Source organism: Molossus molossus, unplaced genomic scaffold, assembly GCF_014108415.1.
Source record: "Molossus molossus isolate mMolMol1 unplaced genomic scaffold, mMolMol1.p scaffold_m16_p_7, whole genome shotgun sequence".
Taxonomy (NCBI): domain Eukaryota; kingdom Metazoa; phylum Chordata; class Mammalia; order Chiroptera; family Molossidae; genus Molossus; species Molossus molossus.
The window spans coordinates 102,923,344-102,994,308 of record NW_023425401.1 but is presented as its reverse complement, the minus strand read 5'-3'; the positions used below and the strand labels follow the sequence as shown (position 1 = coordinate 102,994,308).

General features: G+C 45.8%; 4 protein-coding genes across 7 annotated transcripts; all 4 read right to left on the bottom strand.

Annotated features, from left to right (window-relative positions):
* Positions 1-7,469: 7,469 nt before the first annotated feature.
* TAS2R4 (taste 2 receptor member 4) lies at positions 7,470-8,704 on the bottom strand. The gene is given in 3 exon segments (XM_036246343.1): positions 7,470-8,062; positions 8,378-8,449; positions 8,452-8,704. Coding segments are annotated over 3 exon segments (918 nt in total).
* Positions 8,705-18,322: 9,618 nt separating this feature from the next.
* TAS2R3 (taste 2 receptor member 3) lies at positions 18,323-19,276 on the bottom strand. The gene has a single exon (XM_036246342.1). The coding sequence runs from the start codon at positions 19,274-19,276 to the stop codon at positions 18,323-18,325; it is 954 nt and encodes a 317-aa protein (XP_036102235.1).
* A 10,165-nt stretch (positions 19,277-29,441) lies between these two features.
* Positions 29,442-38,131, bottom strand: SSBP1 (single stranded DNA binding protein 1). Of its 4 annotated transcripts, none has more exons than XM_036246763.1 (7): positions 38,047-38,131; positions 37,177-37,243; positions 34,572-34,632; positions 33,847-33,987; positions 33,535-33,622; positions 32,154-32,242; positions 29,442-29,584 (listed from the first exon to the last, which is right to left on the bottom strand). In XM_036246763.1, exons 2-7 carry the CDS (start codon positions 37,198-37,200, stop codon positions 29,541-29,543), a joined length of 447 nt encoding a protein of 148 aa, XP_036102656.1. In that variant the 5' UTR covers positions 37,201-37,243; positions 38,047-38,131; the 3' UTR covers positions 29,442-29,540. The 4 variants fall into 4 exon arrangements, with proteins under 4 accessions (XP_036102656.1, XP_036102657.1, XP_036102655.1 ...); XM_036246764.1 differs by having other exon boundaries at positions 37,177-37,238; positions 38,047-38,084; XM_036246762.1 differs by lacking the exon at positions 38,047-38,131 and adding an exon at positions 37,411-37,450.
* A 4,573-nt stretch (positions 38,132-42,704) lies between these two features.
* On the bottom strand, positions 42,705-64,380 carry WEE2 (WEE2 oocyte meiosis inhibiting kinase). The gene is made up of 11 exons (XM_036247622.1): positions 64,039-64,380; positions 58,882-59,078; positions 57,536-57,587; positions 54,862-55,034; positions 53,572-53,693; positions 47,832-47,978; positions 47,048-47,155; positions 46,816-46,901; positions 45,844-46,014; positions 44,819-44,961; positions 42,705-42,861 (listed from the first exon to the last, which is right to left on the bottom strand). Exons 1-11 carry the CDS (start codon positions 64,378-64,380, stop codon positions 42,705-42,707), a joined length of 1,698 nt encoding a protein of 565 aa, XP_036103515.1.
* Between the last annotated feature and the right edge of the window lie 6,585 nt (positions 64,381-70,965).

The following is a 70,965-nucleotide window of genomic DNA, read 5'->3' as shown; positions in this document are numbered from 1 at the left end:
GCGGGAACCGAACCCGGGGCTCTCTGGACTGCAGGCCGACGTTCTAACCACTGAGCCAAACCGGCCAGGGCATACCCTCTGATTTTAAATCAGGAAAAAAGTTTTAATTTTACTTGGTCGTCCAGTAAATTCACTTCACTGCTGCAATTATCTGGAGTAGGGGCTGACCAGACCTTGGTCCCACGCGGTGGCCCCTAGGATCTCCCAGCGCAGGCCACCTTCCGCAGAACCCTCGGCCCAGTTGGATTCCTCGGGCCGTTACGATAGAAGGGAGAGAAGTGTGGGCGGCCAGGCGTGTCTCGGAGATGAGATCGTGGTGAGCTCGGAGCGGGAAGAGTTGGACATGATGGGAGAAGGCTGGCCAAGGCACAAAAAGCCAAGTAAAGGAGAAAGAAGTAGCTACAAGATTTCCATTTCAAAGAGTCAGCGATGAAACGTTCACCCAAAAAGTGCCCTCCCCCCACTAAGCTGCAAGGCTAAGGACAGTTCCACCCCCTCATCTACACCTGACGTTTCAGTGACACACACTGTGCGTTCCAGTGCACAGGCCGCCTTTCCAGCGCCTCCTAGCATTGTGCCCACATGGCCACTAGATGGCATCAGGCAGCTCTTCCGTAGCGGCTGTCCACTTGAGCAAATCAATTCCCTTCGTGCGCTGTATGAGTCCAGAAATTCGGAGACCGAGCAGACTAAGCACACTGTTAACAAGCATGCATCGTGGAAACGAAAATGGTAAGGTATATTCAGAGTCTTTCCCGCCTCTTTCCCCACCACCGGATGAGGGTGTGGCGTCTGCTCCCTGGGTCAGTGCGGGACCGGCAGGCGCAGGAATGCATCCCTGGCCTGCTTGCAGCGAGGACCGCGGTCCCCGAGGAAGAACGCCATGAGCTCGAGGAGCACTGCAGGGATGGAGAATGTGAATGGAGTGAAAACAGAGTGAAAGGACTCGGCAGATGACAGGGGAGCTGCTTCCCTAAGTATCAAGATTAGGGAAGGGAGCTGAGCGCTGTAGGCAAGATTTGGGAGACCCGAGGGAGGTTGGGCTTCATTCCCCTTCCCCTGGGAGTGAGCTGGACTGAGAGGCTGCTGAACAAGAGAAGGGAGCTGGAGTCACTGGGCTGTGGAGAAACCTGGCGGACACCACCTTAAGCAAGCCAAGGTCACATGGCCAGTGCTAAGCCACGATGATACCGTTGCCCATGATGAGATGTGATGAGAAGGGCACTGCCCCTCCCCAAAGGCCCATAACTCTAGTCTAACCTGAGAAACATATCAGACAAACCCAGAGAGAGGGACATTTCACTAAATGCCTACACAGTGATCTTTACACTGTCGAGGCTCTGAAAGCCAAGGCGGGGTTGAGAAACATCATGGACCAGATGGACCAAGAATACCTGACGGCTACCTGCAGCCTGTGTCCCTTACTGGATCCTGGAAAAGAAAAAGAACATGTGTGGGAAAACGGGTCAAGTCTGAATGGGGTCGGCGGTTTAGTTAGTAGGTAACGTATCAATGCTAGTTCCTCGCTGTTAACAAACGTGCCAGGTTATGTAAGATAGTAACGCAGAAAAACAGCGAGGGGAACAGGGGGCCTCTCTGGAATCTGCAACTTTTCTGTAAAATAAAAACATTCAAGCTTGATTTTTGAAACGTTATAGGAAACTCAGTTACAGAAAATTGTTTGTATGAAAATTGGGGTTCTGACAAGTTGAGCGCTGTGTTTTCCTGTGTTTTCCTGAGTTTCCTGTGTTTAAAGGAGACTGTAGTTTCCCCCAACATGGTAAGATCATGCTAGGAAGAGTCAGACCACAGGAATGGCGGCCAGGGCTCTGGAGCTCTGCTCATCCACAGCCAAGCGCTCCCGGTTCACGCTGGCACCAGACCTCAGCGAGACACCAACCTCAGGACTACATTGATAAATCCCTGCAAGGCGCGCACTTCGATGTCAGATAGACCCACCTCTGCTTCCTAGCTCACCGCGTGTATCTGAGTCCTTAGACAAGGCAGTTAACCTCTCAGATCTCCAGGTCCCTCTTTTTCTTTTTTTTTTTTTTTAATCCTCATCTGATGATATATTTGCATTTATCTTCAGAGAGAAGAGGGAGAGGGGGAGAAAGAGAAAGAAACATCGATGTGAGGGAGACACATTGATTGGTTGCCACCCACACAACCCCAACTGGGGCCAGGGACAAACTGCAACCAAGGTATGTGCCCTTAGAGGGAATCAAACCCGGGACTCCCCAGTCCTTGGGCCGATGCTCTAACCGCTGAGCAAACCGGCCATGGCTTCAGGTTCCTCTTTATAAACATTATAATAATGTTTCCCTCACAGGGCTATTGTGAAGCTGAAAGGATACAAAATGACCAAGCCTGGTGTCTAGAAAATACCATTGTCTAATTAATGTTACTTTTCTTTCCTTCCTTAGCGATTTCTCTCCATAATCACTCCCTTCAATAAAGTAGGAGAGCTTGGCCGGTGTGGCTCAGTGGTTGAGCATTGACCATGCACCAAGAGGTCACTGGTTCGATTTCCAGTCAGGGCACATGCCCAGGTCGTGGGCCCGATCCCCAGTGGGGGGCATGCAGCAGGCGGCCAATCGGTGTTCTCTCTTGTCGATGTTTCTATCCCTCGCCTTCTCCCTTCCTCTCTTTAAAGTCAATAAGAAAAGGAAATGATAATAATAAAGTAGGAGAGCACCTGAAGTCCAATATAATTCACAGGATACAGACACAGGAAGAACTGAGTCACTGCTTCTAAAGAAAGGGGATCAGCTCTGTGTGAGTCCAGAGCTTCTGGAAAGCAAGAAAAAAGATGGAAGACTAATTACCCAGGCCTTTAGAAACATACACTGAAGGCACAGATAGATTTATGGAGCAGTATCATCATTTCTTCTCCCGAGATGCGGATCATCATTCTGCAGTCACTGCCCAACTGTGAGGGCAGCAACATTGAGACGAATGATTTCCCTGTATTTAAAATAGGTCAGAAATGTTGTCAAACAAATCAAAGGTGGACCTGGGCTTAGGCAGCTCATTTGCAAGCAAGCTGTACACACATGGGGTCATTTCCCGGGCCTCTTGCCCCTTCCGACGGAGGCAGAGTTAGTGGTGTCTTTTCCCTACATGTCCCACAGCCCCAGCCCAGCTGTTCTGACGTGGTGGCACAGCTGGGACTCCCCCAGGAGACAGCCCCCACACCCACCCCACCCAGCTTGGGGAGGATGGTATGCAGCACCTGCCCCTCCCCCACTATGGTCCTTCCCCGTCACTCCCTCTCTCCTCCCCGAACCCCATTAATCCTTTCACTTTCTTGTTGATTTCCATGCCAGGCAAATTCTCACAGTTTCCTTTCACCCTTTTCTCCCAGGGAATAAAGCCAGCCGTGGCCCAGTTACCCACATCCTTGGGCAGTTTTCTCAAATAATTGCTTCCCGCTTGTCCTGAGCAAGGGAGCGTCCCAAAATCTTTCCCCACACCCAGGAGGAATGGGAGGCGGGCACACAAAACCTGGAAAAAACTCCCAACAGACCCCGAAGGCTCCTCGCCTCCCCAGCCCTCTCGGAGAAAACAGGGGCTAGACTGGAAGGTCCCTCTCCAGCTGTGATTCACAAAAAGGGGCATTACTGGGAAACGTACCTGAAATGCCCTTGGTGAGATTCCGTGTCACCCGAAAACTGGCACATCAGGCTCTTAAAATGACCCTCACGCCCAGCCGGTGTGGCTCGGAGGTTGAACGTCGACCCGGGCACCCAGGGCTGAGTCCGTACCCGAGACACCTCAGTCAAACCTCCAAATTGTACCTAACAATGTTGTGTGCTGGTCTCAGCCCATCAATAACCCATACTGTGGCTGAACAGGCCCTCGTGGTTCCTATTGTGACCGCAGGACACCTTCAGCAATAACCATCAGGGAACTCTGAAATAATAAATTTTTTACTTACAGAACCTGGAAATTACACGGCACACTTGAAGCCACACAGCAAAGCCACAAGGAGGGAGGGAGGGAGAGAGCATGGGCCTATGGTTCTGCTTTTATTGGGGCTGAGGGCTGAGGACACAGGGTGTCCAGGGGTCATTCTTTATTGGCAAATATAAAATATAGGAGTGGGAATTTAAAGTGCGGGAAAAGAAGAAAGCACAGGGCCCAAATGACCCATTATTAAAATCAACCAAGGTCTCTAAAACGAAGGCCCTCCATGGGGGAGGCAGCCTGGCTGTTTGTCTAGTTGTGTGATGAGCAGTGTGTTTGTTCACTGAAATGGATGACTGAAATCAAAGCTTAAGTCAGGCTGTTTCCACATCTGTTGTACATAGGCTGCGGTGAATACAGTGATGTATACTTCTTTTCAAATTACTGCTTTTATATTCTTCAGATATATACCCAGAAGAGGGATTGGTGGATCATATGGTAGTTCTATTCTTATTTCTTTTAAGAATGTTCATACTGTTTTCCAAGATATGAAAACAACCGAAAAGTCCATTGGCAGAAGAATGCATAAAGAAGATGCAATACATATAATGGAATACTACGCAGCCATTAAAAAGATGAAATACTGCCATTTGCAACAATATGGATGGACCTTGAGGGTATTATGCTAAATGAAATATGTCAGATGGAAGACAAGTACAAAAATGATATGATTTCGCTCATATGTGGAATATAAAACAAAAAAATAAATGAACAGACAAAACAAAACAAACACAGAGATACAGAAAACAGAGTGGTGGTTGCCAGAGAGCAAGGGGGTGGGGGAGGGTGAAATGGGCAGAGCAGGTCAATTATAGGGTAACAGATGGTAACTAGATGTTTGGTATGAGCACTCTACAGTGTATACAGACAGAGAATTACAATATTGTATACCTGGAACTTACATAATGACAATAACCAAAGTTATCTCAATAAAAAAGGAAAAGAAAAAAAGCTTTAGGGGGACTTCCGGTCAAGATGGGGGGTAGGTAAACGTGGTATCGCGTCCTCCCTCAACCACATCAAAGTTACAACTAAACTACAGAACAACCATCATTCAAAACCGCCTGAAATCAAGCTGAATGGAAGTCCTACAACTACAGAATTAAAGCAGCAGCCACATCCAGACTGGTAGGAGGGGCAGAGGGGCTGGTCCCACACCCACGTGTGGCGGAAAAAAATCAGGAGGACACCTCAGCTAGGAAGGTCCTCCCTGGGGACTGAGGGGTCCCTGTCCCACACCAGGTGCCCCGCTCAGGATACCAGTGCCAGGAAAAGAATCCCCATCACTTCTGGCTGGAAAAACCAGCGGGAACTGAGGCTCAGGGAGGCTGAGGTGGCTGGAGCCCCAGGCAGCTCCTTAAAGGCCCGTGCACGGACTTATCGGACTCTCTCCCTCTAAGCTTGGAGGGGAGGCAGCTCAAGAGGCACCAGAGACATACAGGGAAGAACTGAGCTGTTTGGCATTGGAGCGAGGGCTGGAGAGGGGGCTTTCTCCGGGACAAACGTGCTGCCAGAGGCCTTTGTTCCTTTGGTGAGCCCTTCCCTGGGGCAGCAGACAGTCGCCATATCTGGGACTCCAGCAACCTGGCTCACACTGGTAGCCCTGCCCTGGTGACTCCCTGAGGCCCCACCACACCCAACTTTCAGGCCCACCCAAGCTGTTGCCACTTGCTGAACCATAGGATTGGCCTGTCTTGGATCCTGCTACAGGTTTTTCCTAAATTCTTTCAAACGAGCAGCATCTGGTCTCAGCGAGCCCCATACCTCTCGTTAAGTAATACACAGAAACAAACACAGGGAGGCGGCCAAAATGAGGAGACAAAGAAACAGGTCCCAGATGAAATAACAGAACAAAACCCCAAGAAAATAACTAAGCGGAATGGAGATAAGCAACCTAACAGATTCTGAGTTGAAAATACTGCTTATAAGGATGCTCAATGAACTTAGTGAGAACCTCAGTGAACTTAGGGAGGGCCTCAAGAGCATAAAAAAGGACCAGTCAGAAATCATGGATGCACAGTTAGAATTGAAGGCATTAACTGAAGTAAAGAATAATTTACACAGCTTCAATAATAAAGTACGTAAATCCAAGGAGCAAACCATCAATTTGGAATATAAGGAAGCAAAAAGTGCCCAATCAGAACAGCAGAAAGAAAAAAAAATCCCCAAAAATGAGGATAGTGTAAGGAGCCTCTGGGACAACTTCAAACGTGCCAACATTCGCATCTTGGGGGTGCCAGAAGGAGAAGAGCGAGAACAAGAAATCGAAAACCTGTTTGAAACAATAATGGCAGAAAACTTCCCTAACTTGGTGAAGGAAACAGACATACAAGTCCAGGAAGCACAGAGAGTCCCAAACAAGATAAACCCCAAGAGGCCCACACCAAGACACATCATCATCAAAATGCAAAAGGTTCAAGACAAAGAGAGAATCTTAAAAGCAGCAAGAGAAAGGCAGCTAGTTACCTACAAGGGAGTTCCCATTAGGCTGTCAGCTGATTTCTCAAAAGAAACTTTGCAGGCCAGAAGGGAGTGGCAAGAAATATTCAGAGTGATGAAAAGCAAGAACCTACAACCAAGATTACTCTATCCTGCAAAGCTGTCATTTAGAATCGATGGCCATATAAAGACTTTCCCAGACAAGAAAAAGTTAAAGGAGTTCATCACCACCAAACCGTTATTATATGAAATGATGAAGGGTCTTTTTGAAGAAAAAGCTAAAAAATATGAACAAACAAAATGGCAATGAATACATATCTATCAACAATGGAATCTACAAACAAAATGAACAGGTAGAACAGAAACATTCTCATAGATACAGAGAACATTTTGCTGGTTGCCAGTTGGGAGGGGGGTTGGGGGAATGGGTGAAAAAGGTGAAGGGATTAAAAAGTACAAATTCATTGCTAGACTGACAAACCTCAAAGGGAAAGGGGTTGGGGGTGGTGGGAAGAAATAAACCAAAGAACTTATATGCATAACCAATGGACACAGACAATAGTGTGGGAAAAGGCAGGAGGGGGGCGGGAGTGGGGAGGAGGGGGTCAATGGAGGGAAAATGTGGAACATCTGTAATACATTTTACATTCAACAATAAAGATTTAAAAAAATAAAAATAAAGCTTTAGTCAGCCACTTTATTACAAAAAAAGATAAACAACTGTCAGGGCTTACACTAAAGATGTGAACTACAATGCATTGCTTAATTTGGGGGGGGCTCCCCATTATACCTCAGTAGCCGATAAAACAAGGTGGTGATTTCTATTATCCAGGAATGCAATGCCCACTCAAAATATGTGATAAGTAACACCTCAAACAAGTTCTTTTAAAAAGAGCCTAATTTCAAAATATCAGCCAAAAAATTGCACTCTGGAGTGAAGTACAGGCATGCCAAGGCCTAAGAAGTCAGCCCAGCAATTACAAAAATGAATTCCTCAGACCACTGGGGAAACTGCTAACAGAGAAAAATCTTGCTTTCCAGCCATGAAGTGACCCCAGCCACTAGTGACTGCCAATGTTCCACTGTTTGTTGAAACAAAGAATCTGCTTTGTTTTGCTTTTCAGTGTAGGATGTGTGAGGATGATGAGGACAGAATGTCCTGGGATGTAAAAGGTGGAGATGACCATACACACGGATCTGGTTTCAAAATCCATCCTCACAGAAGAAGAAAGATGAAGGATCAAGGTAGCAACTGAGCAGAGAATGTAGAGGAGAAGGAAATAGACCATCAGCTTCATCGCACCCACGTGGGCTTCGGTCTGGAGGTTCCATAAGCCACCGGAGTTTCTCTGCAACTTCTGTATATGTCTCCCCAACGAGTTCATTAACAAGGAAGCAGAAGTCACGTTAATGATGAACTGGACAAATGAGCTCAAGGTCAAGGAGATCAGCAGAGACAAGACGCCCTTGCTGATGTTAAATTCTGTGCCATTTCCCCCAGTCCCAAGTTCGGGAGTGGGTAACTTCGGACTGAGCACAACACACGGAAGCGTGGTGGAGGCAGAAATCAGCACACAGCCCAGCAGCAGCCTGCGGGTCTCTGGGGAGAGATTTCGTTTCAGCAGGAGAAAAACTGAGCATTGAAAGTTACAGAAACATTCTCATAGATAGAGAACATTTTGTTGGTTGCCAGATGGAAGGGGGGTTGGGGGAATGGGTGAAAAAGGTGAAGGGATTAAGAAGTACAAATTGGTTGCTAAACTGACAAACCTCAAAGGGAAGGGGGTTGGGGGGTGAGAAGAAATAAACCAAAGAACTTATATGCATAACCAATGGATACAGACAACAGTGTGGGAAAGGCGGGAGGGGGGCGGGAGTGGGGAGGAGGGGGTCACTGGGGGAAAAATGAGGAACATCTGAAATACATTCAACAATAAAGATAAAAAAGAAAAGAAAAGGAAGCGAGCCATCTTCACCCAGTACAAGACGTTGAGCAAGGTCACAAACCAGAGACTACTCGCGTCCAGAAACATCCGAACCGACAGAACAAAGTGGATAAGCGGACTGACCGTTCAACATTTGGGGAGACCAGGAAGATGATGTGCAGTAGGGAGAGTCCCAGCACGAGAAATCAGGTGATACCCAAGCTGAACAGGATCCGATCAGAAGAAGACATTCTATGGCTTTGGACCCAAGTCTTATCATTGATTATGACAATCAACAGATTCACAAGAAGTCCTATGGCATTGGAAGCTGCTGAGACAATGGAAGCAAAGAGAAGGAACACGTGGTGCATCTTCACTCAGGGAGGACTCCACGGATGTGGCGTCGACCTGGGAACAGGACAAATGCTGAAATGCACAAGGAGGCACCAGCATCCAGCTGGGAAGGACATGTCCTTCTCTACTTTGCCCCAGTGTGGCCAATGAGCCATTGGTGGTCTGAGAGCCAGCTGCTTTTACTGAGATGCAAATTTCCCCAGGCTTGCATTACTACTTCTTCGCTCGCTCGCACCTGTTTTCGGTGGAAGTGCCTGGTTGCAGCAGCCGGGGTGAGCTTGAGAGTGAGGGAGGAGGTAGGGCAGACTCCAAGGACTCCAGAGCCGCACGACTGAGCTCCCGTCCTGCACGGCTTGTCACCGCCCCACGCGAAGGCAGCTTTCCTCACAGCAAACCCGGGGTGTGTGGGGGATCCCCATGCCTCCCTCTACCCTCCACCCCCCTCCGCCCACCCACGAATGCCAGCCACGTTATTCTTCCTTTACAGATCTGGCTGATGCTTAGATCGCACGGGGCTAATCCCGAGGCATTCAGCTGCCGGTCAAAGCACTCTGGCACCCATACACAGTGATGCTTGACTTACAGCTTTGTTGGCCTCATCGACAGGACGCTCGTTGCCCAATTTCTCTGTAATTTCTCAGGGAGGAAAGGGCACCCTGTGCCTGACTAATGATATTAGGGACCATGAGTGAGGGCAAGGGTGGGGAATCTCTTCTCCTCTCTAGCTGTTCGGTGAAACCAAGGTGCGATCCCACATGGAGGGGACGAAGCCAGCATCACAGTAAAGCACCCACAGCCCTGTCACCGAATCCAAATAGGAATCGATGACAAGAAGGAGCTAAGATATAAAGGTGACCAGGTCTGGAAGAGGGGGGTACGTTCATGAGGTCCTTTAAGACAGGTGACTGGGGCCCTGGCCGGTTTGGCTCAGCGGTTAGAGCATCGGCCTGCGGTCCGGAGAGACCCGGGTTCGGTTCCCGCTAAGGGCATGTACCTCGGTTGCAGTTTGTCCCCGGCCCTGGTTGGTCGTGCGGGTGGCAGCCACTCGATGTGTCCCTTTCACGTCGATGTTTCTCGCTCTCTCTCTCTTCTCTCTCCCTCCCACTCTATCTGTGCAAAAAATGGAAAAATGTCCTCGGGTGAGGATAAAAATAAATAAATAAATAAATAAATAAATAAATAAATAAATAAATAAATAAATAAATAAATAAAAGACAGGTGACTGGGACACAAGCCTGGAAGAATTCCCTGAGCTGCCGCCTGTTGCTTTCTGTACAGAAAAGGACCGACAAAGGCACACCTGGACCAGGTAAACAGGCAAACGGGGAACAAGCAAGGCACTGATTAAAGAGAAGGGTATATCATCACACATCTTTACCGTTGGCTATCTATAAAATAGATCACTGCTTTAAAGTCATTCAAGTTGAACTATTAGAAATACCACGTTGAAATAGAGTGGTGCTAAGAATTAAATGCTCCATTAGAATTAGAATGTGATATTTGAATTAAATGTTCCCCAAAGGGGGTGGGGTGGAAACCCAGTGTTGGGCAGTCATCGACCGTAGCCAAAGCGGGACATACCAAGTTTGAGGCTCTCAGCAGCCAGAGGTGCTATCATTAAGATGTGATCATGTCAGCTAGCATGATCAGAGAGCAAGCTGGTTCTGTCCGGACTTATTTCTGAAAGAGTCAATAAGGGACAAGTGTTAAACCCTCTCTCTCTCTGCAGGAGAATTTGACCTTCAGTTAAACGTAAGTATCTTAGGAAGGTACCCGCTTTGGAGTTCCCTGAATGTGGTGACTCTTCTATGTTGTCTGTCCCTTGGCTTGACCCCAGAAGCTTTGTCTATGAAATTATTGCAAAAGTAATCGGCTCCTTTGGGACATGAAGCTTTTATTTTAGGGCAGCTCCCGTCCTTGCCAAAGGTGGCTCTTGCCTCTTTGCCCTGGACCTGTGTGATGGGCAGCAACAGCCCTGCACAGGGGAGGGCCTGACACTGCCCTGCTGGTGAGCGGGGCCCTGGTCTATCTCCACCAGAGCAGACTGGTGCCGCGGTGGCCCGGAACAGTCTTGTACGTGTGACTATTCAATGGAGCCCAAGAAGACCCCCTGCGGTGCACTGTAGTCATGAGTCCAGACCTTGTTACCTGGCAGATCTGGAGGGAAAGCTTTGGGGCAAATATCAAAGCGAAAGGATGGCTTGGCTTAACTTGATGATGGTTTTGCAGAATGAAACCAGTCACGAACAAATAAGAACTACAAATGTTGAATTGTTGCTCTGGTCTGTTTGGCTCAGTGGTAGAGCATCGGCCGGTGAATCAATGAGTCTCAGATTCTATTCCAGTCAAGGGCACGTACCTTGGTTGCAGTTCGTCCCTGGCCCTGGTCGGGGTCATGTGGGAGGCAACCAGTCGATGTGTCCCTCTCATGTCGATGTTCTCTCTCTCTCCCTCCCACTTTGAGGATAAATAGAAAAATATCCTCGGGTGAGGATTTAAAAAAAATTTTTTTTAATTGCTTTCAAAAGAGTACCAATGTTGCTTAGGAGGAAGGAAAAAAGAAACTGACATTTCCTTGGCTGTTTTTGTTTTTGCTTTTGAGTGCTTACTATGTGTCCAGCGATGCACAGGGCACCGTAAAACTTGGTTAACCCTAAAACAGTTCCAGGAGGAAGATGGTCATCCCTATTTTCAGGGGAAGAAATGAAGATCAGAGAAAGTGACTGCCAGACAGCACGGAAAACCAGGGCTAGGTCAGGAGGTCTTTGTGAGACTGAGCTCTGTCAGCTAGACTAGGCTGCTCCTCACTGGTTTGTTCATGCCCTAAACTGCTATTATCATCCAGGCGCTAACAGGCTGGCAGCTAGGGAAACAGAAAAGAATTACTCACACCCTGTCTTCAAAACACATATAGCTAGAGCATAGCCGGACAGACAGACACACAGAGGGAGAAACTGACAAACAGATAATTCGATCAGTGTATTAGGGGCTACAATGAGGAGAAACAACAGGTGCACTGGGAGTGTCAGGAGGGTCATTTCACCGCGCCTTGGGGTTCAGGACAGGCTCCTGAGGAGACATGAAAATTATGTCTTAAAGATGCAAAGTGGTTATCCAAGCAAAAGGCTAGGGTAGGAGGGAGAAGAATTTTGGAAACAGAGGGAGAGATCTGCTGAACAAGGTGACAAAGAGGATGGTGGGTTCAGGAAACAGGAGGATGGCGGGATGCAAGGAGGAAGAAGTGGTCAGGGATGACACTGGAAAGAGAAATGAGAGTGTAATTACATTCCTCCGTGGTAAGTCATGCTTTTCGACACAAATGATTGTCCTCGTGCTGCATATCCGACACTTTCGAAAACACGCAGGGTAAGTGCTGAACTCCGCTGAGAGAGCCGGAGCGCTTCCTGGAGGAGGCGGTCTCGAAGGGTAAGAACGAAGCTGATGAAGTCTAGGCAAAGGGCGCAGCTTACGCAGAAGGGTCGCAGCTAGAAGACTGTGGCGTATGTGGGGGGTCAGGCAGTTCAAGGCTCCTTTGGAAAAGCAGGGAATGGGAAGATGAAGCCAGATAGGAAAATAAGGGCACAGGACCAGCGGCTTTATGTTCCAAGATAAGAAGTGTGGACTTTATCCAGAGCAATGAAAAGCACTGCGGGACTTGGGGGGGGGGGGGGGATTGCCTTTTCACTGTATGAAGGACACAACCCGAGTAACGTAGAAACGCTCTGCTGGAAAGGGATGGAACTGGGAACGAGAGACTAGTTAGAACCCTACTGCAGTCAGTCTGATGCACCGAAGAATAGAAATTGAGACTGGGGGCCATTTGAGAGAAATGTTTTCCAAGTACAACCAAATGGATCTGGGGACCACATGGATATTGACGACAAATATTGAAGCTGAAGGAGAAGGAAGAATCTGGGACAATTTCCAGAATTCTAGTGCACTTAAACAAACAGAAGTTTTTTCGTGATAAAAAGCACAGGCTTTAAGACTTGCAAGAGATTTTAGGGGGTAGGAAGGAAGAGAAGGTGGACAGAGTATTCAGATTATATTGTAGGTCTGATGCCTATAAAAAAAAAAATGGGGAAGGAAGAAGAATTGGGGAGGGAGGGTCCCAGACTGCAGCGCAGTTCCAGGAAAGGTTCCGTGGAGCTTATGGAGAACCTGTGGAAGAGTCTGGTTCTCGGCGGTGCTCCATCGCTGGCTGAGCGCTGCTCCAGGGATGGGCCTCGGCAGCGGAGCCATCCATCAAGGCCACGCCCCTGCAGAGAACTGGGCGTGTCTTCTGGCTGCCGCAACAGGGGCCAGCGATCCCTTCCTCACAGCTGTTTGGGTGACGCGGAGATGAAATGTGTGTTTCTGTGTCTTCACGACCCACAGGAACTGATCTGGCAGAGTGCTTGGTGCAAAGCGGTAGATGAATGTCTGTGGTGTGAGTGACAAACTAGAACCAAGAGAAGCCAGAACCAAGATGGAGGGAGAAGCGATCTGCTCCTGGACTGTCCGAGCGGCCCTGCAGCAGCTGACCAGAGCCACCCCTCTCGCACAGATCTGCTAGCTGGGCAGTACGAGTCCGTACTTGAGCCACCAGGAATATCTCCTAGTCCTCCCTTTCTGGCTGGAAGTACTGTTTTGGAAACAACCAGATCTCTAGGGTAGACAGCACGTGCCGAGAAACTCCACTTAGGAACTTCTGGAAATATATTTTCCAGGGTTAACCTGGAAATGTTGCTCTGGTCACCTGGACAGTTCCACCAAGTCACAACGACAATATGATGATAGTGGAGTCAAACACAATGTACTCACTCCGCAAACTCAGCTGTGCAGAGAGAAAATAAGAGTCTTAATTTTGTCTCCAAGTAATATGATTGATGTCCTGAGCCCCCTGCCACACACGCATCTACGGGCTGGGGAAAGTGTTTAACGCACTGGGATAATGTGAGCAGCATCTTCAGAAACATGTTCTGTCTGTCTGTCTGTCTGTCTGTCTATCTATCTATCTATCTATCTATCTATCTATTTTGGTACGTGCCCCTAGCAGGAACCGAACCCAGGACTCTCTGGTCCACAGGCCAACGCTCCAACTGCTGAGCCAAACCGGCCAGGGCATGTTCAGTCTCTTTAGATTTAAAAACAAGAATTTCTGCCCTGGCTGGCATGGCTCAGTTGGTTGAGTGTCATCCATGCACCAAGAGAGAAGTCACCGGTTCAATTCCTGGTCAGGGCACATGCCGGGGTGCAGACTCAATCCCCAGTAGAGGGCGTGCAGGAGGCAGCAGATTGATGTTTCTCTCTCTCTAAAATCAATTTTTTTTAAAAAACGTATTTAAAAAAAAATTTAACGCAAAAATCTCTGAGACATCCTCCCCATGCCATACTTCTCTCTTTCGATGAGGTTTCAGGGGTACAGGGAGAGGGGCAAGATTAATTCTACTTCCCAACGGCAGCGAAGTGTCGTGTTCTCTCCCTTGGAGTCCTTGTTTGCAGAAAGAGGTCCCTGTCCCTAGGTTGCTGCCTGCCCTGCCGGCATGCACAGCTGACCGTGCCTGTGCTTTGCTCCTACTGACTGCAGACAGAGCTTTCAGTCCTCTCCGAGGGGGAAATCAGGACCCTCACCGGCCCTACTGCGATCCCTTCTCCCCCCCCTCCCCCTTTCCCTCCGTCCCCTGGGGGCTGGAAGGAGCAGCCCTCCCCTGACTTTGTGTCCTTACATACCCCCAGCAACAAGAAAGTTCGCTGATTCACTGTCGTAAAAGTAGGATGCCATGAGGCACACACTCCAGACAAATCTTGATAGATTAAAATACTAACATCTAGTGTTTGTAGTGCATTTACTATGCTTTAGCCGCTAAAATACTTTACGTGCATTGTCTTAGTTAATCCTCACACCAACACTATCGAGTGTGCCTATTTGATAGTGAAAGAAACTGAAGTCCAATGAGGTTTGGTAACTTACCAAAGAATGTACATCTAATTAGTGGTAGGGGGTCAGGATTTGAACCCCAATGTGTGAGATTCCAGAACTAACACTCTTAGCCACTGCATTACACATATTCTAGTCCAGCAAAATGCGGAAATACCAGAAAATAATAGACACTTGTCAGCCGCAGTTGTTGGAACTGATAAGGGCACTTTTGCTCTCTTAAAAAAGAACTTGTAGGATAGGAGCAAAAAACATTGACTCTCCACTCATCCAAAGTCAAGAAAATCACTAACACAACTTTGAAGATGCTCTAGATAGCCCTGTTCATCAACGGCTGGGAAATATAACAGACACTGTTGACCAAGGTCAAGAGCCCTGGTAAGCACTGAAACTGAGATATTTGGGATGTATTTTTGTTGTTGATGTTTGTCTTTTTCATTTATCATCCTCCTGGACCCAAACTGCAGTTCAATCTCATTCATGTCAAGATCTATGAACTTGACCCAGGAGGTCACTAAAAATGAGCATCCCACGAGACACCGAACACAGGGGCCCCGCATGGAAACTGTCGTAAATTCCTACTGAGTCACACGTTCAAGTCCTCACAATACACCACAGAATACATGTGTTTGGAGGGCACCCGGGGCCATAGGAACACGCTCTAACATATCACTGGACTCCAAGTGCACGGACAATTCTCATGCTCTGACCAAGGAGCCTGGTTTTGGTGGAGGAAAAGCCATGCTTTGGTCTCTGGTGTTGCAAACAACTAGACCTAAGAGCTTCAAGGGGTTTAGCAACCCAAGTTAATTCATTGAAAGCAAAACAAAAGAAACAAGATGGCCCCATCCAGGGTATCGCAAAGCTGGGCCTGGGGCAGGAGTTCGGAAATTCCCCCCGAGACTCAGGGAGGACTGGCACTGTCAGCGGGTTCTCCAGCCATGCTCTGCTCCAGAGGACGGACAGCAGGGGTAACGTCTGTGCTCACTGCCCCACATCTGAATCTGCTAGGTTGGTGTGGGGTTTCACAGAGCCACAGCGGAAACAGACAGGACGGAACCTTCAGAAGCTAGCCAAAGGCACCAAGGACCAAACAACAGCGAACCCCAAATCTCTAGCAAAATGTTATGTTCCATTAAAAGAGAGGGAAATCTACCCAGCTGGTGTGGCTCAGTGGCACCAAGAGGTCACCGGTTGGATTCCCGGTCAGGGCACATGCCCAGGTTGTGGGCCCGATCCCCAGTGGGGGGCATGCAGGAGACGGCCAATTGATGTTCTCTCTCATTGATGTTTCTAATTCTCTCTCCCTCTCCCTTCCTCTTTCTCTAAAATCAATAAAGAAATAAATAAATAAAAAGAGAGGAGCCCTGGCCGGTTTGGCTCAGCGGTTAGAGCGTTGGCCTGCGGTCCAGAGAGACCTGGGTTTGGTTCCCACTAAGGGCACGTACCTCGGTTGCAGTTTGGCCCTGGCCCTGGTTGGTCATGTGGGTGGTAGCCACTGGATATGTCCCTTTCACGTCAAGGTTTCTCTCTCTCTCTCTCTCTCTCTCCCTCCCTCCCTCCTTTCCTCGCACTCTATCTGAACAAAAAATGGGAAAATGCCCTCGGGTGAAGGAAAAAAAAAGAGAGGAAAATCCCACGCTTGAGGCAAGAGGCAGAACCAGGAATTCAGGTACGAGCTGAAGAACCAGAAGGTCGGGGCTAGGCAGAGAAGTTGTCAGAGTGACAGAAAATAGGGACAAGGGACCAAGGCGGGTGCGGATGAACTCAGGAGCAGGGGCTGGCCAGGGTGACGAAGCAGATGCGGTCGAGACAGCATGGGTCTCCATGGCTAAACTGCCCCGTGCTGAGCAGAAGCACAGATTCTGACTAATTACAGAAAGACTCGTTTCAGAATCCTTCTATTTTGGTAAATTAGGAATGCACATGAAATCATTCTTTTAAGTTTCAACAGATGCTTTTTTGAAAGGGAATCATGAGTCGGAATGACGCGCTCCCCCAGCGGCTTCAAGAGGCACGCATCACTTTGAAAGCAAACAGTGCGGACCAGAAGCCTTTTTATTCCTGTAATCTCAGAAATACAAACATGAATCCCAGCACAATCCTAAACTTGACTTCTGGTTACATATGACCAAATGCCAGGTAATGTGGTGATCCTTGGCGCTATGTCAAAATAGAACAAAATAGCAACAATAACAACAGCAATCTTTATTGAGTGGTTTTACTCCGGGGGGGGGGGGGGGGGGCTCAAAGCATTTTTCATGTTGTTAACACATTCATTCCTTCCAGCAACTCTACCAGAAAAATACTATTCCTGTTTTACCAACAAGGAAAGTGAAATCGACAGAGGTTCAGGAACTTCCCAGAAGTCACCTAGTTTATAAGGGGCAGGGGCAGGCTCTCAGGACCCACATTCCACAGCGGCTCCACACCGGGCAGCCCCATTAGCAAAGAAACCCAGATTCAGGACTGCCCTGTGTCCTGAGTATGTTCACAGTTTGAGGATTCTTCATGATCTTAAGCAATGATATTCTCATTGACGTGCCGCCACTGTTCAGTGATAGGAAGTAAATCAATGCTTATGTGATTTTACTAAAATGAAAGTGATTAAACGTATAAAAACTGCTTATGTTATGTTTTCAATAAAACTCTGAAATTTTAAAAGCAGAAACCCACCTTAAGTTGTTTAAGAAAATGCTTGGGCCCTGACCAGTTTGGCTCAGCGGTTAGAGCGTCGGCCTGCGGTCCGGAGAGACCCAGGTTCGGTTCCCGCTAAGGGCATGTACCTCGGTTGCAGTTTGTCCCCGGCCCTGGTTGGTCGTGCGGGTGGCAGCCACTCGATGTGTCCCTTTCACGTCGATGTTTCTCTCTCTCTCTCTCTTCCTCTCTCTCCCTCCCTCTCTATCTGAACAAAAAATGTCCTCGGGTGAGGATAAAAAAAAAAAAGAAAAAGAAAATGCTTGGACTTTTGTCCCATGTAAAAAAAAAAAAAAAAAAGTTTAATTATTTGAACATTTACTTTAGCAAAAATGGCAAAGGAATGCAAGGGGGATGGAAATGGAAGGAAAATGACTTCACCACTGGGAGACCGGACTGGAACCTAGTATCCAAGGGTCCTGACTGTCACTCCACGGCATCTGTCACCACAGTGGGTCTGTGGTATCTTGCTGGAACGGCTGCACAGCTCCTTGTTCATTACAATAAGAGCTTCCCCTGCTGAGCACTTTATACAACACGCTGAGCTACAGTGTTGCCACACATGGTCTGATGAATCTCTAAAACCCTGTGCGGGAATGTCATAGTCCACATTTTATAATGAGGGACGAGAAGATCAGACAGGTGATTGCAGTAACTCACCCAAGGCCAAAAGTCTTGGAAAACGGACAGAACCAGAGGTCAAACCCATGTCTGGGGAGCTGCTGTTTTATTTATAAAAGCATATCAATGTCACTGTACACTTTACATTAAAGCTAGTCATCAGCTCATGACATTGAGCTCATGGTTATTGACATACAACTCCATATACAGTGAGAGTGTTCTTGCTATATGGCCATTTCCCAAAGGCTGTTTACAGTCTCCAAAGCAACCAAGCAAATGAGGAGAGGCCATGAGAAGTGTCCCCGGGTGGGACAGGGGCCACGGGAGGTCAGGAAGAGCCCCGTAGTCTTGAGCCAGGCTGAAGGACCCCCGGCTGCCTCCTGTCCCCCTTGCCGTTCTATGGGGAAAGAGATCCCTTTGGCCCAGGCTTCTTCAGATGACCAGACTCACACCGGAGCAGGTCCAGAAATATATGCTTCAGCTTCATGTTTCCCAGAATGAGAATAAACGAGTGGCTGGCAGGATAAAACATTGTAATTACTTCTCCAATCATATTCGTCATCTCACTTCCTGGTAGGAAATAACTGGATGCCGTAATTAAAAAGGCAAGAAAGTAAAGCACGAAGAGAAAGAGGAAGGAGAGGATCATTTTGATGGCCCGCTTGTGGGCCTCCGTGCTGGGGTCACTGGGGCTGGCTCTGTTCCGCTGCATCCGCCGCGTGTGCCTCCCCAGGGAGAGGATGAGCAGGATGTAGGAGGCCAGAGACACGATTATGGGAGGGAGATACCACAGCAGCCCAAGAACATGGATCAGCTCATATTCATTCATTTGCTTTCTAAAGAGCTTGGTCACATTCCCGGTGGCATCGGCTGCACGGAGAACAGAATAGATCTTAAATTCACGAACCAGAGATACGGCACTGCCACAGGCAAAGAACAGTGCACCCAACAGCATCCATACGACCACCCTGGACACTCTCCACTTGAGCCAGAGGAATGTGGGGTGGGAGAAACTGGCAATTTTCAGGCAGTAGAGGACACCAAGACAGGTAGCAAGCCAGATGCTCAGATGGTTTGTGAATGTCCAGAACAAGTCAATAACCTGCACCACGACCCTATCATCATATAGTTTGAATAGGAACATCTTTATTACACTATCAGCCATGAGAATCCACAGCAGAACAATCCTGGAGAGAGCCAGGTTAGTGATGATGAAGTCAGACAAAGAGATTCTCTTGCTTTTGAACCAGCTGCTGCCATTGACCAACCCAATGAAACCATTCCCCAGCATCCCCAGAATTAACTGAGTGACGGAAAGAAACAGTATCACCCACTTGGCGCGTTCTGACATGCCAGCTATTCGGCAGATCTGACCTCTGTCCTTTCTGTTGGTGTATGATCTCCTCGCTGATTGGCAAGGTCTCCCTGTGAGTCCGCCGCCTCCACCGGCTTCACTGTGCCTGTCTCTCGGCTCTTCCCGGTTGAGTCTGTTGTAGAGCAGTTTACTGAACGCTCTCTGGCTCTTTCAGGTTAGTCCGTCCTCTTCACAGATGACATGGATTGTCACGTCCCATCTATGATCTAAACTTAGCCGCTCTTTGCCAATATGCAAACAGAGTGGTGTCCAGTGTCACCCGGAGAAGGAAGAGATTAGCCACGAAGATGGAGGACAGGGACTGAATTTCAAAGGGAGTGGGGTTCTGAGCCACCCAGAACAGAAGAGTGTGTGTCGCCAAGGAGTCACATAAACAATCAAGAGGGAGGACTCGGGACACACACAGAAAGGACCATTACCAGAACTGCACCATAAGGCGCCACCAGTCACCCTGGAGGGGGGCTCAAGTCCATAAATAGAAAAGTTCGCCTGGCCGGTGTGGCTCAGTGGTCGAGCATCGACCCACGCACCAAGAGGTCACCGGTTTGATTCCTAGTCAGGGCACATGCCCAGGTTGTGGGCCTGATCCCCAGTGGGGGGCATGCAGGAGGTGGCCAGTTGATGTTCTCTCTCATGGATGTTTCTCTCTCTCTCTCCCTCTCCCTTCCTCTCTCAAATCAATAAAGAAAAAAAATACATTTTAAAGAGAAAAAGTTCAGTTGGTGCCACTGCTGTGCCTCTTGGGGTGTGCCTTAGTTGGGGGGCCCCCAAGTCCCTCCCCAATAAGCCACATTATCAGAAACCCTAGCTATCTGAAAAGGTAAATGACAGCAATAAGGGAGTATAGCATATAAGCTATTCAAAATATGAATTTCTCAGAGTGCATGGACACTGTACAGGGTTGGGCAGAGTAAGCCAAGCAGGTCACTGAAACCCAGGTTAGTTTCCAGATTTTCAGACTACGAGAATGTGTGAATAATGAGGTCGGCCAATCAAGCACTTACGAGGTTGTACCTCAGTGCACTGTGCCACTGTGACATTCTTCTGAGTTAACAAAGCTATTGCAATAATCATAACTTACACGTCTTTTTCCATACAAACAACTGTAACCCTACTTTTGCCTACCCCGTACTGACAAGTAGTTAAGCTGACAGATATCACTTTGTCAAGTAAAGGCTTATTTCTCTAAAACAGTGCCTTACAAATTTTTTTTTTTCTTTATTGATTTTAGAGAGAGAGGAAGGGAGAGGGAGAGAGAGAAATAGAAATATCGATGAGAGAGAAACATCAGTTGGTCGCCTCCTGCATGCCCCACACTGGGGATCGAGCTCGAAACCCGGGCATGTGCCCTGACCGGAATCCAACTGGTGACTTCTTGGTGCATGGGTCAGTGCTCAACCAGTGAGCCACACTGGCCAGGGCAACCTCATTTTTTAAGGGGAGGACACTAAGGCTGGGAAATGCTCATGGAGTTAGTAGGCAGCAGAGCAGGGATTCTTACCCAGGTACCTGGGCTTCAACATGCATTGCCTCAACTAAAGACCTCAGAGATCACCTATTGATGACACCTCAACAAACAGAAGGAAAGAAACAGGACCTTGAGCAATAACATTAGGTCAGGGACAAGGTCGTAGATCCCTTTTCTCTTGTATCCCATGGCTTCGTCTGCTCTGGCGCCTGATGACCCCCATAAATTCTCAAATCATGGGATGCAGCTCAAACCAACAGGTGTTTCATGAGACCCATACAACCCTCTGGGTCCCCTATTACACTTTCAACATTACTCCTCATCTGCCACCATGGCAAATTGGAAGAACCCTAGAACAGTGGTTCTCAACCTTCCTGATGCCACCATCCTTTAATACAGTTCCTCATGTTGTGGCGACCCTCAACCATAAAATTATTTTTGTTGCTACTTCATAACTGTAATTTTGCTGTTATATCTTAGGCAACCCCTGTGAAAGGGTCGTTCGACCCCCAGGTTGAGAACCGCTGCCCTAGAAGATCGTAACCTAGGATACTGGCATCCTTGCCCTAGCAACACTTTATGCTAACTAAGTGACAGTAGGCAAATTTCTTGACCTTTCTGAACCTCGGGTTCCAAATAAATCAAATGAGGAGGGACCAGACAGTCAATATAAATTAATGGTTTAAGGGCCTGAGTTCTGGAGTCAGACCTGGATTTGGATCTGAGTGCCACTGTTCATTAGTTCTGTGACCTTAGGTAAGTTAATCTCTCTACACCTCAGTTTGCTCATCTGTAAAACAGGCATAATAATAGTACAGATTTTATAGAGTTGTTACAGTGATTAAACAATACTGTGCCTATAAAACGTATAAAGCAAAAGTGTTCTTTAAGTGTTAGCTATTGTCATCAGCAGCATTAACGGGGTCATCACACTATACATCATCTATACTTGGGGTATTTTAATGGGCACTTCTATTTGTTTAATGTAGAATTTAATACATATAAATTACATGCTACATATATGTGAGTTATACAGCAAAGAAAATAAGCCTCCATAGCCTCCCCACCCAACTTAAGGAGTAAAACCACCATAGTACCACTGCATACCCCCCTATCCGCTTCTGTCCTACCCCTTGAGCCTTGCCTGTTTCCTATGGCAACTCATCTTGAATTTTACAGTTATCATTCCTTCCCTTTTGAATAGTTTTACCATATAGGTGTCTATCCATAAACATATTGCTTATTCCTGTTTGATGTTAACCTTTTTAAAAATAACATGCTGCACCAATATCTCCTGTAACCTACCACTTGACTCATCACGGTTTCTGAAAGTTATCCTGGTTACAGCAATAGCGGCAATCCATTTACACTACTGTGTAATAGTCCACTGTGTGAGCAGACAGGCACCCATCCTCCATTGATGAATCTCTGGGTTGTTTCCAGTTTTGTACTATTATGTGCATTGTTGCCATATATACCCTTGGTCCGGAGTCTTGGGCCACATGGGCACGTTTCCTACAGGGTGTACCTTAAAGGTGGAAGGACTAGGTAAAATCTCAACATTGCAAGTTAATGCCAAAATGTTTTCTCAAAAGGAAGTGCCAATGGACACTTGCCCACCAGAGCATTAAGTTTCCAAACCACGATGTCAAGATCAGTACCTGTTTCCATGGAACCCTGCTTTTTCTCAGTGTTTCCTCCTAACGACTCTAATTTCAGCTCCTAGTTCAAAACTTGTCACTGCAGGTCCCTTTCTTCCTGCAAGCCCGGTGGTATGCACTGAATCGTGTCTCCTCAGAATTCCCAGGTGGAGGTCCCAACCCCCAACGTTGACTGTATGTGGAGGGGACAGTAAGCTAAGTGAGGTCATAAGGGTGGGATCTGGATGGGACAGGACTAGTGTCCTTTACAGAGACATGGAGGAGCCCTCCCTGCCAGCACACAGGTCATGTGAGTGCACAGCACAGTGAGCCACCTACACGCTGGAAACAGGCCTCCCCACAGAAACCGCGATGCCGGCACCTCCTCTCGAACTTGAACCTTCGGATAGTTAGAAAATAAACGTCGTTTCAGCCACCAGGGCCATGGAATTTTGCTGTGGCGGCCGAGCTAAGACCCCAGTGATTGTACTTGGGACCCGGTTATTCTGCCCTGGAAGCCCCTCCCTCCCGTGATCTGGCCTTAAGGCGACCTCCCCTCTTCACCTAAGGTCTCCTTTAATGGGCTGTTAATGAAGGGTCCTCACCAGCAACTACAAGCAAAACTAAACTATTTATTTGATGAAAATCAATGTGCTTATATTCACTCTTTCAGGCTATTGCTGTTTTTGTGTCCATTTTATGTCCCAGTTACCTCCCCAAACTTAAAGTGAGACATAGGTCAAAAGCCTGAAGGACCGTCGGAGCAGAGGTAAGATCACACTTCTACTTATCGGGGAAGGTCACCTAAGAGAAAGCATAAGGCTAAAGAACTGACCATGTATATGGGAATAAAGGTAAAAATGTGGAAATTCCTAAGGACTGGGTTTAACTACAAAGCACAAAGAAGCGGCTTAAACAAGGCGGAGATGTGTGTCTCCCGGAGAAACCCGGCGGTAGACGGCCAGGACCGGCGCGGTGGCTCCACGTCCTCAGACCCCAGCTTCTTCCGTCTTCCATCCTGAAGCTCGTCTCATGGTCCGAGATGGCTAGTGGAGATTCTGTCGTCATGTTCACATTTCAGACCAAAGAAAAAAGCCAGCCCTGGCCAGTTTGGCTCAGCGGTTAGAGCATCGGTCTGCGGTCCGGAGAGACCCGGGTTCGGTTCCCGCTAAGGGCACGTACCTCGGTTGCAGTTTGTCCCCGGCCCTGGTTGGTCGTGCGGGTGGCAGCCACTCGATGTGTCCCTTCACGTCGATGTTTCTCTCTCTCTCTCCCTCCCACTCTATCTGTACAAAAAATGGAAAAATATCCTCGGGTAAGGATAAAAAAAAAAAAGAAAAAAGCCAGATGAGGGTCCGGAGAAGCGCCAAGCATGAGGCTCCAACAGGAGTGAGCTCACTGAGGAACGTTCCAAACTATTTCTGCTGGCACCCTTAGCAACCCTTGACCGCAAGGGAGATTAGGAATGCGGCATTTCAGCTGCACACTCACCCCCAGTAACACATGGAGTCTGTGAATGCAGAAAGGATAATGGGCGTTGGGTAGTATACTTACCACGTTTCTTACGTTCAGTACTGTACGAGGCACTGACATCTTGGGGCCTTGCAGACGGGTTGTAGAAGGGATGCCCCCTCCCAGGTTTAGCTAATTCCTAGAAATGGTAAATGACGTGCCCAGGAGCATGCCTTTGCTATGCAAACCAACCAATCCTGAGTCCACAAGCCCCATTAACCTCCTTTTATCAGGTTTCTACAGTACAGGACACTACTCCTCCAGGGCCTGGTACCAGACAACCAGGGACCACCCACATAGCCCAGAGCCTGCCGAAAATTACCTAAACCATCCAATCCTGAACTTGCTCAGCTCGCCTATCCTCTCATCCATTCTTTCGTTGTGACAAACCACAATGAAAGCTCCAGCCCTCACTCCCCTGCGCTCCTTCCGCCTCCTGACCTACCCCCGTGCTCCCCGTGGGCCCTCCCCTTGGGAACAGCAGGGAAGAAACTTCTCCCTCAGAGAAGTCTGTCCCCTTGTCTGCCGTGGCACCTCACCAGGCCCAAGGCGAACACCTCCCTGGTGCACTGTAAAACGAGCAGGCAACGGCAGGTCTTGCTCAGTTCAGGTTTTCCACAAGAAAGCGGAAGCCAGCAAACATCTGAAAGTCATCTCACTAATCTGCGTACAATGTGTTTGGCAGAAGAAAAAAGCCTCTCGTCTCAACTTCGGTGCTTCCAGACTCACTCACCATCACCCTGCCGAATATAAGCTTGAACTTTTACGTCCAAAGCTAAACACACCGCCCTGGCCAGCGTGGGTGTTGGTTGGAGTGTCGTTTCGATTCCCGGTCAGGGTACATGCCTAGGTTGTGGGTCTGATCCCTGATGGGGCACATACTGGAGGCAACTAATTGGTATTTATTTCTCTCTCTCCCCACCCCCCCTCTAAAATCAATAAAACATATCCTTGGGTGAGGATTAAAAAGATAAACATAAAAACTAAATTCATTATCTTCCTTCTCAAATCTGCTCCCTCACCTATATTCCCTCGTCTCAGAAACAAAGCATTATGATCCACACAGCTGTCCACGCAGAAGCTTCAGAAATGTCTATTAATTGCCTCTTCTCTTACCACATCTATTGTCACTACTGGATTCTGGGCAGGGGTTTGTTCTTAGCACCCCGACCCTGAGCCTAATGGGAGCCTCACACACCTGCTCCACAATGAACGGGTCAATGTGAAGCCCAAATGCCCCTCCTGTCACCTCTCATCCCCTCTACGAGCCTCTCTAGGCTTGTTCAGAAGCTTCCTAACCGCCTCCAGGCCTTCCCCTCCTAATTCTCCACCTGCGCCACTGTTCTTTCGAAAGCACAGTTCTGCGATGTCCTTGTCTTAAACCTTCCGGAGCCCCCTCTGCCGAAGTCCTGCCAAAGTCCTCCCGAAGTACTCAGCAAGCGTTCTAGCCCTTCCTGCTGGCCCTGCCCACTTCTCACGGTTTCATCGTGTGCGGCTTCATTCGCTGGTGTTTGACCTTTGTTCATCCTGTTCCTTCTGCAGAAAACGAACCTAACTACCCTCGTCTGTGCCCCACAAGGGACTTTATTTCGACTGTGTCACCCTTAGCTGCTCCTGCTTGTCCTCCCCACCCAGCCCTCCCCATCCTAGACCCGGGGCCCTTCACGAGGGACTCCTGCTGTGTGCATCCCTACACCCAGGCCTGTAGGGTGCACGGCACTTCGCCGGTGTCCAGGTGACTTGAGTTTAAAAAGATGCCCAGGTTAACTGTAAAAAGCCCTAGAAGATTAAAAACAAACAATAAAACACTTCCCAGGTGGACTATGTGCTCAGTAACCCATGGACGTAGTAACAATATACTAAAGCACCATATGCTAAGTTCATGTGCTCTCAGAAGCATCCATGAGACTCGACGCAATGGGAGAGTGACGCCCCTCATTAAAACAGCTACAGCAGTAGCAGGAGCACTGTGTGTTGAGCACCTGATGCATCACTGCGTGCTAAGCAAGCTCCGGAGGTTATTTACTGCGCCCTTCACGGCAGGCCTATAAACCACGCACTACTGTTATCCCTGTTTTAGTCACAGGAAAACAAAACCACAAGACTCCGAGGCAGGGAACGTTAAGACACTCGCGAGGGGCCACTCGGCTGGTGCGGGAAGCCGGGACTCACGTCCAGGCTTTCTGACTGTACGGCCTTACCTGACACCTTTTCTCCAATGACAGGTGCGGCAGAAGACTAAGAAGTGTCAAGGCCTGCTACTTTAGGGACCAAGACCCTGAGGTCAACAGCACCGGAGAGAGCAAAGGCAGAGACAAAAAAGAGAGATTCGTCACGGTGGCGGCGTGACTCCGACAGCCGGAGAGCCACGCCCACCGTCACTGGCCGTGAGACTGCGCAGGCGCACGCAGCCGTGAGAGGGGCGCAAATGCTGCCGGCGCCTGCGCAGTCTCCTTCTCCAGTGGGCCGGCACTCCGGATCCGTCTCCCGGACAATTCCATCTCTCGGCAGGAAGGCAACAAGGATGGGCAGACACGAGGAACTCACTGTATCCAGCAGAGACGCCGCGGATTAAACATGTAAAGAGAACCCGAGAGACACCAATTGGGACTTATTTCCCTGTAGGGTGTCAGGCTGAAAACCAGAAAGAATAAAGAGGCAGAGGTATTTCTCCCTCACACGTATGCTCCCCTCACCACCTGCATATTCTACTCCCCGTGGGATTCAGACACACCCCGCATAGGGGGCTGGTAGGTTAGCAGTGGGGGTTCGAACACCGGGGGCCACCACCAACCAGGGGGGGGGGAGGGGGGGTGCAGGAACCAGGCAGTGGGCAGAAAGCAAAATGCAAACTTCACATACCCAAGTTCAAGCTCAAGGTTGCCTCTTGTAAGCTGTAAGACTGTAATATGCTGCTCAACCTCTATTTAGGGAAATGGGGTCTCCCACCTTCTCCTTCGGGTCGAAGTGAAATGAGACGAGGACAGAAAGCACGCAACTCGGTGCCTGGCACCTGGCGTCAGCCATTCATGGCGATTCTGATATTTCTCTACGACTCCTCACCTGTGAGCATCTGGCAGTTTCAGCTTGTCTGCTGCTCCCACCCACCTCCAACCCTGTCGGAAGTAAAGTGACCCCGCCCTCATCTCCATGTGCAAAGCTCAGTTCCCTCCAGCTGAGCAACAAGCGTTCCGAACGCCCTGAAATCCCTGTGCTAGGCTGAGCTGGACGGGGGCAAAGGGTCACTTGAGGCAGAGGCACCCTGCCTTACAGAACTGCATGACCTCTGGGGAGCAAAGAGAAATGGCACTGATTTCTCCTGAGCTGCAGAGGCTCGTCTATCAGCTGGTGGGCGATGACGAGGAACCCCCAAACAGCCACAGAAACGTGTCTCTGGTGTTTTTGGACATCTGTGGATTAACTGTCCGGTGGTATGTAAGAAATGGATGACTGGCTGGAAACACTGTGTTGGCAGCGAACAGTGGATCTCATGTGGGTTGGTCTTTAAACTCGGTCTCTCTGGGTTGTGTACACATATTAATGGGAGAAAGAAAAAGAGGGTAGAAAAAACCCCAGAGGTGAGTGAAGTGTCTAAGCATGAGATGCCAAGACGCCAAGGTGGGGAATAGCCATGACAGATTACCTGCTCACCTCCAGGACACCAAGTGCCACTAGCTGAAGGTGAATGAGCACAGCAAGCCTGGCCTGGAGATAATGGAAAGGTTTTATCCCCCCAAATGAAAAGAGCTGTATTTTTTCTTATTAAAAAGTAATACACTTTAAATGCTTAAAAAAAAATTAGGACATACAGAAGTGTACAGAAATAAGGAATATCACACACACACCCACCCCCATCCAGAGATCATCACATATGATGTTTCTTCTTAGAGACTTTTCTAAGCAAAGAATGATATGAATTGCAACTTCTTTTTTCAAAACCGAGGTACCACCACACACGCTGTTTGATGCTGTTTCTCCTACTTTTCTATGTGTCATACTCCTCCACGTACCACGGAATTTCACATCAGAGTCCCAGGGCAGATGTCTGCAGGTACACCCCTGACACAGTAAGGGGAAGGGGAATGCAGACACAACACACAGACCAGAAGGTCCCGTCTAGCACTGCGGTCAGGCTCCACGTCTCCTCAGGCCTAGACCAGGCTGGGAGCAGCGAATGGAGCTGCCTGGGGGAGGGCAGCCTGGGCTCCCACAGCCCGATGGGTGTGGGTCACGGGCCCGCAGTGGTGCCAGGCACATCTGAGGCCCTGCGCTCAGCACCCGACCACAGCTCTGCCCCAGCCTCAGAGCCCTTCAGGTGGTCTCCAGGGGGAGCCTGGAGAAGAGCCCCTTGGCTCACAAGGACCCTGACCCTGTACCCCAGACTCAGAATTCCTTTCAGATGATCAGTAGCGTCCACAGCATAGCATGTGAACTCTGGACCTGTTCAGCCCAGCACGACCTAAGCTGCAGGGAGCGGGAGCAGCGCGCTCAGGCGGAGGGGAGAGGGCGTGCAGCCCAGGACGCAGGCACATAGGCTGGGCTGGAGCAAGCTGGAGCCCGGCCTGGACAGAACGAGCGACTTCTGCAGCCTGAACTGGACAGATGCTCAGCAGCAGCCAAGCTCTGACTGGCAGCAAACCGAGGCAGAGCTGCGGAGGACTGACACAGACCTGAAGTAAAGGGGGCACTGGAAAGCTGTTTGTTCATGTGATCCTTACTCGTAAGTTATCAGGACTCTGCAATTTCCAGAACCTTATAATAAAAGCGACTGTACACAACTCTCTGCATGGGCATGTGCACCAAGAGACCATGGGGAAAAATAAAAAAAGAACGTCAAACCTGAGGCTCTAACCTAGGGAGGCAATGTCAAAGCTGGTCAGGGGACTTCCCCGAGATCTGAATGAGACTAAGAGAACAGAGAACAGCGGCTTAGAAAGACAGAAGAACCAGAGCTCCTTGTCATCACTGGGAGATGAACTAATTCTGTTTTAGGTCTTTACTGCTAGTTCACAGACCAAAGATTGAAGCAGGCAGGATAGTCTTGAAGCCGTTTAGGTTAGAAAACAGCCGCTGCTCAGCAACCCCCTTCAATTCAGGCTAAAACTTAATCTAGTCTCCCACTGGGGGTCATGCCTCTGTCAAGACTTATCCAGTGTCTGTTCTATGCCAAGCACTGGTTAAAGTGCAGGTACACAAACAAAATACGGTCCTTGCCTCGAGTCTGCAGAGTAAACAGATAAGAATCAGTATCACAACAGTGAGAGAGATGCCTGACATACAGTGATGCTCGACAAATACCAAGGGGCTGAGTCGGGGTTTTCCCAAAGGACACTCATCCCTCTGCTGCAGCACAGATGAACCTGACAGGTCACTGCTTTGTATACATGTACACAGAAACCATCCCTAAAAGAATAAACCCTTAGTGAATGTCATTTTAGACAGGCACTACCAAGGTTGATGGCGCAAAAAGGAGAGCGGTGAGCAACAGGAGAAACAAGAAATATTATCACTCATTTTATACAAAAGAATATTTTAATTATTGTCCTTAGATACTATAAAGACTATACATGATTCGGAAATGAGACTGTACCAAACAGTGGTGGAAGAAGAATGGTCCACTCTACGCCTTCTCTTTTGTCTGGTCACTCAGAAATATAATGTTATCTGTAAAGAAGCCAGAGTATAAGTATTATTTTCAGAACTCTTTCTCCATCCCATTTAATCACTCCTCTCTAACACATACATACTTCAATGCTGTTAACTAAAAGGACTTTATACAAATTCTAATATTAAATAACTCTCGCTATGTTCTTGAGGTACATACAATAGGCACGATGGAGCTCAAAGCTGGGCTCGGGCTGTCTGTCAACAATTCAGACCTTGTTAGAAGAGGCGGGATACTTCTTGTCTTCCCTGAAGACAGCTGAGGTTCTCAGCAATGACTTTCTACCAAACAAACTAGCTGTGAACTCCGAAGCTTTCAATGCTCAGACACACGCCATTAAACCGGAAGCACGTTCTCACTCATCGATATTTCCATCTCTCTCTCTCCCTAACTTCTTCTCTCTCTAAAATCAATCAATCAATATTTTAAAAGAGACTTAAATTCTCAGACATCCAGCCTTCAGAACTGTTAACAAAATGAAATTCTGTTGTTTTAAAAAAAGAAATAAGAGACTTAAGACACATGTAAACTATGTAAGATAGTGTTTGGACTTGTATTTATGGAGCAAATAAGGAACTATAAACACTGTGATAACTGGCAAAAAAATATCTTAACAATAATTTCTTAACAGCACTGTAGTTATGCTCTAAAACAAGTCCATATCTTTCAGAAACACCTACTGAAATATGTATAGATGAAATAATATAATGTCTAACTCACGTCAAAATAACCCTGGTGGAGGAAAAGGCCGGAGCGCAGATGAAGTAAGATCAGCCATTAGCTGATAACTGTTGAAGCTAAATGACGGAATTTTGTTTTTTAGTTTTTGCTCCCTTTTCATGTGTGTGACATTTTCAATAATGAAAAAAATTAATTTTTATATGGTATCTTATTTTGGCATATCTCAGGAGTTCCTAAACATTGAGACATTGCTACAATAAAACGTCTTTCATCCCTGTCTACTTATTTATAAAAACAAGGTTTCTCAGTGTTTATATCCATAAAATCAAACAAAAGAACAGAATTAGTTCTTAACAACTGTCTTATTTTAGGACTTTATCCAAGAATGGGGAAGAAAAGACCATCCATCTCATTATAAGAGGCATTTCCAATAAAGTTTTAGTTTTTATATTTATATATTAAAATTGTACTAAAAACAACTATAATAACCCAGTGAAGAAGAAACGCAACATTTAGCACCTTACTGTCAGAGAACTTTTTAAAATATTTTTAAATTTCTATTTAAGTATAAATTTTTGTTACAAATAGAACAGGATGAATAGTAAAAGATTCTTAACTATATAACTTATTACGACACAGTTCAGAGGGGAAAATGCAATGGAAAAGCTAGTTCGGAGAAAAGGGAATCAGCCATGTGCCACTTAATGACAGGGACAGGTTCCAAGGGACGGGCTCCGAGCGGCTCCATCGCCGTGCGATCCCAGGGAGCACTTACACAAACCGAGATGGTCCTGCCCACGGTTTGTACAGTACAGTACAGCTCTCCTAGGCTACACTGTACAGTACAGCCCAGCTCTCCCAGGCTACAAGCCCGCACAGCCTGGTACTGTACTACACTACACAAGATTAAGTCAAATACCAGAAAAAAATGACACAATCAAGAGCTTCCAGGTGTAATATATGTTCTATTTTATAACAAAGTTTTATTTAATAAGTAGAAAGAGTACACTCTGAAATAATGATAAAAAGTGTAAGTACACAAACCAGTAACACAGTCATTTATTATCACCGTCGAGTGTTATGTACTGTAGGTAATTGCATGGGCTGTACTTTTATACAAGTCGCAGTGCAGGTCGGGGACACCAGCATGACCACAAATACGTAAGGCACTGTGCTGTGATGTTACGATGGCTATGACGCCACTGGGCGATGGGAAATTTTCAGCGCCTTTGTAATATTATGCTACCACTGTCACATATGCAGGCCTTTGCTGACCCAAATGTCATTCTGCAGTGCACACCTGTATTGTAACATTTCCAAATGTTGAAGAGCTTCTTCACAGATTTTTAAAAATAATGATTGGTATCAAAATGCTATATTTAGATCCATTAATATATTTCAGAGTAACAGTTTTATACTGAAAAAATGTCCATGTCTATTTAAAGATGTCCAAAAGGGTGTGATTTTCAAAATTCTTGTAGAATTTTCAAAAAAGTTTAAAAATTGTTCTAGGTAATAGCTGCTTGACCTTTAACTCTGTGTATCCATCTTTTCTAAGTTATTTTGTTTAATGAGAACAGGAATTTCAAACAAGAGCGTCATGTTAAGTACCAAAGAGGCTCTGAATAAACCTGCACCACTGTCTAATGGCACTCAGTGAGTGTAGCTCTGTCGTGCCTCACGCTGCCCTGTTCAGGCCACGTCCTTCACGACTCTAGATTCTAACAGCTGCATTTATACTCTACCACACATCACTTATGAACTAAGACTGCGTACAGAGGAGATAAATGAGCTGCCTCTCATTAGCACCAGTATCACAGGCCCAGTCACTTACAACACAACCAAGCTTTTAAGGGGGAAAGAACAGCCCTTATCAGAGCTTCTTACCAGCTATGATTGTTGTTGCTTGTCGCCTCACATTATTTTTATCCATGTATTCGCCGTAGTCTACTTTCCCTTCCACAAAAATTCGAGACCTGCAGTAAGTAAAATTTACAATTTTCAGTCTGGAGATTCTGATGTTTCACAAGAGAGTCAGATCAGGGGCTATAATGAATACACACTAAGGATGAAATATACAGGACCTAATTTTTGCTATCAGTTCTCAAAGGTCAGAATTAAGAGTACGGAAACAGAATGCACACACACACACTTGACTCCTCTTAGTAAAAAGGACAATGTTTTCATCCTTGAACTGACTATGGTTTGTCCATAAGAAAATGTAAAAAAAAGAAAACGTGCAAAATCGTAAGCTAAAACTTTTTAAAAGGCAACCTTAGAACCATAAAAATGAAACGATAATCTAGCAACATCCTTTAAATATCTAGGATTGATTTCCAATGTGTCATTTTTCTTGACCTTTGATTTTGGCCTAACAGATTTGATTTTCACTTGTTTTTCAAGACCTGACGTTATTCTCGAGAGACTTAGATTATTAAAATGCAGAACAGAGGTTTTCAGCTCAGTATCTCACTGACAGTTAATTACTAAGACTTTTTCTGCACTATCTAGCAGCCTGAGCTGGAAGACAATCATAATACACCAGGTGAAACTGCGTATAGACTTTTCCCATGAAACTTCCTGCATGTGTTTGTATGTACATGCACACATACATACATACATACATAGAGGACAACGGAGATACATATAAAGAAAAGGTATGCAGTTATTGCAAAGAAAATGAAATTGTAGTCACTGCTGAAATTATTTTTCATGAATAATATTAACTGTGAATACAGCTGCTGTTAAACACGCCCTTTTGTCCTGTGGGTTTGGAAAAAGCACTTTGTATTCATAATCAATACAAGCATTTCAAAAAGGGACAATGAAGCCTACACAAAATAGTCAAACACAGAACAACTGATGTGACTATGACCACAATATTCACTGTCAGGCTTCACACACTGATCCTCTGCTCAGGCCGTCGTGAGGACAAGGAGCACGCCGCCCTCAGGACGCCTGGGCAGCGTGGGAACTCCTTAAAGTCTGTGTTGCACTTGCTCACAGGGCACTCGGTACACTCTGGCCTCATCTGCTTCTATTTATGTACACGTCCTATCTTCCCTAAACTTCAAGTTCTTAGAAGGCTAAACCAGGTTTTATACCCCTTTTCTCACATAGCAACACATGCATAGAGTATTAAGCAATGACTAAATATCTCTTGTGTTAATATAGCTTACTCAGGAACGAAGGAATTACATATTCCATGAAAACACTTGTCATCAGGTTTTAAACCACTCAAACTGGAAGACTTCCTGCTTCCACTTACCCCTTTTTCACATACTGATATGCCACATCTCTGAGGCCTGGTCGGAATACTGAAATTCTGTGCCATGTTGTCTTTTGACTGACGTCACCTAAATCACAAGAAAAGGAAACACAATTATAAGTAACAACAGAAAAAATAAATGCCAAAGGACAACAAGCCTGGCAAAACCAACATCCTGGTATTTAAGAGAACAGAACAAAGTCGGAGAAGAATGATCCTTTCTAAAAGTACCTCATCTCTAGTTAGATCATTGAAAGTAGACAATGTCTATTTATTGCTGATAAAATGACCACCCCAGTCTGTCATACTCACCAAGTTGGTATGCTTCATTGTCTCCTGATTTCCACATCTCATTGGTTGCTAGAGAAAATATTGTGACTGGGTTTTTCCCTTCCACCTGTCTCATGACAGGGTCCTGACCCACTCGCCCAAGCAACTGCACACGATTCAGAGCTGAAATGCAATGTATAGATAAAATGAGACGGAGAGAAACGTCTTGAAGAGGAAAATCAGTTGAATGGGGCAAATAATGAGAAACTAGGAGGACAAAAGGGTTGGCAAGAAAGAAGGAACTATTCTTAGAGAGAGTAGCCCACAAAACAAATATTAAGCTCTTTAAATTCTTCTTTAAAATACCTCTAAAAAAACTGTATTTGTTAAAATAACAAATCTGAGATCTTTATATATACAAGGGAATATTTCTGTGAAACAACCGGTTCCACAAACTTTCAGTCCCTCAACCAAACAGCACATAACCTTGGAAAACTCGGATAACCAACTATGACTCAAGGAAATTCTACGGCAGGAAAGCAACAAGAGGGAGTGAGATCTGACCAATCAGGGAAGAAGGGCCCAATTTATACTAGGCCCTGCAGCCTGATGGGGCAAGGCGAAGACTCGAGAAGCAAATGGGAGCCAAAGGCATGATGACTAACAGGTTATAACCCAACCGGTGCACCTCTGCAACACATCCGAGAGAATATTAGCACATTGCTACAAATATCATACTTTAAACTTGGAAATCAGCTACTACTTACATCTTTCAAGAACCAAGCTGCTTACTATTTCAGACTCATGTCTTACAAATTTATGAAGCACCTAGTGGAACAAATGAATAAAATGGCTGTAATTTGTTGAAATTTTCAGGGGAAGGTGAATGCAAACAGAAGACCTACTCACATTCGGTCAGCATCTAGTCAGCCGCTCCTATAGGATACGTTTACAGAAAATAAGAGATGCACTTCCCATGTTCTCCCGTCACACAGTGCCAGAGGGACCACAACAACACCTAAGGGCAGCCAACTACAGAGCCCAAAGGTCCAAAGGAGGCACCAGAGAGCATGCCCAAGACAGTTAACTTGTAGTCTTCCCCTGTTTCTTTCGTGGTAACCTTCCTGATTATGGTGCTTCTGTGACTGCACAGAAAAGGGAAAATCCAATATATGCTGGAAAAACTCATGCTTTCAACAGGCCAAAGAAAAAAAAATCTAAGAGGAACAAATTTGGTTCTTTGATCAAGTACAAAGATAGGATTGTCGAAATCAGTTTGTCAGAGAAAGGTCGTGGCTGCCACATGACAGCAGCACTCAATGATAACAGCTATCCTTTCTCAAGACCAGGGAAGTGTTTTAGTTCTTATCAATTAATCCTTGCAAAACAAACAAACTAAAGTTCAGAGATTCAGTAACTTGCCCACAATCCCACAGGAAGTGGCAAGTCATGCCTAGAACACAGAACCATCTGGTACCAGGGCTGCTGCCATCCCAATGCCCTCTGCTGCCTCCTTAAAGACATTCTGTTCAAGGGCTCCTGCTAAGATAAAAGTACACATCATGGGTTCAGGGAGCTAAACCGTTACATCAGAGAAACCCCATGTGCCAAGTGGTAGCACTAACATAAAAAGCAGATGTCCACCAATCAAATGAATACCCATTCCTGGGGTACTGCTGGCTATTGAATCCTATCACTGTTTTGGGGCCGAAAGTGGGTAAGAAAATAAAGACGTAAGTCAGAACATACCAAGTATCAAACTGCCAACTAGTATCTGTATCACGAGTACTCAGATGAGTTAGGCTGGCTCTTAAGTCATATAGAATATGTTTCATTTTGAGTACACAAAAAGCAAGACCTCACAGAGAAGCAAAAATGGGAAAATAATTTTTTTTTTTTTTTAATTTTATCATCCTCACCCGAGGACATTTTTCCATTCTTTGTTCAGATAGAGTGGGAGGGAGGGAGAGAGAAACATCGATGTGAAAGGGACACATAGAGTGGTCGCCACCCCCACAACCAACCAGGACCGGGAACAAACTGCAACCGAGGTACATGCCCTTAGCGGGAACCGAACCCGGGTCTCTCCGGACCGCAGGCCGATGCTCTAACCGCTGAGCCAAACCGGCCAGGGCGGAAAATAATTTTTTAACTGGGATTTTTTAAATTAAACTTTTAACTCTTTTATATTGGCTTTAAAAGTACCTTAACACTGTAGCACTGAGTAGCAAGACAATAGTAACTTTTCCAAGTTTCACATTTCAACACATCCACATGTAAATGTTAGAAGTATATATAGGTTAGCCCTGGCTGGTTTGGCTCAATGGTTAGAGCGTCAGCCTACGGTCCGGAGAGACCCAGGTTCGGTTCCCGCTACGGGCATGTACCTCGGTTGCAGTTTGTCCCCGGCCCTGGCTGGGTTGTGCAGGTAGCAACCACTCGATGTGTCCCTTTCACGTCGATGTTTCTCTCTCTCTCCCTCCTCGGATGAGGATTTAAAAAACATATATATATATGTATAGGTTAAAATGGGTTCCAAGAATGTAGGGTCAATTCTCCAGTAGAAGAGGGAGATGAGAACAGGCTAAGGAAAAGGGGTAGCTGAGGCTGGCTAGAGTGTCTGGAGAGATGAGAAGTCAGATTAGGTGGAATGAGAAATAATTTTAGACATAGTAAATTGTAATGTTGGGACTTCAGCTTCTCTCCTCTGTATGTAGGGGTGGGTTGGGAGGCAGCTGACAACACAGAACATAGGTGGTCAGAAAAGGAACTACATGTCTTATAGAAAAATGCTGGAACATGGGTTCTGAGTCTTTGGATCAATAAAGACTTTAAATGTTCTCCAACTGATCTAAGTGCAAGTAATATGTTTTAAAGTGATGACTTCCATTATATATACATGATTAACCAGAAAATAATGTTTTGTTTTAATGAACATTATTTACACAAGTAAAATCTGTCCCCAACCCACCGTATCAAATAAGTACACGTAAAGTGGGTGGGCTCTAAGGTCTTTTGCCTCTGCAGTCAAAAGCCCAAAGAAATCCAATCACAGCCCTGGAGGGTTTGGCTCAGCAGTTAGAGGGTCGGCCTCTGGTCCAGAGAGACCTGGGTTCGGTTCCCGCTAAGGGAATGTACCTCAGTTGCAGTTTGGCCCTGGCCCTGGTTGGGTCGTGGGGGTGGCAACAACTTGATGTGTCCCTTTCACATCAATGTTTCTCTCTCTTCCTCTCTCTCCCTCCCTCTCTATCTGAACACAAAATAGAAAAATGTCCTCAGGTGAGGATTAAAGAAAAGAAAAGAAAAAAAAAAGAAATCCAATCACAAAGGCTGATAATAACCCATCTCAGCTCTAACATGGAAAGTGATTACCTGTAATACAGGTCTTCGAAACATTGCTTCTATTTTTCTGTTCCTACAATCTAATCTTCACTCTTTACTTGAAGGGAAAAAAGATACATTATTACTACATCTTATAGCAAGAACACAAATTCACCAATGCCAAATTCATAAATGTGTTCCCGATTTTTATACACTCCATCGTATGATCATAACCCATCAACATTCCTGCACATTTGAGGATTCCCCCCTATAAAAACCTTATACCTGGCCCTGGCCAGTCTGGCTCAGCGGTTGGAGCGTCGGCCTGTGGACCAGAGAGTCCTGGGTTCAGTTCCCGCTGGGGGTACCTACCAAGAAAAAAAAAACCTTGTACCTGTATCTTTTTGATCCCCCTTAACTTCTTCGTCCTCCAACCCCCCCCCCCACACACACACACACACAAAATCTTTATTCTGAGTTATTCCCATTCATTTCCATTCCACTATCTTCTCAAATTTTATTCCAAGGTAAGCTCCCGGAGAGCTGGGATTGTTGTCCGACTTACTCACTGTCATATCCAATCCACCTAAAACAGCTTCTAACACACAGGGAGAGCTCGACAAATATTACAGTGTCGTCAAGGGACTTAAGCCTGAAGCTTGTTGCTGCAAAAATCACTGCCTCCACCCGGGCTGGCAAAGACTAAGGAGACTCCTGGGCTCCCCGGCCTCACTCCCCGGACGGGCGCCCTTTCTCAGCGCGGGGGTCCCAACCAACGACGAAGAGGGGCTGGGAAGGGAAACCGCGAAGTGCTCCCCACGCGTGAAGAGAGAAGGGACAGACAGCGGCAGCAGCACCCTCCGACGCACGCAGGGCTGCACGAACACCCAGCACAGAGCTCACGCGTTCCTCCAGCCTCACCTGACGCTCCAGCCGAACCAAGCCAGGAGGTCACTTCCCGACGCAGCCGCGACGCAAGGCTCGCGAGAGGAAAAAGAAACCGGAAAGGCCGTGGCGTACAAGATGGAAACGCTGCCGGCCGACGCCGCGGGAAACACGCCCCCCTAACGCGTTAGTTCCGGGAGCTTTGTTTCCGGGCAGGAGCGGAGAAGTTAATTAACTCCGCCAAGTGGCGAGAGGGGCTGAATCAAGATTATGAGATGAAATTATGTGCTGAGATTCCCAGCCGGGCCCTGGAGGGGGCGAGGTAGGGGCGCAAGGGTAGCTCCGCCTCTGGAAAACACTAGAAAGCTGTAAGAAAACAAGAAAAAGGAGTGGGGATGGAGCTGAGAGCGCCAAGTAGGAGGCATCAAAAAATTGGCAAAGTAAATATTTCAGTGCAGTGTTTAAAAATAGTCAAAACTGATGCAAAAACTTCTGAACAAAAAATTAAAATTTTAATTTAGATACAAAATCCGAGCCATATTGGATTCCAAGGTACAAGGAAAAAATATGCACCCCTATATTTTTACTTATTTATTTTTTCAAAACACTTATTACTTTTAAAAATATTGAAAAGTCGGTGTATGAAAACTTACAATATTGTTTTAAATTTAAATATTTTATTTACACCGAAAACTATTATAATTTTACTTTCCTGGCTTTAATGGACGTAAACTGGTCAATAATATTTTCAATGCCTACTTATCTTATTTCCACTTGCAAGAATTGCCATGTCTGACACCTTTTTTTGACCAAGTGGCCATCTTCAATAATAATTTTAATTAACTTCAGCTTAGAGATCTTGTCTTTAAAACTCTGATATTTTGTTCATTGTGGATAATTTTTATTAATTTTAATATTCCAAAAATGTTGCATTAAAGTATCATTAATGGCTGGGATTATTTTATTTTATTTTTATTTTTTGGCACCCCTCAAATTTTTTTTGGCACCCCTCAAATTTTGCCTCATTCACCCTAATCTTGGCACTAGTAATGAAGAAGTGCCTGGAGCCACACAGGTTACAGAAAACAGGCTAGAGGGGGTCTCACCCTCATCCTGGCCCTGGCACTGTCCAGCTTTTAGAAAAGGAAGTTACCCTCCAGATCCTTCTAACATGCATATTTTCTCAGGACCCAACTTTAAACCCTTCAGTGCCCATTCTTGCCCTTGAAGGAAAAGATATGAACTTACTAATGGTATTGTCGACATAGAATGTCCAAACCTGTTGAGAATTTTTATGAGTTTATTGAGCCAAACTGATGACATATGCTGGGGAGCAAGATCTCAAATATTCCATAGAATGGCTATTTTGTAGCTTATTTTATACATTAGAATCAAAGGAGAAGACCTAAAGAAGGTGCATGAAATCCACTGATGGTAGATTAAGGTGGGAGAAAAGCATGGGGTTGGCAGGAAATCTCTAGGATTGAATAAAAGGCAAAATGGAGAAACATACTTTTGCATTGGTGGGTATAAGATAGTTCATAACTAACATTTACAGCACATAGAGGTGGTACACGGAGAACAAGATAACAATGAGGGGTCTGTGGTCCACACTCAGGTGGTCTTGTGCTCTGGTGCTGACAGTTGTGTCTTTGAGGCAGAGGAAAAGGAAATTACTCTGTTTCAAAGGTATGTTATCCTAGATTCATAAGAACAAAGGACAGAGCTCGCTTAAAGATTGACCTTTGCCAATGGCCTGGGTTACCCAGTTAGGAATTTGTGATCAGACCATCCTGTGGAGTTTTGGTCCCTGAACTTGTTAGGCCTGCTATGTGCCCCACCCTGGCTTGTCTGGTTTACTGCACAGCTCTCTTTTCGTTCCCAGTATATTTCTACATGCTTAGCTTCATTTTACTTCCACCTCCCCAATATTTAGTTCCTGAAATGCCATTGTTAATTCATAAAGATTTGAGGCTATAAAACAAAAGTTTATATGGGCCCTTAAAGGATTCAAATCCAAACAAGGCAGATTCAGGTAGCAACCCAACTGCACTCTGGAGGGAACAAAGGCAGGCAGGGTTTATAAAGGCAAAATCCATGAAATGTAATTCTTCCACGCAAATGAAGGACAGGACGGCTGGCTAGCTTAACAAGGATTGGTTGGTTCCAGTATGCAAATGAGGGGGGGACTACAAGGAAGGAAAGGAAGGTCTCTAATGTCCAGGTAGCGGCAGTTGTTCCAAGATTTTGTGGCTGGGCCTTGAGATGAGTTTAGCAACTTCATAGCAGCCCTGGGAACTGTGGCACAAGGTGTGCCTCACTTCCTTAATAGCCTCCTGGCTGTTTTAAGTGACTCCCTTAGCAATGTTCATTCTATTTTATTATACTGCCTTAGGCCTTGCACAGGTATTAATCATTCAACATTCCACCAAGTTACTACTGTCCGTGCCCTTCAGTGATTTCCTATTTAAAAACCCTCCTTCCACTTGAGATGTTGTCAAATGAAAAACGAGATTTATCCTTTCTTTCAAAGACTGTGTGTCCCCTTTTAAACTCCTTGTGTGTGTTAATGGTACCAAGATTCTCCCAGACCTGAACTTTGGAGTTATGTTTAAAACCTCTGTGATCACCTACATCTATCCATCCATATCCAATCATTTAGCCCTAAAAGGTCTTTCTTCATGATGCCACTAATCACTCCCTCTTTCTTTGTATTCACAAATACTTTGGGGCAAGAAGTATAGAAAATGTTATGTTTTGTTTTGTTTTTTAAGCAGAAAGCACAATGCAGACTGAAAATAGACTCAATCCTTCCCACATTCAGCAGTGGCTATGCAGCTATGTGCTCTTTTGGTGACTTTGCACTCACATCGAGCCCAGCAAAAAAGGAGGAGAGAACCCAAGGTGCCTTCGGGTGTCACAGCAGGAACATGGTAGAGAAGGGATCATAGACCCTAGTAGTAGTAGTAGTAGTAGTCGATGCCTGAGGAGACAAGTATAACCAAAAAATTCTGGTCTATACATTGCATTCTCTTCATGATATACCTGTCTATAAATCACACATTGCGGTTGTCCTTGCACTGTCCTGCAAAGGACATGACTGGGTTGGCAGAGGCAAGAGATAAATTAACTCAATGTTAAAATCTTGAAGAAAGACTGGCTTTTTATTTTATTTTATTTTTTCCATTTTTTGTTCAGATAGAGTAGGAGAGAGAGAGAGAGAGAAACATTGACGTGAAAGGGACACATCAAGTGGCTGCCACCCGCACGACCAACCAGGGCCGGGGACAAACTGCAACCGAGGTACCTGCCCTTAGCAGGAACTGAGCCTGGGTCTCTCCGGACTACAAGCCGACGCTCTAACCACTGAGCAAAACCGGTCAGGGCAAGACTGGTTTTTAAAACGGCAATGGGCAGAACGGAGCACTAGACCCCACTAATTGCATGGAAAGAATTGCTATTTCAAGACAGAAGGAAAAATGATATGATGGTTTATTCAATTAAAAAATAACTTAAAAATTAAGGGAAAAGAAGAAAGTGAGGCAGGAAAAAAAAACCTTATAAATCATTTACAGGCTACCTTTATTAATATGACATAATTATCAAATGCCCTTATTGACCAACATTATGTTATCTTATAGCCAGACCATTAAGCTTTTGGGCCTGTGCAGCTGGGCCTGGAAACCAGGACCCATTGTACAAACCTACCAAATTCTCTCACCCATCTCCTCTTCCAGTGGTTTCCAACATGCATTTCTCATTCTTTGTGAGTTACATATTACACCCAAGAGTGCTTTACCCACATTTGGCTTTGAACAAGATAAAAACCTTTATTTATAAATCTTCTATTCCTTTAAAAATATATACACAGAAAAGGATAAAATATGATTTTTAAAAAATCGTTGGAAACAAAGCCAAGTTATGATAAAATCAAGGAGAAATTGGTGACACGCAGAAAATCAAAACCAGTCACAACAGGTACAAGAGGGTCAGGGCAAACAGTCTGTGGATGAACAATCTCATCGCATTTCCCTCGTGCCTTCTACCCAGTGTTTCTGTCCTGTAAGTTAAGAGCCAGCTCAGAAATTTCAAGTTATGTATAGTCTTATTTCTCTACCCACCTCAAATAATGGTGAAGCCATTTATCTTCAATAAATACAATGTCAGAGGAGGAGATGGTCTCCGTTCAGAGAAGACAGTAGAAAAAGGAAAGTGAGAATTCTTTTACAAATACCATCGGATAACCTGGGAGACAGGTTAAAATCCAGGTGCATTTTCTTGTAAGTTGTTGCCTCAACTCAGAAGAGAATTGTATGTTTTTCTATATGCAGGGAGAGTCACTGGGATCCTTCGTAGGTAAGTAGCTAGAGCAAAGTCTTAGTCCGTAGGCTGCACGGAGGGCTCATTCCTTCTCTTCCGTCCGTTCAGAAGCCCATGCTTTCCCGTTGTGTCCACCGAACATGAGAAACGAACTATGGACAGGCAGCGTTAGGAGTATAACAATAGAGAAGATTATTGTATCAGAGACCGTTGCTAGCAGAAGGTCTCAGCAGCTGTAGGCTCTTGGCTGTAAATGCTAAATGAAGAGCAGCTTCAACACCTTCAGGCATTCAGGTTGGTGAGTCTTTCCATTTACAACAGGTAGTTTGACGCAGTTGATCTGATCTGATCGTGGGTTGGTGTGAAATGAGTTCCTATGGGGAAGACTTCCCACAGGGGAAGCTTAAAGACTTTGCGCTCTTTCCTCCCACTGGGCGTTTGGTGCTTCTTGATCCTGCGGGGGTCCCCGAGACCTCAGGGTCACTATGGCCTTCCCGGGGGTACTGGGCCTGCTGGGCCTCTCTCAGTTCCCTAGCGGTGAAAGAGGAAAAGCATATGTCACTCCATTCTAAGTCAGAGATATTTATGATGAAAACTAACATATGAAGAGACATGCATTTTTATTTCAGTATGTACAGAAACAAGCCTAAGCTACACACAGAATAAAAAATTCGCTCCTGTGATTGTCTTCAAAAATGGCCGGTGCACATGAGCCGTAATACACCACAGGGTTGGTTTCCTAAATCCTACTGGTTGGGACATAAATGGTCTTCAAAAATTAAGAAGTAGTGGGTGGGGGACAACTCTACAGGCTGCATATGAAAGCAGAGCCCAGGGCTCCTGGGTCAAGTCTGGCCAGCCACCTGTTGTGGTAGATCAAGTCTCATTGGAAAACATAGCCACACCCATTCACTGATACACTGCCTATGGCTGCTTTCCTATTACTACAGCTGCGCAGGTCCGTGCAGCAAAGGTCACATGGCCCCCGGTGTAAAATATGTACTATCTAGCTCTATAGGGAAGTTTGCTAACCCCTGTCCCCATCTCTGTGATGGATGCTCATTACTGGTAATGGCTGATGATGGTCGCCTGTGCCTGCATAGCCAATTTCACAGAATGTACATGCCACACCCAAAGAAAAACTTATATTCCCGTGACTATATGTATATATACATATCTTGTACATGTGTATACATACATATTGTGTGTGTGTGTGTGTGTGTGTGTGTGTGGTTTATTAGCTAGGAATACTGGAACCTAAAACTAGAGCAAAAGGATATTAAGTTGCTTATTAGGAAGAATGACCTGACTAAAAGGTCAGTCTCCACAACTCATTGCCAAGATACCATTCTGGGGCCTTTTCAAGTTAATTGTTCTAAGATGGATTGCATATCCAAAAGAAGTTGGACTTCGAAGCTTATTTTACACGTGGAGCATTTTACATCTTCTTTTATATTTTCAATAGAGCACAGGGTATATAATCATCATTTTAAAATGCCTTCAGAACTCTGCTCACACATCACTGCCTGACCTTTATACTGGCCCACCCCATCTAATTCCCATTTGCTTAATGAAGGAATAGATTAACAAATGAAGGCATACATGAACACAAGCGTACATGAATACGTAATGAGACTGCTTCCTTTGGTTTGGAAAAAATACCTCTTCCTCTGAACATATACCAAGAGAGAATGTCTGCCTGCCCCTGAAATTTAATGGAATTCTAAAACAGGTCTCCTCCCACCTTAACAAGGGTTACCTTACATTGAGAGATCATCCACCAGTTTCTTGAATACCTGTTGCCACTCAGAATCCTATTAAGTTTTCTTTACTAGTTGTATTTCCTTGCATTCTTCACTCTGCTTCTTTTGCATTAACTGAATTTTCCCTCTCTGTCACTGTGCGGTTGGGGGTTTGGAAGAGGGACATTTTGTAACCTTGTGTTAAGCACTCTCAACCTTGTGTTAATGCATTCTCAGAATCCTGGCCCAGGGGCAAATCTGGCCCACTCAGGTGTATTGGGTGCTTCATTTGCATGTGAATAAGGGTTTGTTATTTTTTGGCTCCAAGGTCTCTTCCCATAAAAAGCAAGAGACCAAGCTAGGGTGTATGGTTTGCAGTAATGCCATCTCAAGGAAATAATTTACATAAATCCACTTGTAACCTGGGGGTACCGATCTGCAAATAAATGGGACTGTGTCCAGAGATCTGAAGCATTTGCTCTCTTGCAAAGCTCCCTCTCACTCCAAGCAGCCTGTGCTTATAGTTTCATTGTGCTGCACCGATCCCGGCAGGCCGAGAGACAGCAAGTCACAGAGCCTCCAGCCCCATGCTACAAAGGACCTCATGCTGCTACTCTCTTTGTGGGCAGAGACCTATGCATTATAATGTTGGGTTCCACTGGGATTCAGAGAGAAGATACACCAGTCGTATCATTGTGAGCAGTATACAAATAGGTTCTTTCTCAACTCCAGTATCCAAAATCTACCTTTCTAGTGTGGCTGTCTTCATCCTTTCCAAGTTCAGCTGCCGCTGGAGCTCTTCTGTTCTCCCCAGGGACGGACGGAGGACTCGACTTCTGGCCAGAGCTGCTGCAGAGGGTCTCTTCCTGGGATCAGGGTGGATCATGTTCTGATGATGTAAGGAAATGAAAGCTTCACTGTTTGGAAATCTCCCCTCCCAAAGCCAACTCCAAGCCAGCTTCTGCTGGTGGACTTTGTGAAATTCTGTTTCTCCTTTGGGCCGAGGGAAGAAATAGATGAAAACTTAGCTCCACCTGGGAAAGGATATAATCCCTGTCTGGTAGTATCAGTCATCCATACCTCAGACTTAATCTTTAAGTATCACAGTTTAGAGCTAGTTGGATGATTAACTACTCTAATGCCTTAATTTTAAACAGGAAGAAACTGAGCTACTGAGATGTCATTGAGTACAAGTGACACACAGATTCCTGAATTGCCATTACCTTTCTTCCACTAGCTCAAATAATTGGTGGTATTGTCAATTATTAACCAATAAATCAGCTTATACTTTCTTCTATACACTCAAAATTCAGGGTTTTTTTTTGTTGTTGTTTTTGTTTTTGTTTTTAGTAACAACATCACCATTACTATTGACAATGGTTAAAACCCTGAAATAGGAGCAAAAGGACCAGGTTTGATTTGATTTTGGAGTTAATCAATGATCAGAGGTGGAATACAAATCAAGAAAATGCTGTGAGCCTTGGTTTTCTCAACCGTCCACTCCACAGCGTTGTTCAGAAAGGCCAATGAAAACAATAGAACAGGATTTTTAAACCATAACATAAAAAGTCTCTATGATATTCTCTAAATGTCCCTGAGAAGCGTTCACTCTGTCCTGTGTCTCTGCTGGGCTTCCTGGTCCTGATTCCCATTTCCTTCTATCATTGGCACGACCAATATCTCCAGTTCCCTTTTCCCGCTGACTTGCCATTACATTAAAAAAAAAAAAAAAGATATTTCTATCTTCTCTTCATTTCACAAGAGATATCACCTTGAGTAGATTGTAAAATTCTTCCGAGAGCTCCTGAGGGATGTGTGGAAGGTTACCCTTGCGGATATGATGCCACATGTCACCATTGCTGGGTAATGACTCTGCTCCCGCAGCCACTGCAATTGTTAATCCCAAGGCAAATATGTCTCCTTTGGGGAGATGCTGATAATCCTTCAAAACAGAAGACAGGAAGGCCAGTTTGTCTGTCAAGTGAAGTGAGTCTAGACTAAAATACAACCGGTAAGAAAGGTTCATTTGAGTGCACGTGAGTTTGAACATACACCTTGGGCGAGGTCACATCCTCTGTGGTTGGTAGTCTACTCCTAGGAAGGTAATGGCTAGAGCACAAATCCACCTGGTTAACACTGCTGTGCCAGGCCTGACTCCACAGGCATCCTGGAAGGTGGGCAATCCGCTAAGGGCATTGCATTGACCAGACAGCTATGCTATCAAAAGGATAGTAGCCTGATAAAGATGAGGTGGACCAATAAAGTCTTCCTTTCTACTAGGCAATTCAGTGAGTTTTGGAATTCTAAGAAATAGCAGAAGCAATAAGGGACCTTTACAAAGAACAGTACAAATATTAATTCATAAATGAGCCAGCTTTTCTCATTCTTTTAGGGGGGAAATTTCTCTCCTATTTTGTTTTTTTTGTGTTTTTTTTTTATATATGAATTTTTATTTATTTTTTTTGTTACAGATATTTTACCTTTTTACCCCATTGGCACCCCCCACCCTACCCCCCCTCCACCCTGTCCCCGGCTTAGTTGTCCATGTCCATTGGTCATGCATACATGCATATAAGTTCTGTGGTTTATCTCTTCCCACCCCCCCACCCCCCATCCCCTCTTCTGGATCTCCATTCTGAATAGGAAAGGAGATAATATAAATTTAAATGATAAATATATGCTTTTTTTTTTTCATTTGAAAGTCAGTGGATTATAAAATAGCCTCTGTTTCCCTAATCAATACCTCTTGCAAGATCTCTTTAGCCAGGAAGTGAATATCTCCCTCTTCCACTTTGGGTGTGTTTATTGATGTTGCAAGACCCAAGTCTCCTAAAAAGAGAAAGGGGGGCGGGGGGACTCTTTAAAAGCATGTCCTTCTTAAAGCAGGAATAAATTGAGTCATCAGTATAAATTGAGTCATCAGTATACATTTTATAGGAAAATGGAATACAGGTCAGGGTGTAAGACAGACTCACCAATTTTATATATCACATTAGCAGAGAGAAACCAATCAGCATCATTTTCAATCTCTTCTTGGACTACAGGAGAGTCACTCTGCATCTGATGACAAATGAAGATGTTACCTGCAAAAATACAGAACCGGCTTAAACAATGACTCCCGAGATTTTTCACCCCAAAGGCTCCTTTTAGCATTTGCCCCTACATCCACCCTCCTCCCCTCCTCTTCTGTGTGCCTGTGACCAAGAGTACAAAGTGTCTTTTCTTCCCCGGAGTCTCTCACACTCCTCCTGAACAGCTCAGTGATGGATGATACCTAGTTAAGTGAAACTGACATCAAACCTAACCTCATCCTCTGAAGAGGCTGGTGGCCTCAAAACAAAGAAATGAGGAAAAAACACAGTCTGGTAACAACATTCCCTTGAGTTTCACATTGATGAGGGCCAACACCATTCATTTCTGCCCACCTCAATCTGTGTGAATTAGAAAGACGATAGCACCAGTAAACACTGGATATAGCCGATACGTCGTCAGCCATCATTTATCTATGTAGTAAATTAAATACTTACGTTTATACTTTGATTTCACTACCTGGGAAAGAGTCCTTCCTTTCTCTGTCCCCTGGGCTCGGGGAGAACATGGTGAAGGCTGTTTAACTGAATTGGTTTAGGGGAAACAAATGAAAGAAAAAGATTCTTCTAGCCAGAGGCATCTTTGACACGTGACAGACACAGACGGACTCTGACCAGAGTGGGGGAAGAATGACACCCGGTTGGAGGGGCAGCTGGGGGCCGTACTGACTCGGTTTGATGTCCAGGTGCACCATGTCCGAGTTGTGGATGTACTTAAGCCCAAGGGAGATCTGCAGAAGGATGTCTTTGAGCTGCGGCTCTTCAAAGGGATTGCCAGACTTGATGTTTTCACATATAGCAGCCTGTAAGCTCCCACCTAGGAAAGAAGAACCAAGGGTCACCCCACAGAAGGAGAGGAAAGCATGGTAAATAATAAATTTCTTGTGAATGAACCCAGGCCAGCAAGTCTAGATCGCCCCAGTGTCAAAGCAAAACATAATACTGACTCCCCGCCTGTACCACAGACACCTTAGAAAGAAAAGGTACAAGGCTTTTAAGGAGCAAGAGAAATGCCATACCCCAGATATCCAATATATGGCCCTATTGTCTTGGGTATGCCTCAACTATCTCAAGTTTTACCTAATTATTAACTAGAAGGCTAATCAGCCTTAGTCATATGGCCACTATTGGTACGATGATTAATTTCATGTCAGGATCAATTAGTAAGTATAGGCCATTAGTAAGTTTAATGTAATTGATTCTAAGTTTAATTCCATTAAAAATATATCATGAAATAGGAACATTTAATGATTGCTAACCTAAGGAAAATATAAAACGTCGGTATACACCCAAATCCCATTTGAGTCACAGTATTTGTACCTCAACTACAGACTCCTGATTTATTATTATTCTCAATAGTAAGCAAGGTGTGGGCTCATCTGACTACCTGACCTTGGATGCACCTGTACTAAGGTATTAGGCTTCTGAACCCTTGATTTCATTAATTAGCATTTATTGGTAGCCTCGTCAGTCAAAGTTAAGAGTCCCATGTCTTCCTATTCCATCCTTTAAGTGTATATTAGGACAATAGGATCTTGGACAGTAATGATATTTTTTAGGAAATTCATATTTAAGAGTATACTATGTAAAATTGAATTTAAAGATGGGTCTGTTGTGTTAAAATAATTAAGTTCAGAAGAGAAAGGAATTCAGCCCCTTTTAGAAACACAGAGGGCTAAAGAATGTGTGTGTGTGTGTGTGTGTGTGTGTGTGTGTGTGTGTGTGTGTTTCTGGGAAGCTTCTTGGGAAAGAAGTTATGTAGTACAGATGACATTAACTAGAGAGGAAGGAAGAACAAGTAAAAAATGCGTTGGTGCTTGTTAAAAACAAAGTCACCTCAAGGCTAAGTTTGCAAAGGAGGTGATAAGGTGTGGCAAGGAGGGGAAGGCCGTGGCCAGGCCCCCACGTCCACTCGAACTCTGGGCTCTCTACCAGCCAGGGTGTCCCTGTAGGACAGGACCCGCATTGTACCTTCACTTTCCCAAGGTCTGACACACCATAAATATTTTCTGAACTGAATGTCCATCCTGGCAACCAAGGGAAGAGAAAGACTGAGTCAAGGACCCTTTAAAAGGAGGGAAAGGAAGGAGCATCCTGGGGGTACTTAGAAACCCTTTAATATATTCTTTTAGATGATAAGCAGAAATATTTCTGATCCCATGAAGAGCTACAGGTACTTAGTAAGAGTAACTAGACCAGTGCCAGCAGCCCTTGTAATGACTTAGAAGCTCTGTAGGTAATATTAAAGGTAGCCAAGTATTAATTAACAATAGAAGTTACCGAAAAGTAGCCATGTATACTGTATGCAAAGGTATTTGAATCTCCTCCTTTTGCAACAGCTAAAGCTGATCGTCCATCTCTTAGGTTCTTCAGTAAACGGTATTAATAAGGAAGTATGTGTTTATAGACATAGCAATACTGAATGAACTGTAAACTCCATCCCTCCTAACCTCACCCAACTATACTAGCGCCTTAACTCCACAACCCCAGGTACCACCGGAGGGGGCTGCCGTGATCGCCAGAGCTGTGCCCTAGAAGGGAACCGCCCGCTCTGGGCAGCTCTTCTCGTACCATCTTCATGAGATGAGCTGCTGGATTCCCCCCTTTACATAAAATAAAGGTACTTTCCCCACGTGGCAGAAAGAAACACAAGAAAAATAGATCTACATTTTCCTGTCTGCTCAGGAGGCCTAACAGATACCAAAACAAATAAATAGCAATAAACAGCAAATGCCTTCTAATGATACAATGTAACAAGCAGACCAACCCTTCTATAGAATCTTTTGTTCCCTCATTAGTGGTCTCAGATCTTGCTTGTATGTTGCTGCCTACAGCACAAGCATGGCTTTCTGCTGGTGAGGTGCTCCTTGCTTGGTGGAAAGAATAACCAGTATTCATGGTGTTTCCCAAAGGACACTGACTTCTGATGCCACAACACTGGGACAAACATGAGAAGCACTGTCCTAGAGGAGTGTACTCCATAAAACTTCAGTGACAGAAGGGGTCATGAGAAGATACCGCCTGCCGGGAGAGAGTCGTCATCATCCAGTCCTGGATCTGAGAGAATCCTGGTGCCTGCAGAATCCACCTGCCACTGAGAAGCCTCCAGATTGCTGAGGCTGACCCAGAGGTGGAATGCAGGGGATCTTGGCAAGAGTGGGGGAGGAGAAGGAGGAAACATTTAATTGGTTCAGGGTTCTGAAGGGACTATAGGGGATATCAGAGGACAGCTAGTCTCCAGTAGTTATAATCTAAGCAATCTATAATCTAAGCGATCTGCCCTGGCCAATTTGGCTCAGCGGTAGAGTACTGGCCCAGGCACCAATGACTCCTGGGCTCAATTCCAGCCAAGGGCATATACCTTGGTTGCAGTTTGTCCCTGGCCCTGGTCAGGGTCATGCAGGAGGCAGCTAGTCAATGTGTTCCTCTCATGTCAATGTGCATGTCTCTCTCTCTCTCTTTCCCTTTCTATCTGAAGATAAATAGAAAAATATCCTTGGGTGAGGATTAAAAAATAATAATCTAAGTGATCTATAATCTAAGTGATCTATAATCTAAGTGATCTAAATCATCGAATTTGCCATCTGAGTTAAAACCATAACTCTGAGTGTTCCAAACAGACCGCCGTGATAAGCTGGGGGCACAGGGCATAAGGAAAAGATGAAGTAGGGGATGCGGGGCGGGGGAGGGAGGAGATGGACCGAGACACTGGCTCCTCTGCTGCCGTACAGACACATGGGGCTCCTCCTTTATTTAGGGCCACAGGGCAGAGTCTCAACATGGATTGTCCAGAACCACAAGCAAGACAAGGTAGAAGGGCATACTTTATTTTCCATGATCAGCACACATTTGAAAGGTTCAAAGTAGGTGGATACATTTTGATAAATCCCAGTTACATTTTAATTGGTGGGTTCTAGAGGACCACCACGATGAATAGACAGGATTCCCTACAATCTATCACATCTGGTCCAAATCCATGCCTGGATTTCAGGGCTCTATCGCCTCCCTACACTTGACCTTGCTGATCTCTCCTACTGCAGGGGTTCCCCCGAGCCTCACCATCTCCTCGCTGTCTGCTAGACCAGACCCATTGCCAATGCGATCCTGCCCTTTGCCTGCAGGCTGGTCCCCTCACCGGATGTCTTCCCTCCCCTTCCCTGAACTCTTGTAATCCTTCTGCAGGCTGTCCTTCAAGTCTTACCTCCTATAGGAGATTTCCTGGGCTGCTCTAATCACAACTATTGACTTCTTACTGTATACCAGGTAATGCCACTGTGTTGGCATTGACAGAGGGGTGCTGATTCTCAAGTGACTCCCTTAAGTTATCACAGCAGTGTCTCTGCTCAGTGAGATTAGGGGACATCCCAGTGATACTACAGCCCGTGCACGGCAGAGCTGGGTGTTAGCCCCAGGGCGGCCCTGGCCCCTTCCGCTGCTCCCTGCTGCTCTTGCTCACGTTCACCTTTTCTGGGCACTTTTTACCCTAGTTGTACCGTCTGGCTCTGCACCCGACTGTCTCTTGTGTATTCACTGTAGCAGAGCATGTGGAATAAAGCTCCTTGAAGATAAGGATTCACACCTTACCTCCCTCTACAGTGTTTATTACCCTGGAGCTTACCACAGTGTCAAGCCTGTAGGAGGTGCTCAAACGTTGAAAAAGAATTGAAAGATGATTTGGGATCTCATTTGCTTTTAGAAAACTTGAAATCTTTACATTGCCCCAAATCTGGGGGTTGTTTGTTTGTTTGTTTGTTTGTTTGCTTTATTGTGTCTTTTTAAAAATTTTTTGGTACATGCCCGTAGCGGGAACCGAACCCGGGACTCTCTGGTCCGCAGGCCGACGCTCCAACAGCTGAGACATACCAGCCAGGGCTATTGAATCATTTTTGACCTTTGATATTATCTTTGTTAGTAGCTAAAAGTTATGGAAATAGAGAGGGAGGAAAGGTCATGATAAGAGGAACCTAGGAAGAGACCATGGTTAAGAAAAGGCTCAACCTTTCAATCCCAAGCATAAAGACAGGGTCCATTTTTTTTTTTTTTTTTAATACCAAAGAGACTTAGAAAAGGGGCTTTGAGGTGAGCTTATTGAAGACCAAAACCTACAAAGTTTACAGATAAGGCTACAAAGAAATCAGACTGTAAGGTAACAACAAGGGAAATGCCAAACCATTCTTTTGCAGGGTATGTACGATTTTCTGTTTCTAGTGCTTCACAATGTTATTCACTTACCTACTTGTATACTTATCATTTATACAACGTCGAAGCTTTATCACTAACCTCTGTGCTCAAAAGCCAGGCTGGACACACATACTCAGGACTATATGGTGATTGCTAAAATGATTCAGAAACAGACTGTACTTTTAGAGAAACATGGGTGGGTGTATACGGAGAGGCGGCTGGTTGAGGGAAGAGGGGAGCCGTTACCCAGTGTTACCGGGGCAGAACATGGACCGCTGCTACTCAAATGACGCGAGCTTCTATTCAACATGGTAGCACTATTTCTACTTCACCACTGACCTTTCTGATAAAAAACATTTCCGAGAAGAACCACACATAACTGCCGGGAAGGCAACCCCTTCATCGTGGATTAGAAGCATGTTAAACCGGAAGTCCACTCTGCGACTCAGGTAGCCCAGAACCATAGCTGTACCGGTTACCGGGTGTGCACGGCCCTGAAGGGCCTGGGAGAATGAGCTGCAGTCGCTGGGCTTGAGTTGCAGCTCCCGCCCCATGCCCTTGGTCTGGGGAGACCACTGACGCCCAAAAGGTAAGCAGCAGCAAGAAGCATGAACAATCCCCAGACTCAGGAGTCCACTCGAAAATTCATCAAAAGTTGGCTGTATGGATGCATCACCTCCTCCTCCACAAAGGGTAGGGACTACGCTCGCATCTTTTAGAACACCTAGCAAATGGTAGAAAGGACGGTTTACCCTTCAAACCACTAGGGTAAACGTGCTCCCGCTAGTGGGAAGTGGGAAGGGAGTGCACACATCTGTGCATCAGCTACACACCAGCTTCACAAGAAATATGTAATAGCGTAAACCCGAGATTGCTTTCTAAATCAGCTCATCTCCTCCGGCCCTGTGCTTCTGAGCAAAACCGTAGTGCAGACATGTCAGGTATGACTCTATTTACACCTAGCATCAACTACAAGGAAGGGGCACAGATTTTTTTTCTGAAGACTTCAAAGTTCATCTCCCTTCCTGGCTGGGTAGCTCAGTTGGTTAGAGTGTCGTCCTCATACCCCAAGGTTGCAGGTTTCATCCCCAGTCAGGGCACATACAAGAATCAACCACTGAGTGCATAAGTAAGTGAAACAACAGATGGGTGTTCTCTCTATACATCTAAAATCCATTTTTAAAAATAAGTTTGCCTCCCTCTCTGTAGATATTGGTGCACATACTTACCATTGCAGTATTCGTTCTGAATGATCATGTGATCATCTTCTACCCAAGCAGAGTAGTAACGTACCACATGAGGGTGATGCCCAAGCACTGCGTGAGCGTAAACTTCGTGTAAAGCCAAATTCCTAAGAGGCAGAAAAGCATTGAGAAAAATGAATCAAAGTAATATACATGCAAATGTTTTCAAAGGGCAAGATGTGACATTATTAATGACAGCAGAACACTTCTGAAATTCTCACTGCCTGCTTACTATTTTATCTCTGATTTTCATAACTACACAGTGAGGTAGGGTGGGCCAAGGATAAAGGCTTTAGAAATTTCAGTGACTGGTCCAGAGTCAAGCTGCTGTTGGTAGACCTCAGACCAGAACCATGGTCATCTTGATTCCAAAGTCTGTGGCTTTTTGATTAAACATCACACAAGTAAAAAGGAGGCTTAAGTGATGTTACCTCAATTGCAGACATGCTTTGGGATCTTTATTTTATTGTATCTTAGTCAAAAAATCTCGGTGGGCTTCACAGTACGGCCACCGTGGACTTGATTGTGGATATTGGCATGAGCCCTCTGTCTTCTCTATGAAGGCTAGACAGTCAGAGTCAACATGAAACTCGGCCAATATGAAGTCACGGGGACAGTCTTGGAGAGACAGATTTATTGTGAAACAGGAAATTCAACACAAGCAAAGCAAAATCGAGTATTTGATGAGTTTCCGTATAAAAACGAAGAATTTCAAGATCAAGAATTTCAGACTCAGCATAAGTATTTTATCTCCACAGTTCATAAATAGCATTGGCTGAATCTGAAGATGTTTTTCTTGTGAAAAGGAAGAACAATTATGTCTGGGAATGAAATTTGAATTTCTGTTAATTTTCCTTTGCTTGTAGTCCTTGACACTTGACTGTTGAATTCATTATTAATACAAAGTAGAGACAAGCCAGGGATAACAATAACTTCTTTCTTGGCAATATTTCTGATGACCTAAATAGGCACCAAAAGATCATTCCACAAATCTATTAATTATTAAAGAGAAGTAAGACCAGAAGTAAAAGCCACACACACACACACACACACACACACATCATGACCTGAAATGATTATGGTATATTTCAAGACATAACTCATCTCTGATGTGGAAAACTCAGAAAGGTTATAAATGTGAGACAACATACAATAGAGAGGGTGGGGTGATTTTACAAAGGAGCAAGTGTTCTTAATGACATCAGGGCTATTAAAATATTTTGACAAGTGTCCAAGTCCAAGTTAGTGCTTCTAGTACATCTCAGAGGTACTCACTCATTTGCTAATTCTGCAAAAGATTTCGTGGAGCGTTTTATTGCATAAACACACCCATCCAGCCTCTTGATGCACTTGTAGACGGTCCCGAACTCCCCAACCCCAATCTTTTCCACCTCCATGAATTCTTTCTCATAGCGGGAAGTCATGTTGGTTTCTCGTAGAACACATCTCTGAAATGTTTTAGTACAAAAAGTTAACATAATGATTCCTAACGTATTGTGAGCAATAAAATTGGGGAATATTATAACCTTATATTTCTCTGCGTTTTCAAAATGACGTCTTTGGCAAGCCCATTGGATTCTGTGTCACTTTTTACGGTAGCAAGAACCTCCCCGATTGCTGACTGCCTTCTCCGTACTATTATTTCTTTCTGGCCATACTGTTCCTATCTGTATGTCCCTAGAGGGGGCGCATAGACTCCCAGCCAGAGCTACTGACTTCAGCTGAAGGAGCACCTCAGACCTAAGTAGAGCATGTTAGAAATAACCAGGAAAATAACTTCCCTTTGACACTATAGTCTACAGGTCTCGGAACTCTTGGCTACTAATGTCTTTTTATCTCGAGTGGAACAAACAAGTTGCGTTCAATTTGCTTTCTCGAAAATCAGTCTGGAAAACAAAATTGTCCAATTGATTATTTCAGAAGAGGTGCTCCCCCTACTGGGCCAAGTAGCAGCATCACTGATTGGCTGGCTAGTCAAGAACCACAGGCAAATCACTGAAATTTTTCATGCGTATTCTCATGGGTAGGATGGTTCACAGCAAGTACTCCTCGGAGTTCTTTTAAATACTACTCGAAAAAGTGTGTGTGTGTGTGTGTGTGTGTGTGTGTGTGTGTGTTAGTACAATGCCAAGCACATAGTAAATTCTCAGTACATGGCGGCTCTGATTTCCACACATTCATATGAATCTCAATCCAAGCTAATTTAGTGCCCCAAAGGCATCATTTTCTCAGTGTCTCCATTAACAAGAATTTCTCATCTAACTTTGACTCTTAGAAATCTTGAGTCCTACGAGCTCTTCATTTTCAACACCCAATATCAATCTGTCTTCATCAGCAAGACCTGCACTTTCCATCGCCCACAGCCAGTCTCTCACTGTTTCCTCCATGTCTGGATCTGCTGTAGCCCTCTCTCCATCTCCTCTAACAGTAATAATCATTTTTGCAAATGATTATTTGCAAAATAATGACACACCTGTAGAATCAGACACACCTACTTGTTTCCCACGAGGATTCCAAACTTCTAATCAGAGGCCTCCAGGCCGTCTGCCTTCCTGTCCTCATCTCGGTAAGCCAGCTTACTGTCCACATCACTCCCCAACTGCAACCCCTCCCCTCCCCCTTCTGTACACGGACATGGCCATGTTTTCAGCAGGATAGACATCTTAATGGCAATGTAGTAGTCCACTGATTTTAAACTGTAATTTACTTGTCGTTCTATTATTGGACATTTAGTAGTCCCTTCTCTTTTGGTTTTATTCGTTTATTTATTTTTTGCTCTTATAGTTAAGGCTGCAATAAACATTTTTTGCAATAGTATTTGTAGTATTTTCTCAGGTTAGATGACCAAATGAGGGATACAAGATGAAAGATTGTTAACATTATAAAAGTCAACAGATATTGACATATTGAAGAGCTAAAATTTTACATGTAAACCATTGGCTTCATGCCATTTTTCTCTGTTCTGTTTTTTCTATTTTGGGACCCTAGATATCTTGATTTTTTTCTTTTACATCTCTACCCTATGAGGATAGAATTTCCCCACAGATCTAAGACAGAAGCAGTAAACTTTAATGTAAAAATACTCCAAGGTAATGATTCAGCAGTATACATTGCAGAAAACATCTGGTAAAGTAACAAGTAGCTAGCCCTGGCTGGGTTGCTCAGTTGATTAGAGAATCATCCCAATAATCTAAGGTATCAGGTTTGATCCCTGGTCAAGGCATATACGAGAATCAACCAATGATGCATAAATAAGTAGAAGGACAAAATGATGTTTCTCTTTCCCTTCCTCTATAAAAAATAAATGAGCCCATTTGGCTTAGCAGTTAGAGCATCAGCTAGTGGACCCAGGGGTTGCGGGTTTGATTCCTGGTCAAGGGTGTGTGCCTGGGTTGCAGTCCCCGGCTCCAGGGCCATGCAGGAGGCAACCAACTGATGTGGACACACCGAGGTTTCTCTCTCTCTCTCTTTCTCTCTCTCTCTCTCTTTCTCTCTCTCTCTCTCCCCCCTCCCTCCCTCCCTCCCTCCCCTTCCACTCTAACTAAAAAAAAAAATTAATGGAAAGATATCCTCGGGTGAGGATTAACAAAAATTTAAAAAAAATAATAATAAAATACAAGTAAAATAAAGTAACAAAAATAATAATAAAATATAAGTAAAATGAACAAAAATATAAGTAAAATAAAGTAACAGCTAGCTAATCATGTAGACCCTGATGAAAGTTTAAATAAATTCAGCTACAAAGCACATTTGCTACAAAGTGCTGGGTGTGGGAGTGGAGGGAGGGAGGGAGGGAGGGAGGGAGGGAGGGAGGGAGGGAAGGAAGGAAGGAAGGAAGGAAGGAAGGAAGGAAGGAAGGAAGGAAGGAAAGGGGAGGGGAGAGGGAGGGAGGAGACAGAGGCAGGAGAATGAAATGACCAGGACAGCTGGGCCAAAGAACTGTGCTCACCTTGGCAGGCAGCCCTTGTTGTACCTTGCCTTCCCCTGGATCAGCTTCCTCGCTTAAAAAAAATAATTAAAAAAGTGATATCAGCATATGATTAGCACTTATTGATCCTGGTACTCTGCTGAGCTCTGGGCTGTGAGACCATAGAGTAAGACAATGCCTTCTCTTCTCTGATTTAGATTTGGGCACAGGGAAAAAGAAATTTTCTATATAAGAACCCAGGTGAGGCCAGGAACCAGACATTAAGGGATGCCATAGACAGCACCCAATTCATGATTTCAAGAGTAAAACCCTTTCCCAAAAGAGAGGCCACGTGAGCTAGGATTCCGAGGATGAGTAGGGACCAGGCACAGGAAAGAAGAGGGGTTTGGGGCAAATAGAACAACATCTGCTGAGAACAGGAGGCAGGAAAGCCCACAGAACACAGGTGGAACTGTCAGTGGTCTTCACTGCCACCCGACACAGTCCCCTCCCACACCTGCCTCCCCCACACCTGGCATGTTTGGGGGTCACAGGCAGAGTAGCGCAAGAGGTGAAACCATGAATCCCCAGCTTATAAATCATCCTAAACAGCTAAAGCCAATAGAATCCATGATAACGAAAGTAGGGGTGTTTACTTGGGCTGAGGTCCTATTTACTGTAGATCCCAGAGGCCGTGTTGAGAAAGCCTCGTCCGAGCCTCAGGCTGGTTACTACATCGTCATCGATCCCCACAGAAACAACAGACGGTAACACATTCCGCGCTACGAACTTCAGACCCTTAGCTGTCCATTTACTTTGCTGAGTTCGTATCAGCACCAAAGGCCCGTTTTAGAGGTGGCTCCGGCCATGAAAAGGCAGGCCCCGCGTGATCCACACGGGGGTGCAGCTTGGCTTTTAGCAGCCCTTCCGAAAGCAACACTCCCCTCTCCTCCACCACCTGCAGAGAAGTTCAAACCCTCACCCCAGCAGCTCTCATCACCAGACAAGCTAGCCTGGACGCAGGGATAGGTTCTTTGATGTGTGACCTATGCCTTCCCCAACTGCTAACCGTCTATTGTCCAGAGGGACCCCCTTGAAGGCAATTCCACAGCCCACTGAACTTCCTAATGGAAGTCAGGGGTCTGCTGCTGGCTTCGGCTGTCACTGTTTCTGGAGAAGGGCCTCCCGGGGCTCTTCAGAATGGAAGGATGCTAGGATCTCTGTGGCAGCAGGTTGGAACCAACGCGACATGGGGGGAGAATGGGATCCGTACCAAGGCCAGTTTCATTCTAACGGGGGTCTCGCTCCTAATCTCACGTCGACACCCTCCCTTCCTCTCGACCACAGTGAGATCAGCTCTCAGAAGTCGCAGGCCACGGTCTACTCACAGATCTCCTCGGGTCTTCCTCTTGCCGCTGGATTGAAGGAACTGCTTTCTGTAGGACTCGGGAGTGAAGGGGTTAATGTTAACCAGCGCTGAGGAGGTCATTTCATCTGTGAAGGAACCCGGTGTGAGCCTAAAATGCTTGGAGCCTCGGGAGGGCAGCTTCCCTGTCGAAGAAAGCGCAGGCTGGCTCGGCTGGCCCTGCACGGGGATGACAACAGGCAAATCAGAATGAAGTTGGTAAAAAAAAAAACAACTTTCCCTATCAGCTAGCTAGTTAATATTTGAATCCAAAGACTGTTACTGCGGAAAAGGGCCTCAGAGGTTATCTGGTTCAGTGCAAACTAGTTGCTTCATAACTGGTCCTCTGGTGAAAAGCACGGGATCCCGGTCTACCCCTGGATATTCCGATCATGGCACCAACACAGGCATCGGCTTCGCTCTGCCTTCCCCTGGGAAGTGCCGATAGGCAGCCAGGAAAACCACCGAACCTAGTCCCACCTCCAACTTCGTGAGGTTGACATCGAAGCTTAGACAAGAGAAAGCCCTTGTGTCCTCGGAGTGAGTCCTTTACCTTCCCCTCATTCCTTCATCACAGCGTGTGTCTGGGGCCCACTAAGCAGCAGATTCTGAGCAGAATGCCGTGAGGGTGCAGAGGTGGATTCGCGCTCTTAAGGGATGACGGTCCGTTAGGGAGCAGTTGGTTGATGTTTCAGAAATCATCACTTTGAAGGAAGAAATTTCCAATTCCTCTTAAAATGTAGGCACTGAACGAGAAGAGCTCCATGAACGAGGGTGAAAAGCGGAGCAGGATCCCTCTAAGCCCTGCAGCGTCAAGGTTTTACAGCGGCTGTAACTAACATGCGAATACAAGAGTGTGCAGGACTTACCACCCCGACTAGGTAACAGCGAGAGAACACAGGCCTAAAGCATACCCAGAACTAAACCAAAAGCAGAGGCAGAGGTCAAAGACAGAGAATTCTGATGAGACAGCAGAACACCATTGTGACCTAAATGTCAGGGGTCAGTGGAATACCTGTGTTATTATAGGCCCTCAGGTACACGGGAGACGGGGGCCATGATGTAACCTCATAGTATAAGCATCGCACTGTGAGGCTCATTCTGAAAGAATTCTGCTCTTCTCATAGTCTCTGCCTGTGAGTTCAGTGTAGAGGCAGAAGGTAGATTTCAACACGATTCTCTACATACAAATGGAATTAAAGAATGTGAGGCTACAAGAAATGAATAATGAACTTGTACATACTCCTAAATGATTCAAGCAGAAATAAAGGAAGCTATAAAGCACACACAGTAAGCAAACACTTTTTTAATTGATTTTAAAGAGAGAGAGTGAGAGAGAGAGAGGAACATCGATGTGAGAGAGAAACATAGATCAGTTGTCTCTCATTCCCACCCCAACTAGGGGTTCAACCCGAAACCTGGGTATGTGCCCTGACCAGGAATTGAACCTGCCTCTTTTCAGTGTGCAGGATGGTGCTCCAAACAACTGAGCCACTCTGGCCAGAGCACTAACTTTTTTTTTTTTTTTTCTTTATTGATTTGAGAGAGAGAAGAAGAGAGAGATAGAAACATTGATGAGAGAGAACATTGATCGGCCGCCTCCTGCATGCTCCCCACTGGGGATTGGGCCCACAACCTGGGCATGTGCCCTGACCTGGAATCGAACCCAGGACCTCTTGGTGCATGGGTCAATGCTCAACCACCGAGCCACACCGGCAGGCATAATGGAAAAGAAGATATTGTCAGAGTCGAGTTTTTATAAGGGTTTTATATATGTCTTAGAATTCAAAGGATAAACCACCCTGGGGCTATAGTCGAGAAAGCCATCAATGACAAACTCACTATCTTCCTATAAGTTTGTTATAGGGCTGAGTATTCATTCAAAAGAAGTACAACTGTACAGTATTTCTCAGCTGTCACTGTGATTCAGGCAATGAATTTAGAATGATAGCAAATCACTATTTGAGGAACAGTTTCTTTGTGATGCCGATTATCATATGGAAAGTCAAGCGCATCCATCATCTAGGACGGGGGGGGGGGGGTGCATCCACACCCAGATGGCTGCCCGAGTTGTGGCTGCCACACCTCCAGGACAACGGAACAGGCCTGGACATTGTTCAGATCAAAGGAAGGAAACGTATTCTCCTCAGGGCAGACGACATCAGAATTCATAGTTTGGACACGTAAATACTGATAGATTTTGTGAGCTCTACTTAAAATAGAGGGAAGGATATTCATTATATTAATAAGGATTGCAATGCCAGAATGGCAGAATTATGAGTAATCCTTTTGAAACCTAAAAGAGCATAGTTTGGGACAAGGATTATGAAAGGACCTCCATAAAAGTAAAGCAGATTGAAATTTTCTGGAAAGATGACCAGGTTGAGAGTATAAATATGCTCCCGAGAGTGGAGCTAATTCCACAAGTAACAACAGCTCGATGACAGATGATTAAGAGAAAGGAAGGAAATTTGGGGACTAGCTCCCTGACTTCTGAAGATGGAGTGAGAAGGCATTCCACCCTCCCACGGAGGCTCATCATAGTGTCTTGGGCCTGGGAAAAACTTTGAAGGCCCAGTTGGTGTTAGTGCTCTGATGCTTGAATCCCTTCTACATTCCTACCAGATGGTCAGGTGCTTTACTATGTCCCAAGGAAGCTCTTCTATCTCGATCTGCCTCTCCCCTGCTAGGAAGTCCTATAGTGAGCTGAAGTCATTTTGCATGGTTTCTGGTCCTATCCCTTGGGCAAGGCTGAACGACCCAGCATTTCCTTTCCCATGCTTCCTCGGCCTCTCTCCTCTGACCCTGGTCCACACTATGTTTTTCATAAGGCATGGATTTTCCCAGTTGCATTTCCTGTTTCCCTCCCAAAGGCTGCTCTCTGCCTGTCCCTCGGATCTTGGCCTTATCCAAGATTCCTCACTCGAACCACTTCTCACATTCAGGCTACACGCACGTATCCATACCCAAAGCTTCAGCATCTCCCTAAATGCCGATGGTATCCATCCATATGGACATCTCCAACTTAGATGGTCTTCCTGTACTCTACACCCATGCATCCCATTATTTACATGGCCTCCCTGCTTTTTCCAAACCTGTACCCCCTCTACTGTCACCTGTCTTGACTCATGGTGCCATGTACTCAAACAAGCAGGAGGTCTGGCTGCACCCCGGGTCTTTCTCTCTCTCCTTCCCTCAACTCCTCCGTCAAGTCAGTTACCGATTCACTGCTGTTGTAATTCAGGTCCTTCTCCCTTCTCAGCAGATCCACTGCGAATGCTGCCCTGCCTCCAGGATCTCTCCTGCTCCTTTCCATCCTTCCTACAAGGGTCGTGATTTTTCTAAGACGCCTCTGCTCAAAACCAGTCCATGGCCCTCTCAATACCTCTAGGATAAAACCTTGATCTACCTCCTGCCGCCCAGCTGTGGCCTCACTGCCTGCCTGTTCTCTCGCCTGCAGCCCCGTCACACTGAGTGACATGCAGTCCCCTAAGGGCAGCATGGCCTCCCCTCCCGCCATGATTCAGTAGATGCTTTTCCCTTGGCCTCAGGTTCTCATTCCCTTCCTCTTCGCCCGGTGGACGCCACCTCACTCTTGAGGGCTTCTCTCAAACATGGCTTTCCTGGGAAAGGCTGCTCGGATATCTTGAGTTGATTCCGGATTCTCTCTCAGCATGCAGCACCACGCCTCCAGTCCACCCGATCTGAACTTTATTGTTTCAGTTGTGTGTTTATCTTGATTTTGTGGACACTCTTTGCAGGCAGCAAATGGGTGTGACAGCAGAGGGTCAGCTAGCGTACCAAAGTGTCCACTTTCCAACAAGCGAATGAAGTATATGTCATGTTCTCTTGCCTGTGTACTTCTGCTCGGCACCACCTCCTCTCAGCCCACTCTCTGCCTCCTTTCTGTCAGAACCATACCAACTTCCACTGACCTTCCCATGCTTCCTCCACCTTTGTTTCTTTCCCGATCACCCCAATGAGAAGCAGTCCACCCAGTGAACTCGGACCAATCTTGAAGCACCTATCACGTAGTCTCTGGTGCGTCTCCTCTCTCTGAGACTGTGGCTCATGCTCCCTGCCCACAGGGTGTTCTCAAAAAAAAAAAAAAAAAAAAATCAGTGGATTGATTGGTTGGTGTTGGGACCATTGAATACACTTCAGATGGGCACATGAGCATGTTAGAGTCGTTTGTCCACAGTTCAGACGAGAAGCTGAGTATTTCTCGCAGTCACGCTGCCCATACTCAGCAGGTACTCAGGAGACCTGCAGACAGCCACTGCTACCATCAGAAGCACAGATGTTTCAATGATGATCTTAAGTGCCTCAAGCTGCGCCAGCAGAAAGCAGGACTAATACCAGTCCCGAGGCTCACACCCCATGGCACCAGGTTGTTAGAGGTCACCCAGCCCAGCCCTGGCTCCAATAACATGAAAAATAAAGCAGGGGACCAGTCACAACAAGAGTAAAGGAATATCTAACGACCCGGGACCGTGGCTTCTTTGCAATCCTCAGTTCATACAGAAGCGTCCACAGGCTACCTCTTTGCTCACGTAGAAGAGCCTGGACTTAAGGAGGCCCCGAGGGGAGAGGACTTCCTTCCGGGAAGGGCGGCAGCAAGGAGGTGTGAATATGTTCAAACAGTGAGTGGGAGCATTCTGACACCAGGAAATAGTCGTAAATGATCACATAGAAATAGAGCCAGTTGGTGTCATGGAGAGAACAGACTAAGACCACAAGTTCAGGTGTCTTGTCCTGTCTCCACCATCGGCTGAGCAGAAAGCCAGTCCGTCTCCTGAGGCCCTGATTTTCTCCTGTGTTGGGCGCCTGGGTGGGGCTCTAGATCTCAATGTTCCTTCCCGCCCAGTGTTCTTTACCTGGGAACTTACCCCGCCCGCCACGTGTTTGTGGCCTCCCGCCAAATACATAGTTGCTGGCACCAGTGGTTTTGAGAAGACAGCTGGGAGACATTTAATTCTGTTTTCGGGCAACCTGAAACTCTTCTTCATGTTCGCCAATAACCAGGTGATTGGGGATAAGACAGCCTGGGGCCAATTCTGTCCCACCCGCATGAAGGACCAAGTCCTCTTTATCTGCTGAGCGGAAGGAACCCGGGCCCCCCACTGCCACAGGTACTCACTTTGGGGGTGAAGGGACTCTCACAGTGCAGCTTGCTTCTGTCACTTGGCGGGTCTGGTGTTGCAGGGCACTTGGGAGATTCTGACACCAGAGTCCTCACAACGGGCTCTGGACTCACTCCGTGTTTTTCCGGAGAGGTGTGGCGTTCACGAACTCGAGCGAGGGGTGTCCGGGGAGGTGTAGACCTGGCCTCGGGGTCCTGAGCTTCGGAATGCTCTGGGGTGCAGCTCCCGGCCCCCCAGCCCTCCCGCGCTGCCTCCTGGTGGTCCTTCTCGCTCTCTTCTTCACAGCAGGAGAAGTTTAACTTCTGCTTTAGTTCTCTGTTGATGCTGTTGTCATCCATCTCGGCCAGAGAGGTTACAGCGTGGGCACGGAGGCTGTCCGAGGGAACAGTCACAGACGCAGAGCAGAAGGCAGAAGGTCAGCCGGCAGGGCCTGCAGTCCTTGCCCACTGCTCCCTCCGCCCACGAACCCCACATGGAGACACGCCATTCATTTTCTCCCTTAAGTACCACATGGCATGAGCTCTCAGCTTGTCCTTATTTCCATTCTGATTACAGGCAGCGCCAGCTACTCCGTGAGCAATTAAATCCAACTGACGTGAAAGCTTTTCTGGGTATCACCGGTCCTCTCCCTGAGCCCACGTGCTACCCAATGCTAGTGTGATGGTGGAGTCCGTTCCTTCAGCACGGATTTTAGAGCACCCAGTAGTCAACCTGGGAACAAGCTCATGACTGGCAAGAAATGCTTTTCACTGGTTGACACCTGCCATTCAGAAACCCCACTCTCCCCTCCTCCACTCCCTGCCGTGGCTAAGAGGAGTCATTAGAATTCAGATGCACCTGGATAGAACACTCATCCTTAAACAGCCTGTAAGGTATCTAGGCTGGAGTGCATCTCCCCAGTGGAGGCATGTCTTAGATCCTTTTTGGATACACCTGCCTTGATTCAGGCACCCCACTATGCCCCCGCCCCCCGGCCACCTCCAGGTATTGATAGTTCAAGCTTTTAAGGAAACAGACACATTTTCAAACGGACCAAAAAAAAAAAGCTAGAAAGATTAGTAACACATAGAAGCAGATATGTATCCCTCGAAAATAACAGTTACTTCATTCCCAATGCCTTATTTTATGAAACATGTTTTCTTACTGGTTGGATATCTTTAGAATACATTATTCAATTTCTTCCTCAGAGAGGCCCCCATGGGAAGGGTGAAAACTCTTTGAAGAAAAGGAAGTCACCCGCATCACTTCCTAAGAGGAACCACGTGAAAGGCAATCCACGGAAGGGGGCAATGTCACACACAGGTTCCTCCACAGACGTGAGGAAGTATTTACATGATAAGCGTGGGCCCAAAGAAAGGCGCTGAGGACAAGTTGGATCTTGACCAAAGCAAACTTAATTTTTCTTCTCTTGATCGTCTTTAGCTCCCTTGTGCCTGTTGCCCCTCCTTCATTTTCTCCGTCTCCACCAGTCCATCCCACCCTCTCCTCTCTCATTCCTTTCCCATCACAGACCTGCTTCCCCAGACCTCACTGCAGTCCATTCTCCGCCCAGTAGCCAACGGGATCCTTTTGAAAGGATCCTGCCCTCGGCTCCTCCAGGGCCTCCCACTTCACTCAGAAGACACAGCCAGCCCCACAGGGCCCTAGGACCCCTCCCCCAACCTAACTTCTGCTCCAGACTCCTCCTGTCTCTCCAGATGCCAGTCTTCCCGATGTGCCTCAGGTGTCTCCGCAAAGGGCATTTATCAGGGAGGTCTTCCCAGCAGCCCCAAACAGTCCCATCACTCATCCTCTGGCCCCCTACCCTGAGTCACGTTTCTTCACAGCACTTACAGCGGCATCATCTATTACATATCTAATGGTTCATTTAAAAACTTGTGTCTCAGGTGTCTGGGGGGGAATAAAAGAAAAACAAAACAATAAAAATCTTGCAATAAGAAAAAAAAAAAAAGGACTTGTGTCTCCCCCATCCCACCCCCCACTAGAATCTAAATTCCATGGGGACAGGCACGTCACTCTTACTCGATATTGTTTCCATGACCTGGAACAGGGCCTGACACACAGTAGGTGCTATGACGCAAGGTGCATGCTCTGCATTCTGTGCGCCCTCGTGGTGGGCGCTGCTGCAGGATGAACATCTCTTATGAGCTTTCCACGTTTTAATTCTCAACTCCAGTGCAGATCTCAGAGGCCCGAGAGGCAGCGCTACGTTGATTTCAAATAGCTTAGTAACTTGGAGCACACATTCTATTGTATTAATCCCTACACCAACCTGAGCTCAGCCTCTCGGGTAGTGAGTTACTATCCCTTCCACTTGGGATTCACCAACGAGTGCCTGCAGCCCAGGTGACTTGGGAGAAGTGAAAGGAAATATCAGTGCAGGCGGCGCTGATGTGACAGCTACTGTGGGCTCGGGTACAGAATACATGTTAGGAAGTCGGGAGTGTGAGGCAGATCAGAAACCCCAGGATGTCTCTGGATGGCTTTGGTTCCTCAGTATCTGGCTGTGGGACTTAAGTTCATGGGACCCATAAGGGTGAAACTAGTCCTTAAACCTTTAGGAAGATTGTTTTCCTCATCTCCTCCATTCACATTCTTAATTTCACCCTGTTGCACCTCAGCTGGTCCCAAGATCTGAACTCCTGTCGGGACCGCTCGGATTTGCCCAGATCAACTAATTATGCAGCTCGGCCGTGGAGGCAGAGTAACCCAGTCCTTACCTGGATGGAAGACTGTTCCTGGCAGAGAGAATAAAATGGCTTAGTTATAAAAGTGTGTCGATTCTTCTCCAGTAAATACCTAACTCATGCCATTTAAATGGGGGGGGGTCACTTTTTCCTTTTTTTGAAACTGGGTAAGATGATTTTAAATTTCACAAGGAAAAATAATTGTCAAAGAAATAGCTGAAGATTTAAAAAATAGAGTAGAGAAGACTACCTCTCTCAGTAATAAAACTTTGCATTATACCTGCATATTATTTTATGTACATACAATTAGTGTGGCACTAGTATAAGAATAGACAGGTCAATGGTGAAGAATACATAGATTAGTAAATATCAGTACTTCGATTGTATTTATTTTTTAATAGTTTATTGACTTTTTTTTTTCTTTTAGAGAGAGAGGAAGGGAGAAGGTGAGAGAGAAATATTGATGTGAAAGCATGCAAAATCGATTGGCTGCCTCTGGCATGCCCCCTACCAATGATTGAACCCACAACCCAGGCATGTGCCCTGACGGGAAATCAAACTGGCAACCTTTCAGTGCACGGGATGATGCTCCAACCTACTGAGCAACAGCAGCCAGGGCTAATATTGTACTTTAAAGGGGACGTATAAAACCTGAACGATTTATTTAATAAGTGGTGTAGTAATTATTGGTTAACTAGTTAATAAAAATTTTTAGTCTCACTTCATATCACAATATAAATATTGAATAGCTTAAGAGATTAAATCTGGAAAATCAATCTATAAATAACTAGAAGAAAATAAAAATGAATGTTGATACAATCTCTGGGTGGAATCAACTTTCCAAACGTCAGAGTAGCACAAGGAATCACCCACTCTTCTTCCTGCTGTGAAGAAGAGAGTGAGAAGGACCACCGGGAGGCAGCGCAGGAGGGCTGGGGGGCCGGGAGCGACACCCCAGAGTTTGACTACCTGAAATTTAGAATGTCAGTATTTCATTAAGCAGCTAAGCAGCATTGAAAGCATGCAGTACATTGGAAGCGATATTATGAAAAAAATCACGCTAGGGAAAAGGTGAGTATCCTCAGTGCACACAAACGGACAAGCAAACGAACAAGGGCATCAAGACCCCACAGGACACGTGAGCAAAAGGTGTCATGAACATCAGTGCGCTGAAGAGGGACCACGGCCACCAGCATATATTTGGAACCTATGATTAGATTCAGTCACAAAACATTGTCTTTTTGTTAATCCTTACCCAAGGATATTTTTCCATTGATTTTTTTTTTTTTTTTTTTTTTTTTTGAGAGAGTGGAAGGGAGGGAGGGAGAGTGAGAGAGGGAAACATCAATATGAGAGAGAGACATCGATTGGTTGCCTCCCATCGACCCCAACCGGGGATTGAAACTGCAACTCAGGTGCATGCCTTTGATGGGGAGTCAAACCCAAGACCCTTTGGCCCGTGGGCTGATGCTCTAACCACTGAGCCAAAGTGGCCAGGGCACAAAGCATTATCTTAAAATGTCATGTTCATCTGAAAAATTGGCCAACAATGATTTTAAATGTCAATATCTGACTTGGACAAGAGCGGGATGAAGCTGATGCCCGTGTACACTTGCGAGTCAACAATTTGACAGTACAGCCGAGACCCTTAAGAACATGAGTACCGGTTAGCCCCGGCGCTCACACCTCTGGCAATCTGTCACCGTCAGCAACCTCCATGGCTGACTGCACTTGCCCTGCCTGTCACCCTCACTCTAGCCTTCATTTCTTGCCTGCTCGCTGCCTTCCCTGCCAGGCTGTAAGCCTGATGAGAAGGGGTGGCTGTCTTCACAGCAGGACTTGGCAGAAAATAGGCACCTAGCATTAGTTCAGAGTGAAATTCAGCCAGTGCTTTGGACACAACGGGGGGGGGGGCGCTTGATCATCCAACAATGAGAGGGAGAATGGTTAAGAAAATTTTCAAACATACAATGAAAACCACTAAAATAATGCATACGAAAACTTCGAATCCGATGGCAAAATGGTCGTGTCCTGATGTCAGAAAAATAAAAATACAAAATCAATATGCAGTATGATTTCTACATGTAAATATAGAAAAGAAACAGAACTAAATGTATCATCTATTTTAAGATACACCACTATTTACATGCCACTAAGAATAAAAAATGCCCAAGATGGGGAATCTAATAGGATACACTGTATACAACAGTGACAAATAGCCCTCCCGTGCAGAGAGGGCTGGGCAAGGAAACTTGGTTACCTCCTCTTTGCCATTGGGTGGAGGGAGAGAAAACCTCACCAAGGAACATGAACTATAATCCAGGGACCACCCTAGCTTGCGTTTTAAATTCATACTCCCAGCACGGTTCAAAGAACCTCAAGCGGAGAATTTAACTCAAAATCGTCTTGGGTTGGTAATGCCTCCAGATGGCCAACAAAAGCAAGCCTGAATCTCCCCCCTGAGAACTGGCCTCGGCGGGGCCGGCAGCAGCTGTGACTCACCTGCCAGGGCAGTGTGAACAAGTAAGCATTTTGCATTCTAGAACCGATGAAAGAAGACCAGCAAAATCTGAACAGGGGCCAATTCAGTGGTGAGATTATAGATCAAAAATACTCTTACATAATGTATTCTATGTACACACTAGGTTTTTATATATTGTAGACATGTTTAGATAATGTGGATATATTTTACATAATGTATTTTATACAGTGAAGCGATAGTATTTGGAAAGTCAAGTAATTTTATTTAAACATTTTGACATACAGAGTTCTCAAGGAACTCATTTAAAAAGATAACATTATTTGCCCTGGCCGGTTTGGCTCAGCAGTTAGAGCGTCGACCTGCAGACCAGAGAGACCAGGTTTGGTTACCGCTAAGGGCATGTACCTTGGTTGCCGTTTGTCCCCGGCCCCAGTTGGGGTTGGGTGGATGGCAATAGATATGTCTCTCTCACATTGATGTTTCTCTCTCTCTCTTCCTCCCTCTCTTCCTCCCACTCTATCTGAAGAGAAATGCAAAAATGTCCTCAGGTGAGGATAAAAAAAGTTAAAAAAAAAGAAAACATTATCACCCTGGCCAGTTTGGCTCAGCAGTGAGAGCTTCCCCACTCAGACCAAAGAGTCTTGGGTTCAATTCCAGTCAAGGGCACATACCTCAGTTGTGGTTCGATCCCCAGCCCTGGTTGGGGTCATGTGGGAGGCAATCAATTGATGTGTCTCTCTCTTCTCTCTCCCTCCCTCCCTCCCTCTCTATCTGAAAATCAGTGAAAAAATATTCTTGGGTGAGGATTAAGAAAAAAAAGCTAACATTATTCCAGGATCTCTGGAATGAGTCATTCCTGCTTGCTCTACACACTCACTTCCCACGGGAGCTATTCAAAGAGTTAAATTCAGTGAGTTCCCTTCCTGTCATCTTGTGAAACCCAGTAGACACAGAGAAGACACATCTAATGGTCAGACTGAATTATTAACATTTTTGAGCACCTATCATGTGCAAGCTACTAGGTTAACGCTGGAGGGCCAGTTGTACAGATGTATAAATCTCTACTTTCCTTCACTGTTCAGTTGACAAATACTTGGTGAGCACCCGTCATGCAAGGCCTGGGGATCCGAAGGAAAACACATGAAGACTGGAAGAGGCACTAGGCTTAGGGTTTGGACATTTCGGTCTTCTGCTTAATAGAAAATTGATTGGGATAGGTATTATGAGTTTATCGCCTGGTTTATATACAGCTTGAGGATATTAAACTAGGGGATGCTGGGGGAGGGGGCAGGACTCTACACAAAAGATCAGGAGAGGGAAGTCAGACCTAAAACTGGTGGCTTTGGACATTGATTAAGAGCCCCTGTTTTGTATTTTCGAACATGGTGAGGAGAGAGACTTGTTCAGATACCTAATTCCCCCAACGTTCAGGAAGGTGGTCAGCTCACCCCCTCTCAGAAGGCCCGAGGATTCATGCCAGGTTTTACTCAGAGGGTGATTGTGAAAATTCTTAGCCTATGTGCCAGAGACGCAATGATAATATGATTTAACCCCTCTTCCCAAGGAGGTAATCAACGACTGCCCAAGGCTGCTACTTCCAGGCTAAAACTACGATATACCAATAAAAATTTTATTTATGCAGCATTTCATCCAAAAAGAATAGGAATTGCTTTTATCATTTATAGATTTAGTTCAACCTTTCCCCAAGCCCCAAGGACAAGTGACCATCCGCCACGCTTTGTGGAGACTTAGCC

Bases quoted from the DNA above. Each gene is read 5' to 3' on its own strand.
- TAS2R3 (XM_036246342.1), bottom strand. From the start codon at position 19,276: ATGTCAGAACGCGCCAAGTGGGTGATACTGTTTCTTTCCGTCACTCAG.
- SSBP1 (XM_036246763.1), bottom strand. From the start codon at position 37,200: ATGTTTCGAAGACCTGTATTACAG. The intron at 34,633-37,176 runs GTAATCACTTTC...TTGTTCCACTAG, and splicing joins TTCGAAGACCTGTATTACAG to GTGCTTCATAAATTTGTAAG. The intron at 33,988-34,571 runs GTAAGTAGTAGC...ATTGCATTTCAG, and splicing joins CAGCTTGGTTCTTGAAAGAT to CTCTGAATCGTGTGCAGTTG.
- WEE2 (XM_036247622.1), bottom strand. From the start codon at position 64,380: ATGGATGACAACAGCATCAACAGAGAACTAAAGCAGAAGTTAAACTTC. The intron at 57,588-58,881 runs GTGAGTAGACCG...ATTTTTTTTAAG, and splicing joins AGGAAGACCCGAGGAGATCT to CGAGGAAGCTGATCCAGGGG. The intron at 47,156-47,831 runs GTCAGTACGGCC...GTATTTTTGCAG, and splicing joins GCACCTGGACATCAAACCGA to GTAACATCTTCATTTGTCAT.